This window comes from Anomalospiza imberbis, chromosome 6 (genome assembly GCF_031753505.1).
Source record: "Anomalospiza imberbis isolate Cuckoo-Finch-1a 21T00152 chromosome 6, ASM3175350v1, whole genome shotgun sequence".
NCBI classification, from domain to species: domain Eukaryota; kingdom Metazoa; phylum Chordata; class Aves; order Passeriformes; family Viduidae; genus Anomalospiza; species Anomalospiza imberbis.
In genome coordinates, this window is record NC_089686.1 from 7,893,543 (window position 1) to 7,954,490 (window position 60,948).

Sequence of the window (60,948 nt, forward strand, 5' to 3'; positions counted from 1 at the left end):
TTGTAATTTTGAAATGAAATGAATACCAAAATGTTGACCCCTTTAATGAAGTTTTCTCCTTGTTGTCATCCAAAAACATTTGCACTAGATAACATGTAGGTTAGCAAACTGGGGGGGGGAAATGCCATTAGCACATGACAGAGCCTGTTTTATTTGTTTATTAGTGGATGTCTCATGTATGTGATAAGACAGGAGCAACATTTCAGGTCTCTGGCCTTTGTCCAGCAAACCCTTGAAGGACATGCTTCACTTAGAGCATCTTAATCCTTCTTCACTTTAAATGAATGAATCCAGTCATGTGCTTGACACAGACAGAGAAAAGGGAGAGCATGGAAGCTGGTGTCACAGGCTTAGGGAAATGTGATAGCAACCTGTAGCTGGAAAAGAGTGCTCAGTATGCATATATATGCATAAGTTTTATCTATATCAACCATATGCATAAGTAATATTTTGTTTAAACTGACTGGACCATTTTCTCTTTACAACATCCTCCATTTCTGGGATTAAACAATTCTGTGCATCACAAGTGGACACTTCATTGGTTTATTTCTCCCCATTTACTTAAACGAACGATAAGCACAGAACATTTCTGCTTAAAGATTTTGGAAACTCCATTTATTCATTCTGTCATTTGAAGTCATCAGGTAGGAGATATGACTAGGCACAAATGTTGTTTATGGTTTGCATGATATGCACGTCTCTTAACTGGCTAATTCCTCACCTCTCTGCACTGCAGTAATCGAGGTGAACAAAGTTTTAACAGGTTGGAACCAGCTCCACCTGGTTTGAGAACCACCACAGTTATTTCTCGGTCCAGTTATTGTGACTGATATGTTTAGGGGCAGATATTTGGATTTGGAGATAACTGGCATGTTTTCCAGCTCCACAGTCATCCTCTCAATCTGTTTGCATTGTTGTTACCTGCTAAGCTTCCTCCCCAGCTTTGCTGGACCTGATCCACAGCACAGTGAGGAACAAGCAGGTGATGCTGAGCCATGCCAACCCCCGCCTCCAGAGGTGTCACAAAATACAGGGGAAATGTTACCAGAACTGGCTTATCTAAGATCATATGCTGGAGCTTGGATAGCTGGTCTAGTTTCCACCCATTTGTGCTGCTAATGAGGCACAGAGAACAAACAAAGCTGCCCAAATGAAGCTGTCAAAATCTCTCCACAACAACAGGAGCTTTCTTAGGTGACAACAAGCTGGCACAGGCACCTTTCTGCCAGCCTATAAAATTCAGTACAATAAACGAGCCAGGGAGAGAATGAGGCTGGCTGTGTGGCACGCTGGCACATCCTTGGCAGCAGCAGCAGTTGGAGGCAGGAAAATGAATACATTGTCCCACTAGAGGCACTTGACTTGCTGGCTCGTGTCCCTGTGGAGCCCTTTGTGGACACGGCAGAGTGCAGACATCCAGGGCAGCATCCAGCCCTGCTCTAAATCACTTTCTGACAGGACACTGCCATTCCCCAGACTAACAGGTGATGAAAGCAGGATGGTGTGAATCCCCCTGTTTACACCCCCCTTAATCCATTCGAGGTTTTGCAGATTTCTGTTGTGCCTTTTCGCCCTGCACTCTGCTAAGAAGGACCTCAAAACAAACCAAACCCAAACCCTTTTATTTAGATGACCCTGCCCCCATAAAAACAAGCATCTCCCCAGCTCAGGTGCAGCAAAGCCTTCTTTTCTTCCTCATTTCCAGGATCTGTTTAACCAAGTACTGCTGCCTCCTCTCCTCCCCTCCCTCCCTTGAGCAGCTGCCAAGGGCATTTGCAATGCAGCTTGGCCCTTAACGCTTTGCCCTAAGCAAGCAGCCAGGACTCCAGCTGCCTAACTCCACTGCAGCTGGATGCTCACAGAGAGCTTCAGATTCCCAACTCGAGATAAGCCAAGATAGCAAGGCTGAAAATACATTCAAACTGAGGCTTGTATCTGGGTCACAGAGCTGCCAAAACCACCCCCGTTCTGTTGAAACAGCTATTGAATTTGCTTCTAGAAGGAAAAAGACAGTAACATGCCAAGTGACACTAATTGTTAGGCAGCACTGAGCAAGCATAATGCACTCCTACAAATTATCTGGGAACATTTTTTTCCCCTTTTTTTGTAATGCATTTTGAGGGAGGAACAGGGAAGTTGATCAAGGTGAATGCGTAATCCATGAAAACCTGTGGAAAGGCATAGTTCTTCCAGGGGTACACTTTTAGTAGAAAAATGTTACCTGTGGGTTAGGTAATTGTTGGGGAAATGCTAAAAATTTCTTTCAGATTTGAGGACAGAAAAATCTATGTAAACCACCAAAAGCATCATCAGATTCCATACAATGCTACAGGGAGAAGCCTGGCTTTCCTTTGCACCATTTTCAGCACTGATTAGGAAGGTGGAGATGGCACTGGGAGAAAGCCAGCCCCTGCTTTGGAAATGGTGATAAACTGCAGAGAATTCAACAGTTCCAGTCCTTTCCTTTCCTTCAGCTATACACACAAACTTATTTTCATCATCGTCAGTTTAGAAAAGAGATACCAGCCTGTTAAAAAACCCAACCAAAAGGCCAGATTTGCTCTGCATTGGGTTGGCATGGTGTATTTGTGAAAGATAATTTAAAACACATCTTACTACAGACAATGCCCAGCAGAAAAATCCTGTTGGATGAATTATGTACTCTTAACAATTTCAGACTAGCAAATTGAGGACAAGTAGGTTTTGTTTCTGTTTCCTTTATCAAGTCTTGATACAAAGTATTTCACACCTGCATCTGTTCCTCTTTCCAAATTAAGCAGTATATTCAGCCAGGAGGAATCCAGATGACTATTCAGGGACAAAAGAGCTGTTCAGCTTAAATAAAGGTGGCAGAACTTGGTGATTAATTTGTCTCCTTTGTTTCTCTAGTTGGAGAAGAAAGAGAAAAAGACAGTAAAGAAGTAATTATACTTAACTACAGCAAGAGAGTTTTGGAGTCCTGAATTCACGAGTGTTTTCAAGCTGATGGAAGATAACCACTTATGAGACACTTCCTAAATACAGGGCAGAACTATGTGAAGGCAGGAACATGTGACAACAGCAGCCAAAGAGTGTGTGTTCAGCTTGTTTGTGTTCAGCTCATGTGTGCTTTTTGTTCTTTTTTTAGAGAGCTGTATATGAAAGTTGCAGTGGTTTTGGAACGTGGCATATGGAGAGAGGCTGTCATTCACCTGCCCTGGCTGCTGGGTAATACAGACGTGCTGCAGATGTGTGTGGTTGCACTGATGTTTGGGTTTTACTTCTACCATTAAGTCTTTTACAGGCAAAAGGTCTTTGGAGAAAGCATATACCTGATTTTGAAACCTGTGGCTGGACACTCCCAGCTGCTGTTCTAAGTCCACCAGAGTCAGTGGGAGACTGACTGTGAAAAGGCTGTAATTTCATCTTGGGAAGGAACGTGGACATTTCACTTTATTCATTTTGCCTTTTCATTGGATGAGCCTTGTTTAAAGATAAGAATGTGCACAAGTCTCTGAAGCTTCCCCTTAACCCCTTAATGGGAAGGAGGCTTCCAGATAAAATATTAGAACAGCATCTGATGTGAAATTATTTGGGATCTCCTTGATCAGGATTCCCTGATCATTGCTGGAGCTCGTATGAGCAGCTGGAGGCTGCTTCTGGAGGAGCAGTGGCAGCAGAGCAGCTTCATTGCTCAACAAGCACTGACACCATTTAGAGCAATGGTTCTCTACCTCAAATCCAACTGCTCTCATGCCTAAAGCTCACGCTGATTTTCAGTGCTTTACCTAGGGAAGAAATGTGCTCTGGCATGTAGGTTGTTTTCCCATTTATTTACACTCTTTCCAAGTGGGAAAGAGGAGGAGGTAAAGAAAAAAAGAAATAGCAGCAGCACAGCTTCAAATCTTTTACAGTAAAATGCAGATGTAAATAGGAAAAGGTAAAGTCCAACTTCTGCAGTTGAGCCCTGTTCAAAATACATGAAATATTCTTGATCTGGACATCTGGATCCAGAGCACACTGAAACGAAACACTAAACTGAGCCAATGAGCCGTGTGAATTTTAGCCCTTGTAAAATTCACTACAGTAATTTCCCATCTTTAAAGGTGATGGTTGCTTTGTTTTCCAATTTGGGTTTGGAGAAAAACAGAACACTGAATGTCATTATCAGAGCTGGGTGACACTTGACAAGAGCATAAAAGGATTTTATTCACGGGTAACTCTGACAAATGATTTGGCCTGGGCAATTTAGCAAGGCCAGGAGAGATTGGAATCACTACAGAATGATTTCATGGCCAGTGGGCTGGAGGCAGCTCTGTTTATTTCTGTCTAAGCTGTGGGTCATTAAGGATGTATGACAAAATACATTCCAGGACTGAGGATTTGAGAAGCCTTAAGATGAACTGGTAGCAGCTGCTCATATCACAGACAAGGCAGAAGATCCTTTTTCCAGCAAACTAGAGAAGAATGTTACCAAAAGATGTATTTTCCCTGCATTTTAAATGTGTTGTGTACATTTCTGCATTGTTGCCAGCCTTGGCTGAGATTTAAAGTTGCACTGCATGCTTTTACACAGATATTCTTTGGTTTGCAAAAATGCCTTCTGAAAGCTTTTCCGAAGCATGCTTTCAGTACGACTAACAGAAGCACCTTTAACAAGCAGTAGCCACTTGGAAGTGCCATTTCTAAGGAATGTTTTCCCTTTCTTTGCCTTGTGCTGTTCAACCAGCAATAGCTGCAACTGCGAGGAGCAATAGAGCCTCAGGGGACCATATGCTGCTACTAACAGGCATTTTCTGTATGTAAATTTAGGAGGTCGTCACATAAGAGGTCTCAGATCTGTTACTTATTGCTTCTCATCACTTGGATCTTCTGGAGCAGGTGCCCAATCCAGTACCTGTACATCATCCACAGAAGCCTGCTGCCATTCAAACAAGGCAATGTTTATTTTTCCTTGATTTTGCTTTGTCTTTTCACACATCTTGTCCTCCTTTATCCTGATTTTGCTAACATTTTCTTCAATTATCAAATATTTTTCTGTTGCTACAGCAAATACTTCTTCAAGCATGTGTGAAGTTGAGCATGTAGGAATATTTTGCTGAATCAGGAATTCTTTGCACAGTAATATCCCACAGTCTGTATACAGACAGAAGGCATGGGTGGGGAACACTCCTGGATGCTGCTATGAGAAAACTATGAAAAGTTGACCTTTTATTTTGGGGCAAAAAGCTCATTCTTTAATGTAGTTACTACATTTTTCACAACTAAAAGTTGCCATGAAAAAAGTCAGTATGGAAGCTGAATTGTAATGGTAGTTTACCAGTCCTTCCTAGTTCCTTCCTAGAATGGCTGGAAACAAAGCTTGTAGTGCTTTGTTTCACTTTGTTTAGTCAGTATTGCCCAGACTAAGAGTGCAGAGCAACCAAAAAAATCCTTATGAGGGTCTAGATCAAAGCAAACATGGAGTGAATGGTGATTCTCAGAAAGATTCAGTTCAACGGAGAAGAACCTTTCCCTTGACAAGGGTTGAAAAGGATTGTGCCATTTGTTTGTCCAATAAAATAAAATAATATTTTTAAAAACAACAACAACGACAACAACAAACCACCTACAAGCCAACAACTACCTGGTAATAATAGGAAAATAGGAACTACTACCATCAAGCTGGTACAATGCCTCTGCCTGTCTTCCAACTCACTCTGCTGGCCGCAGGTCATATGTAGATTGCCTTACACCAATTTAGGAGCAGTGGCAAACACTTAAGGGGCTCCAAGTGCAATGCTGTAGCCATTTAAGTAGATATATGGTAGGGATATGCAATAGCATATGCTACAAGAGTAAGGAGACAACTTCAGTTTTGCAAATGGGTCTCACAAGACCCTTTTTGGAACAGTTAGGTCCAGCCTGTTTTCCACATTTCACAAAGTAAGTTGAAAAATTTAAATGGGGCAGAAAAGATCTCCAGGATTACTTAAAACTTAGAACTATCTCTCAGTATAATACATCTCACTCACCCAAGAGCCTCAAGATATATTTAATTAACCTCTATCTGAAGTTAAAAATTTTCTAGATCATCCTTTGCAAAGGTCTGCCTGGGGAACTGTCAGACAGCCTTTGGGAGCTCAGGTTGGGAGCCAGTTCTTAGAAAATGAAGCTGGACCAGGTCACCCTCCTAATGAGACACAAGACCTGCCAGGCTAATTAATTGTTTAAATAACATATCTAGGGATATCATAGATACTCATGTACTTGATATATTGAAGGCTAAAGTGCATGTCTTTCAAACACGTAACACAAATAACAGTGATGAACTTCCAAGAGAGGGATTATATTGATTGGTTCTTTCACCTCTCTTAGGAAGGTGGTCAATTTAGATCATCAAAATGGTTTCTATGGCTACAAAAAATGTAGCTCTCATGTTTTCTCCATCAGGAATGTGGGCAAGTGGAAGATCTAGGGTGGATTTTGTGCAAAGCTCAGTGACCTTACCACATCCCCACGAAATGGGTGTATCTTAGCTGCACTGCTGTGTCAGGCACATCTTTATTAAAAAGATACCTTCTTATGATCAGCTCTGCTCCCTCTCCCTGTGTGACATAAAATAATGCCTCCTCTCCATTACCTGCTCTCCTTGGGAAGATACTGCAAGATCCCACATGAGAATTGAAAGCATCTCCATTACACTGTGATTTTCTGCACAGGAGTCTCAGATGTTTGCTGCTGGCATTTCAAATGCTGTGTAAAACCATGGCAATTGAGTGTGGTCTTTTCATTCAGCCTTTAGCTTGAGAGGGGTCACTTTGTTATGGGTATGGAGCCCATGTGTTGTTCTGTACAACTGGATCTTTGGCAGAAATAGAAGCTCCACTTTGACAGAAAGTTACTTACCATGTGCTCAACACCCTAAGTATCAAATACAATTTCTCATCAGAAGCCTTGGCACTTACCTCAGGATTTGAATTATCACTTGGAAAACAAATGGCCTCATACTGCTCTCTGTTTTGTAAGTTAGGAATCTTCAGGAAGTATGGAATCCATTCTTCCTTTTCTTTTTTCCCCTGGACAGTGGGGACTCTTTTACATACTTTGCTCTTGCAAAAACTCTTCTTCTTTTTCCTTATTTATCTCAATGAGCTCTTCTGTATCTTCTCGAACTACTCTAATTTCCCATTTCTCCCATGTTAAGCAATTTTTTTGCTTAAACATTTTCCAACATAAAGCACCTTTTTTTGCCTTAAGTCATCTCTGAGTGTTTTAATTTCTTTACCTATTCTCACAGCAAGTACAAAATTCACCCCTTTTGAAGAACAGAAACGGAGGCCACGGAGATTAAATTATTAGCCCCAGTACATCTGTCACACAGCAGAAAAATGAGATCAAGGCTTCTAAATCCAAGATTAGGCTCCACCAGTTGAACAAACCACACCAGACAATTAAGGTCCCACATAAATCCTGGTATGGCACGTGGCCTTGCCAGATGTTCAACAATAATCTTGCAGCTGGAGACATATAGATGCATTTATAGATGCATTTTCTGAGCTGGAATTCCCCAAGTGTGCAGGCATTTCAGGGCTTCCTGGTTTTATTTTTGCCTTTCTTCATGTATTGCAGTCCAGGTTGCTTTACACCGTGAGTTCACAGGGCTTTCAAAGCTGGCAAAAAAGGCTTGCATCTGGCCCAAAAAGACTGTGAAAAAAACAAAAATAATAAAATGAAGCCATTTTATACCAGGGGGAAAAAAAAGAAATTAAAAAAATTAGGCCACTTTATTTTTCTATGCAAAAATAGGCAACAGAAAAGCAAAGTGCACGTTCAAGCTCTCCAAGTGAGAAGACAATGACTAGAATTATAGAAGGAATTATCAGCAACAGCACACACCGAGAAGCTCCCAAACCATCAGCTACGCGGTCTGACTCACGATCAAACGCATTGATATTCAAACACAGGAGAGACTTCCATTTAGATTCAACAGGGATGACACTTAGCAGTCCTTCTGCTGATGCTCTCAAAGGAGTGTTAGTTGAGATAAAAGAGTTATACTGTGGGACTTAAACAGCAGCTATTACTGTAAGTAGAGAGCAGCCCGGGGCAGATAAAGGGCTGAAGAAAAAATGGACTGGCTGAGGCTGAGAGAAAGAAATACCTGCAACATGAAAAGAGACTTAAGTTTTCCTTTTGATCTTCTTTAGTACCCTTCAGTATAGGTTTGTCTGTTTATGTACTCCAGCGACTTCCACTGCTGTAATGTCTACAAGGCTGGCTGGTTTTCAGAGGTCCACTCTCAAAGTGCTGTTTTGAAGGAGGGGAGGAGGGGCCCCACAGTTAAAAAGCAGCACTGGAAATGAACAGGAAAGGTGATGTCATTTCCCTTAGAAGACATGGAGATGCTCAAGTCACACAGGTTCGTGTGACAGAGCCTGGCAATAAAAGGAAGAGTGGTTTGTAGGGGATACTCAAGAGGTAGGATTTACCAAGAAAGTCTGATCACCACAGTGAGACCGTGATGAATGAAGAGAGAGCACAGATACACAATATGCGAGCTTGAGAAATACATGCATGCTACACATGGTTGTGTTAAGATCTTGTTTCACATCCTCTTGGTTCATACAGATTCTTAATACTGTAAAGCTCCTTTCAGACCCTAAAATCGTTAGACATAAAGCTGCTTCTTAGCGTTTGAAGATATAAACTTAAAGGTGACCTGAAGAAAGTAGAAAACCTCATGGGTTCACATATTCTGGCACAGAGACCCATGTGCTGGCCCTTCAGTCAGTAGCTTCTCCTCAAGCAAATCCACTGTGCGGAGCAAGGAGGATTAAACACAGTTCTGCATCTTTTAAAACCCTTTTAAGACAGGTTTTTGGGAGAAATTATCTGTCACTCTAATCCCTGCAGTTCTGTTTATCTCTGGTCAGAAAGGGGAGTGCCAAATTGGCATAATGATTCATGTACCAAAAAAAAGAGCGTGCCTATAAGCACAAATCTTGATTTGCATACTTATTAGCCTTGACTGCCAGGGAACATTCTGGTCCCTTTGTAAGCACAGAAACAGTAAAAATATGCTAATAGCAGCATATCAAATTTGGGCTTTAGCCAATCTGTCAATATTGAAATTACTTGCCTGCAGTAGAGTGGGTAAACAACTCGTTGTATAGGATGATCCGAGACATGATTTGAACTTGTTGAAATTTAGTCATTTTGTGCCTGAAAAACTCACAGATCAGCAAGTGAAACATAAGCATACATGCAAGACAGATGTCACACTGACTTTCTATTCTCTTATCTCTTTGCCGCCTTCTTTTCTGCTTTGGGAAGTGGCTCATTCAAGAGTCTGGGGGTGATTTCCAGAGAGAATCACTTAAATAACTGTCAGTGTATGTCCTCCGTATAGACTCCATTTCTTCTCCTCCATGTGCAATAAAGATAAAATGTCTCCTGACATAAACTTGATATAAACCCAAGTCATTCTTTTCTTACTACAGACAAATAAAGCTTTTCCCACGGCAATGATCATCAAAACTCATCAAAAGTTAATGATCTTTCCTTAACTCTCCAGAGCTCTCCCATCTCTGAAATCAGGAGAAAAAAAGGAACTACAAGGTTACCAGCTGAAGCCACAGCAGGTCTGTGCTATCTTAGCCTTATCCTCTGGTTTTTCTCTGTGTCTTTATGGAGCAAGAAGTTCCTTTTCTTAATCTCTGCTATTTATTCTTTCACTACATTTTTTTTTTTCCAATTATCTGGCATAGTCTGTGCTAATTGTCCACAGTTGGTTTCCCTTTCTTTGAGGGCCATTCCAGATAGAAGGAAGAAAGATGATGGTGTAGTTAATGAAATATTTTTGGCCCGATTCTCTTTATTCTCAAAGAATGGGACTGGAAGTTCTGTTTCTCTAAGCAGAGCTAAAAATAAAACCAGAAAAATAATAACAATAATGAAGACTTAGAAAAACTTCGTGGTGTTCCAAGACTTCATGAAGGTCTTTAGCATATCTTTTATGCTAAAAGATATACTAAAGACCTTCATTTCTCCTCTAACCCTTATGAGACAGACAAAAATCTCCCAGTCCCAGCTCTGCAGACCAGGAAAGCCCTGAGTTAGAGGCACGTCTCCAGAGCTGGCCATGGAGCCAAGCCACTTGGGCAGCACCTTGCACTCATTCCAGCTCCATTCACTCAAACGAACAACATCATTGATCGTTCAGTGACCCAGAGATGAGGGTGCCACTGACCTGAAAATAAACTTTTCCGAGCTCTTGGTCTGCTCAATAGCCACATCTGTGTCCTACCTGCAAAACCAAGGAGGGGAACCACAGGAAGAGATAAGCAGGATGCATTAAGTGGAGAAGCTGGTTGGCAGGTGGAAAGCATTTCCCTTCACAGTGTAACTGTGAAAAGTCAGGAACACAAAGAAGCATCTGGAAGGGGAAAGGAAGGTCAGTGTTGACAGAACAACATCTCAGCAATCCTATCCATGATCTAAGGAGCTGCACACATCCACATCCAGACACAGCAACATATGTCACCTTCTTTTCAAAGAGAAATGTGTGTTTGCCAGAGACAGGAATCATCCAGGTGACGACGAGAAGCACATCCTGCAAGGAATCCCTCTTTTAATTATGAGATCCACAGTATTTAATGCCAACACCTCAACAGCTGGGATCCCAGTCACTGACTGAAAAATCTCACAGCTAAAGACAGTGTTTCCAGCCTTAGTAGCTGAAAAGCATGGAAATGTGTCCTCTCAAAACCTGAAAATAAATAATCCAGCTTCAAACCTCATGTAAAACCTGTTGTATGGGGACCCCCATATGTTGTGTTCTGGATGAGCTCAGTTTTAAAGACCATCAACAAGTTTTGCAATTTGTATTTGTGCATAATCTCGATTTATTTATATGCCAGAGGGAAAGAGCCTTGTTCTCTCTGCTTCTTCCCAGGGGATGATTCTAAGTTTCACAGCCAAGGATGAAAAGTAAATTAACAGGATATTCTATGATTTGCCACAAAAAAGGCAGTGTGCTGATATCTGAAGCACAGCAGGACCTCCTTGTTCTTCACAGAGATAACTAGGTGGGGTATCTCACATAGCACAGGGTGGTAATTGTAGAGAAAAGTTAACTTGCTAATAGCAATCACTTTATCTTGTTTGTCAGTGATTAGTTATGTAAATTTGTTCTCCCCTTCAATTCCACACCAGTGCATCAAGGTGACATGCCACATGTGCATAATTACTGCCAGTGTTATTTCCAGACCTTGATCTACAAAATGCAAAGTGCCACTTATTAGGAAGTCCACACAATCAAAGAGGCTTCTTTCATTTCTCTACACATGTTTGCTGTTCTCTTTTGATAGGCACAGCATGGAAGAAGCCAGTGGGAAGCAAACGCAGCATTCACAACGTGGCTTCTCCTTTGTTAATTAACTAAGTCAGGTGCATAATATTGCCTGTGTAACTCCTTGAGAGCCCAGGACATTGCTGCTCTTACAACACAGGGAAATGCTGCTTTGTCCAAGTCTGTAAGACAATAAACATTAAAAGGGATGATACAAAAAATTTTATTTATTTATTTATTGCTTACACAGCTCCATGGCACTTCACAGGAAAATGGTATGAGAATCTCAACACCCAAGGAATTCATAATCTCCACAGGCCATATTCAAGCTGTGTCACTGTTTCCTCCCTGTGTCACCCCTCTGAGTTTGGGTTGATTCAACAGAAGTTCAGGATCTGGCTTTAATTAAAGAAAACTTTAGAGACTAATAATCAGAACTAAATAAAAATGCTGTTGCCTCAGCCCTAACTCATTTAAACAGGAATGGAAAAAAAAATAAAAAGAAGAAAAGCAAAACCACCAAAGAGCTTTCAGCTGCAGCTATGTTTTAGTGCTTGATATACAGAGCCTTCATGGCTGGGACCAACTTGCAGAGTCAGACAGTCAGTCCAGTGCCCACCATGTCTAGCTGTAATAAAACTGAGCTGCTAATGATTTAAAAGCTCCAATTAGCATATATTGCTGAAGAAATGAATGCCATTTGCTGATACTCTGTAACAGGAGTGAGAATCCCGTCCAGTTCACAGAAAGAGATGGATTTCATCCCAAGCCATTATTGTGGTCGCTCTCCAGACTTTTATCTCATCCTGTACCAGCAGCTCCCACTTCCAGAGCCCAGAGACAAAGCAATAACAATTCCTGCTCTTCCCTGTTCCAACAACCCAGCAGAGAGACCATGCTTGACCTTGTGCAGCAAGGTTTGCCAGTGGGAACACAGCCTCCATGGCAAGCAGTGGGATGAGGTGCTGGAGACCAGCAGCAGCTGCTGCTTTGTTATGCAAGGACCCAAATTCCAGCTGGGATCTGCTTGTACAAGTCAAGCAGGAGAAGGCAGCTGAACCCATAGGGTTGTGACTGCCTTGATTGGACCAAGTTGAAATGCACATCTGTTTCAAGCCAGAAAGAACTTGTCTGGAAAAGTTGCCCAGCACCAGGACTGTTTGTTGAAGCAGTTCACCTCAGTGGTACATGTGGCTGCTGGGGAAGTCCATTCTAATTTGATTTTTAAAATGGTGTGTGCAGAGATGATCAGAGATCAGCATCACACCACGCTGCACTGTTAGAATGGAAGAAAAATTAGTGTGATAACAATAATATTGCATTAGTCTAAGCACAAATGCAGCGTCACAGACAAAGTGACCTTACTTGAAAAAGGTCAAAGTGCAAAGACAGGGCAGAGCCAGGGGAAGTGGTGATAAGCTTCTTTAAGGAAGCACAGGGTGTGCTGTTTCCTAGACCAGGCAGTCCAGGGCATGTTTGAGTCTCCTTGTGCTTTTATTTAAAAAATAAAATAAAATTAAAAAAAACCCAAAAACACAAAACAAAACAAAAAATACACTGAAGAGGAAGGAAAGTGCTATTTATTGAAGGAGGCAAATGAGGCATGGTGCAGCTGACTGACCCCCCCCATCAGTGATATCACCTGTCTAGGAAGGATCCAGAGGTAAGATATGAAAGTGTTTTGCTAAAAAACCCATACAGGGCCATGTGGCTTCCAGCTGCTCAGTAAAGTACCCAGTTTGGTGCTGGGAGGGATGACAGGCTGGTACCTAGTGAAATGAATGCTTCATTATAACAATGAAAACAATAAAGCTTCCTTTCCAATAGGGACCCTGTTGTGTTCAGTTTCACAACGTTTGGCTGGTTAATCTCTGTTGGACTCTGAGATTTGTGATCCTTTTTGTAAATACACAGCTGTACCCACAGAGTGCCCCTTTCCCTGGTAAGGGCAGGAAGAAAAGCATTTCTCCTTCCCAAGCAGCCCCAGAGCATTTGCTCTATTCTGGGCCAAAGCAAGAGGCTGCTGCCCTCCCAGCCCAGCCCAGGCAGTGCTCAGCGGTGCCTGGCCACACGTCCTCCTCTCAGATGCTATTTTGGGGCCTGCCATAATAGCAAGCTTTACCCACTTCTCATTCTCTGTGGTCAGCCTTGTGCTGAGGGGGTTTGTCAGCCCTGAAGGATCAAGCTGTTCCCTATTTCCTCTGGAGCTGGAAGGAAAGGACAGATAATCTGGCCCAGCCTGTGTGATGCAACTTTTAAATGTGCAGGAACCTCACACATCCCAAATTTTTCATGGTCTGTGGTGAGGCCTGGCTCTGCTATCAGGCAAACCTGTTGTTCCTTTGAAGCCAGTGAACTGGCTCCAGATTCACACTGGCATGAGATGCTTCTGGGTAAAAACCAAGGGAAAGTGCTGCAAGGTGCTCCACAAGACAATTTAATCTGAGCATCTCTATGAAAAGAAATCCCATGCCCAGGCAAGGTCCAGTAATGCTGGGGCAAAGCACTTGGCTCTCCAGAGATCTGCCCAGCTGGGCAGATGCAGCATCTTGAGCAGAGTGTGAACATCAGTGGAGAAAACACCCCCCTCTCTTGTCCTCTTTAGCTGCTCTGCCAGCATGCCCCCTCTCTGGAGCTGTGAGCTGGAGCAGAAGGAGGCTGTACGTGTCAGGAGCTGCAGGGATGGGGGAGTGCAGGGCAGCAGGGCAGGGACTGTGTGGGCAGCTCTTGACCCCGTGCTCTGCCCCTCTTTTCCTGGTCAGGGAACTGGGGAATGGAGGGCAAGGAGCAAATGGGACTGAGGCCAAAGGCTTCAGCGGAGGAGTTGCCTTCCTCTTACAGACCAATTCAATTAGAAACACTTAATGGAGACTCCTTTCATAGCTCCCACTCAGCCAGGCAGGACTAAAGGAAATACAGGTCTTGCTGCCACATTACAAGTCTGGGGTTTTCACCCTGGTCCCATGCAGTCATCTAGGCAAAAGCAAGAAATAAATACAAAAAAAAGGTCAGGTTTAATAACTCATCTGGAGAGGTGGCAAACCTTTGCTCTGACCTGGCACCCCTTCTAACCCCAATTCTACTCTGTCCTTAATAACAGAAGTAATTGAAATATCAGGAGCTGATCAGAGTCCTGACGGATAAAGCAGCAAAAACACCCCTGCTCTTAGATGCTAACTTCTCCTGCCCCTGTGTGCATCAGCAGAGAAATACATACATGATTGCAAGCTTTGGGGAGTGTATGCTTTTCCCTGTTAAAAGCCCTATAGAAATACTCCAGTCAAGATGAGGATGCCTTGGAGAAATGGGTTATTTTTGCCTTTTGAATGTATTATTGTTGTGTTTCCCAAAAGATATTATTAGGCCTTAATATTAAACAAAAACAAACACAACAAAAACAAAACCAAAAGAATGAAACAAACACTAAACAGCTTAAGGTGGTTTGATAGCAAGCAAAGGCAAGCAAGAGCTGAGGAAACTGTCTTGTCCAAACTTTTTTTCACCCTTTTCCAGACAAATGGCCTCCTTGTACTCTGCACAGTGCTTGCAGACAAAGTTGCAGTATTATTATTAGTAAGGTTTATTATAGCATCTTGCCTTGAATGGCAGCAGCAGAGGATTCCCCGCTGGGTGACCTGGGGTGCAGATGAGTGTAGGAGCTGTGTGATTCATTGTATGTGGCTCAGTGTGAAATAATCACAGCAAACTGTGTGGCTGGGGAAGAACTGGGCCTCTTTCTGTCTCAGGGCAGCTAAGACAGAAAGCCTCTGATCTAGATGGCATTTCCCAGGGTTGAATTATGCTTCATGACCCTGTTTCCCAAACACATTTTTACCTTTTGGAAGCGTGTGTTCAGTGAGACTGCCTAACACCCCAACCTTTAAACTGAAGTGCTTAAAAGGGAAGATGGGTCAGGTAGAGCTATTTCTGTTCCTCAGCTATGCAATCAAATACTTCTAGGACATGGAGTACATGGAATAATGGAACCATAGAATGGTTTGAGTTGGAAGGGGCCTTTAAGGTCATCTCATTGCACCCCCTGCCATGGGCAGGGACACCTCCCACCAGACCACTTTGCTCAAAGCCCTATCCAACCTGGCTTTGAACACTCCTAGAGATGGAGCAGCCACAGCTTCTCTGGGCACCATCTAGAGCATTCATTCATGTGAATGAATTTTCAAATAATTTTCTGAGAATATTAAAATGTTTCCCTTTATTGTGCCTTCAGAAGTTAATTCAAACTGGGTTGACTGTACTTCTTCTCTGACAGACAGAGCTTGCACCAAATCTGCTGCATTCACTCAGAGCTATTCTCAGTCATTTCACTGTTTAAAAAATCAGTGATTATTTGATCACTAAGGCAATGTATCAGTGAACTCTAATTGTTATCACTTCAGGTTAAAAACAGAAGGCCCAGGTTAGGGGTAGACAGAAATCTGACCAGTCTTGTTAAGGTGCCTCTTGTTAAGGCTGAGGTGCCTCTGAGTGTGCCATAAGAATAAGCTTTAAGTACCTCTGAAATCTTAGTGTCAAACCCAACATTGCTTGGTTTTAATACAACAGGTACTTCCAGAGAACAGCAGCAAGAAGGAAGGATTTTCAAGATACAATTTTGATCTTACTGCCACTAGTTCCAGACTTAGCTTCTCACTCCTGAACATGACAACGAGACTCTTTCCAAGGGAACCGTGTGCACTTTAGAGCTGATTCTAAAACATGTCTGAAGAACAGGGCTGGTAGGAATTACCAGTGAGAGAGAGAAAAGGAAAATAGAAAGGAGCAAATTTGAAGGAAAATAGAACAAGGCAAAAAAAATATCACAGAAAGGAAAGTATTTCCAAGGTCCTGCCTTTCACAAAGCTGATCTGGGAAAGGTTATCTGAGGTTGGAGAAAAACAGGTTATTACAGCCAGCCATGGAGGGCACTGCCTGTGAGTGATGCATACATCAGTTTGAGGGGATCTGTGCCCACCTTGTGTGTTGTCCATAAGGAGTTAACAGAGGTCTAGGAGTCACTGGTACTTTACTCCTTTGATTGAGGCTATGGAGTTTGCCCAGGAGCTCACAGGCTGGCTGGAAGGAGGAGGGAACAAACCATACCTGTAGCAGAGTAGTTAAGGGAAGGACTTCAGCCAGTTGTGAGAACCAGAACACAGTGATTATGTGGATGATTATAATTAGATTTATTGCAAATACAGTCTCTAAATAACAACTCTATCATCTATTACAATGGATCATCATATAACCAGGTCATGGTGCTTCCTGTTGAATCATGATCTTCAGAGAGACCTCCTTGCTCTCTGAACTTTCCAGAGGAGTCTCAGTGCAGCTTGGTGCCCTTTGTCTCACGTTTGGCCAACAGTCCATGTCTAAAGGGTTATATTATAAGAAGATTTGGTTAGAAAAACACATTTGCAGTCTTTGGCCTTGCAGAATTCATAATTACAAAGCACCTATGGAGCTACTTTTGGATTTCATCTCTGTGTTTGACCAGATCTTCATGCTTTTAATCAGCTGTATATGGGGTGGGGGAAGAGGGAGAAGGAGGGAATCCAAGCCAAATCTGCCTGCAAACTTGCAAGACCAGTTTGCGCAGTTGACCCAGTCTCCAGCACATTTTAGCAGTCAATCACAAACAGCTCAGCTTCCCCTCCTCTGGGATTCATTAATTATATGAACATCCAAACACCTCCTACTGCAATACCCACCTGGAACTCTTACTTTAGGACAAACCACATGGCCCATGATAGATTTTAGAAAAGAAGAAGAGTGTGTGTATGTGTCTGTGTGTCTGTGTGTGGAGGGCGTGTGTGGAAACATGCATGAGAAGAAAGATGTGATTATGTTTCACCACCATCATAATATCTCAGAAGACAAGATAAGGAAAGTAGGCTGGATGTCAGTGGGACAAGGTGTTGGTGATGTGTGGTGGTACCTGTCCACTGAAGGCTTTTTGTGGCACTGATCATTTCAGGTTTTGATGTGAAAAAAATAAAGGAAAGGTTTCCTTAATATGTGACTGTCCTCTTTGTAATGGCTTCTGCTTAAGTGACACACCTCTGCTTCCTGCCACCTGTAATAGGAAAGGACACACCAAGGATTGTGAACTAACAATCCCATCCTCAAAAACACTAGGGGCAAGCCCAGGGGCACTAATGACTGAGAAACATACCCCTAAACCCACATACAACCACCTGTCTGTACCACTGCAATGTCCTGAAAACACAGCACAGCACCCTGGAGACGTTCAGTCTCTGGAGGGACCCTTCTCCTAAAGTGGCCTTACCTGTATCAGCCCAAGGGGCAACATTTTGGGGTCCCAGAGATGCTCCTGAGCAGGTTCTGCACTTCCCCCTGATCACACTGTATTCAAGATTCATGAACCAGACTCTTTCAGTCTCTGTGAGAGACACCAGCAGGAACAATGCCACACTCACTACATTCCTTTCCTTTATGGAGAAATGGATGCCCAGGTTGCCCGCAATTTCCATGTAGGCAATTCAGTCATTGCAGCAGTTGTTTTCCTCTTCTATCAGGTAAGAACACATAAAATTAGTTATATTTTCCCATACTGAAAATCATTCCAGAATGAGACCAAAGCAAGAATGACATCCTGATAGCAGAGAACACCCAGACAGTCCTTTCCTTCTCTCTGTGATCTCCCTGTCTGCTGTACTGCAAATACTTGTCTCAGGTTGAAGTGCTCCATTTCCTTCCAAAAATCTCTTTCTTGTGCTAGTAATCAGGGCAATATAAAATGTTCCTTTTAGACCATCTGGAAGCCACAGGAAACATCAATTAACTGCATATATTTGAATCATAAGTACATTAGGCTAGAAATTTGTACATATTCTAAAAATGAAATCATATAAAGATTTTAAGCTGTGCAATATTTAATTAAGTGCTGGCCCCAGAGTGTGGAGAGCAGAATCATGTCCCTGGGCCATGGAGCAGGGTTTGCCACAAACCCATAAGCCAGTCCCCATCAGCAGTGCAGCTATAAAGTTTCTTTCACATAGCGAGCTCCCTGTCTAGCTGGTGCAGCCACATCACAAGCATTTCATTTATAGCCTCTTTTGAAATGCAGAGGATTTTTTTGGGTGGCTCCAGCTGAGCTGCTGAAAAATAAAGGAAGTGTGCTCCCTACTGTCTGGAAAAGCTCTCAGTGGAGCCTGCCAGTTTGATTCAAGCACGTTGGTCTGAAATAGCAGCAACAGATTAAAATGTAAGCCAAGCCTTTTCTGTGTGTGCCTGCAACACATGAGGATGTCTGTGTGCATCAGGGCCCTGCTCTCAGCCATCCCAGCCACCAGCCAGCAGCAGGTGGCCTCACGTTGCAGTGAGAAGGTGAAGAAGAAGGAGGTGTGCTGTTGCCACCCTTCCTGTGGGGAGCATTGGCTTCAGCTTTGCTTAGTGACCTCGAGCAAGTCACCCCTGGCCAAAGCAGGATTTGAACACTGTTAGTTGAGCACAGTTCCATGGTCACTTCTGGAGCTCTGACTGTGAGCTGGATGCTCTAAGAGCAAAGAGGTTTCTCTGCCAGCAAGGGCAGCACAGGAGCCAGCTCACGAGTTACTGGTTGCAGCATTCCCTGGCTCTCTGGAGAGCAGGAGGGAGCTGCAAGGGAAGGGTTGACCACTCCACCACCACTTCCCTGGCAAAGCCTTCCGAGTTCTGCTCTGTGCAACAAAATGGATAATGAACAGACACTAAAGCGGAGGCTGAATTTGTTGTGTTGTGCCCAATTCACCTGACACTGCCCTGTTCAAAAGCAGGGTGAAAAGTCACCTCTGTTTGGGTTTGATTTCACTTGGGAGCAAGCCACGAGAAACTCTGACTACTGTTATGGAAAGGGTATGCTGGAGAAGGAGTTGGCTAAGGGGATGTGGCAGTGGCTGATGTTAAGGTGAGAAACAGGTCAGAGATCAGCTGTTAGTGGAGATCATCAGAGGTGATAATGAGTAATGTTTGCATTAGTGAGCTGAAATAAATATTAGGGGCATTATTAATGGCATATTTTGATGACAGAAAGGTAAGAGGTGTCATCCATAGAGAAAAGAATTAGGGATGCAGTATGAGAAAAACTGAGCGAGTTTAAGGAGCTGAAGTATTTATAAAAATACTATGAAATTCACAGTACATAATTCACAGTACAGTGTTCAGGGTCTTGCTATGAGCAACTGATTACAAAACCTTTTCTATAAGCTGTGAACTCATCTGCTAGAATTGAGTGAAGCAGATAAAGACCTGTGCACATGAGGTTATTATGGGATGATTACATGCTGCCAATGTGATGTAGCTGTGTAAAAAGAAAATGTGGTCTTAAGCGGTGTCAGGAGAGGCACTGACTGTTGTACAAACTGACAGTAAAACGTCACCCCCGTGGTATGCAACAGACCCTGATGAAGACAGATGCACCGCGCTGGAAAGACGCAGCGATCGCGGGGGAGGAAAGTGCGCTCCAAAGGGAGGCTCCAGCATTTTCCCTCGCACAGCCAGCTGTAGTGACGGGAGCGCGGCTCTCTCGGAACATAACCCGTGCCAGCGACGGACGGGACCTATTTATGTCCACTGCCAATGCTGTTCCAAGAGAGAAGGGGTGCAAAACCCGTAGTAAAGTCAAGCTGGAAGTCAGGGAGCTCTGGGGAGGAGCGGTGCCCGCAGATGCAGCAGGAGAGGACAGGCGATGCTGGAGTGCCATCGTCTGTCCCTTTAGAGCATCGCAGGGATCTCGGGAGCAGGAGCGGCGCTGCGAGGCTCCGACAGGACACGATGGGGCGGGTAGGAGCGAATCCGTGCCTGCTGGGTTTCGGACAGAAGCAGGGCAGCAGGTCCTGACTCTCACCTGGGAGCGCAGCTGGATGTGCAGCTGTCCCAGGAGGACACGCAGAGGGGACAAAGGGACAACACAGGAGGGACAACACAAGAGGGACTCTTCCAGCTGGCCTCTGCTAACTGCTGGGAGAATCTTATATCATTTTCTGAATGAAATCAGCCGAGAGAAATAATAGCAAACTACCCACAACCTCTGCAAGGGAAAAAAAAAGGAGAGGGGAGAGGGGAGAGGGGAGAGGGGAGAGGGGAGAGGAGGGAAGGGAAGGGAAGGGAAGGGAAGGGAAGGGAAGGGAAGGGAAGGGAAGGGAAGGGAAGGGAAGGGAAGGGAAGGGAAGGGAAGGGAAGGGAAGGGAAGGGAAGGGAAGGGAAGGGAAGGGAAGGGAAGGGAAGGGAAGGGAAGGGAAGGGAAGGGAAGGGAAGGGAAGGGAAGGGAAGGGAAGGGAAGGGAAGGGAAGGGGAAAGGAAAAAGGCAGAGTGAATAAGCCCAACTCAGTTCCTATCTCTAACATCAACCTCACCATGCAGTGTCTGAGCTGACTGGTTTACAGCAGACCCTCACACACCAGACTGTGTCACCTTTTGCTCTGATGGTGGGGATAGCACAGAACAAGTGCCTTTCTGCCACTCATCCCTTTGGTCGTTATCTTACACGAGGCTTTGTGTTAAAGAAAAACTGCAAACGTTTTCACTTCCAGTACATGCTTTGGCTCATTAATCCTCAACAGTATTGATTTTATGTCATGTTTTTTTCCATGTTAATTGTTCCAAATGGAGAGGAGCTGCCAACGCTGCAGTGCTGATACATCTCCTCCTAACCACACACCTCAGGAGAGGATGGAAGGTCCATTTTTTAGCTGCTAAGTGTAGCTGTAACACAACTTGAAACCAGCTGTTTCTGTTTTGCATTTGCAAATGTTTTTCAATGTAAGTTGATGTTAGGGCCTGCCAGCATCTGCAGCAATGCTGCCAGCAGCTTATTAACAGGCCAATTGCCAATTGCTCAACATTGTTATATTACACCAGAGCCTAAAAGTCTCTGCAATCAGAGCATCCATTTTCAACATCCTTTGCGTATATTTATGATATTTTCTTATTTTAAAGTGCCCTGCTATTCCTCTGTTAAATATCCACCAACCATTTGGCAAAGAAAAGCATTAAGAATAAAGAGAACTGTCACTCAGAACCACATTTCTGAAAGCAAGCCTGCATGTGATAGGTCTTAGCGCTGTGTCCGAGTTGGTGTGACAGGAGTGCCCATCCCAGGAAGAGCTTCCCGGGGTTTGCCAGGCAAGGAGATCAAACCCCTAAGACCCCAGGTCCTGTCAGCTGCATGCAGAACTGACAGCCCTGGGAAGGATGAGGTGGAGAAGTGGGGGAATACGTCCCTCCTCACAAAATTCATTGGAAGCCCGGAAAGCAAAAAAGCTCACAACAGCATTCAGGACCAGGCCAAAAAATGCTGGTGTGTGAGGCTGTCCTGCAGTGAGCAGTCAGCTGGCAGGAGCAATAGGAGTGCTGGGATACATCAGGATGCTTTTGGGACCTTGAGTGCCCAGCCCTCACTGCAGCTGGTGAGTGAGTGCAGTTTCTCAGAGCAAAAGTGCTGTCCAGCAAGTCTGCAGGAGAGAAGGGACAGCAGCTCTCAGCTTTTGCAACTCTGCAGGAGAGAAGAGACAGCATTTCTCAGCTTTTGCTCTGCACTCATGGCCAGGACTGGTGTTGGAAGCTTCTGTCTCCCTCTGAGCACAGCCAGTGCCTCTAGTCCTGTCTGTTCACCATCCCTGATGCTGTTTCTCCTGACCTCTGCAGCCCCTCCTGCCCTGCCCTCTGGGACAAACACTGCACAAGCTCTTGGGCAGAGTGTTGGTCCTCATGTCAAAAGTGCCATTTGGAAAAAAAACAAACCATAAAACCAAAGACCCCATGAAGTGGCCACCTCCTGCTGACAACATTAAACTCCCTGAGTGTGAGAGGACACCCAGGTCTTTCAGTGTGCCATGTTAGCTTGGCATCTTTGATACCAAACCCCCATCTCTGCAGGATCATCCCATGGCACCATGCCCATCTCTGCACTGGGAGGTGAGGGAGAGCAGCCCTGGTGACCTGAGGGGAGGAAGGCCTGGATGTCTCCAGGAGAAGAGCCCTGAGGACCTGACAGGAGGGAGGGCTGCTTGTCTCCAGAGGCAGCACGTGCCCCCCTTAGACATTAATTAAACATTGCCTCCCGTGCCACGTGCCACAGATAATTGCCCTTAATTTCCCATGCTGGTGCAAAGGAGAGGGAATAACTCCAGTGCCTTTGTTAGCTGCCAAGGGCCTCATTACTGTCAGGGGATGCAGCCCTGGACGGGTGGCTGAGGTGCACCATGGCAGTACACCTGGCAGGCCCCACGCTGCGCACCCTCCCCTTTCCACAGGGCTGCTGGGGCATGTGGGGACTGGTGGTGTCAAATCATCTCTCAGGGGGCCCTGAGCTCCTGCTGGGACATCAGCCCTGGAAAGAAGGCAAGGATTTGCCAGCAGGCCTCTGGCTGGAGCCACCAGTGTCGGAGTGGGATGTTTTCAGCCAGCGAGCAGAGAGCTTTCTCCAAAGCATTCAAACAGAATGACCTTTGGTGGGGGGAAGAGGGCTGAAGGACACCCCTTCCAAGGATGTGTGCCAGGTCCATGAGGAAAGTGCTCCACACATTTGTTTATAGTGTTGAAGGTGTAAGAGACCACACACCAACCCACAAGGGTCCCATGTAAGAGGGTTTATACAGCCCAACAAAACCAGAAATGAGACAAATTCAGATTATTCACACCCCTTAAATGCTTTTCTCCATCTGTTACTCACCTTTTGAGTTGCGTTTGAGTTTTACATCTAACCATCCCCTCCACCCTACCAGGCATTCCTTCACAGCAGCCCCATTCTGTCTTCCAGCTTTTACTTCTTTGCCTGTAAATCTGCTTTCTGTTCCCTCCCCTCTTCATTCATGACAGTTCAGGTCATGACAGCAATGAACACAATGTGTGAACCTTGAATTATGCTCTAGCTAGAGATGATCCACAGGTAATTTCCTCATCTTAGCTTCTCTGCCTAAGCTAGAACAAGCATTCATTACTACACTCCTGGCTGATCTGAATGATATCTCAAGCATACAGAGATCCTTCCCTGGAGGCTTTCCTACCCCCCTCTTGCTTGTGATGGCTCAGGAAGTTCCTGAGCCAGATGTGGCTTCCTTGTGATAGGACTCAGCTGCCAGGGACAGTCACTTATTTGCTAAGGCTGTGAGAGAGCAGGCAAAGAGGTTAAAAATACAGAGAAATACTGTTTAAAATTATTCTTATTATATTTTTTTCTGAGGGCATATCATGATATGCATGTTAGGAGATAATTGTGTCTTACCTGACACAGATAACAGAGCAAAAATCTCAATTGCAAGGTGAAATAAGACACAGAAATTGGCAGCCAGATATGTTTACTACAGAATGAATCCAGTAGTGCAATATCTGGCCAAAGAATTGGGATCTTTCTGCAGCCCATGTTTACAGCTCAGCCCAAGTTGCTGAGATCTGTGGCTCTGATCCAGCAGAGCACATATTTATCTCTCAGCATGTGAGTAATCCCATTCACTTCATTTGTACCGCTTACGCACTTCAAGAGAAACAAATATTTGTGTGACTTGTCAGATGTGGCTCTCACTGAGCCAGAAGCAAAGAAAGAGAGGTGATTATGCAGTTCCATGGGGAAGAGTGTTTGGAGATGTTTTTCTCTTCTTCATCCTTGCAAAGGATGCTGTATGAATTAGAGCCCTAGCTAATGCTCAGTTAGTGCTCGTAGTGACTGCCACTGAATCTGCTTTGGCTGATAGTGACAGGAGTCTTTAGGGATTACCTTTTTTTTTTTTTTAAATGTTTGCAGTACTATGTTTCTTTTAGTTAAACAGATCTCAAGCCTGGGAGAAGTCTTCGTGGGTGCTTTTCATAGTGTTCTGTCACTCCTATAATTAAATAAGCCCTCTTCTTGAGCTCTGTAAGAATATGCTGAACTGGTCCTTGTAAAATGAGGATTTTTTATGCATTAATATAGGTGCCAGTGTTCACACAGCTGTAGCTGGTGTGTGTGTGTTTATGCAGATAAGTATTTTGAGCAGGGAGGAGCCTCTGTTGGCTGCACACTTGATCTCCCTGCTGAAATGAGTGACGTGAAGTGCTGTAAGACACATTATTCCCATTCTTGCCCCAGGCTGAGATTGCCAGTGCTCACATTACAGGGAGACCACTTGACCCATCTCCACTTATGCACACAAAGTACACTTCATGATTTTACTACAGAGTGTATGATTTGCCTCCATGGGTCAGCCTATCATCTTTCATAAATCCCAAAAAGAGCAACACCTTCTGGGTAGCAGCCAAAATAAGGACTGCTGGGGAATCTGATATTTGTTTCATGTTTATATCAGGAGGAGTCAAGCAGTGATAGATCTCCTATCACTTCATTCAAGTTTCTTGCAATGGGTTATGGGATAAGAAGCCAGTTGCTCCAAACAAAGTTGTGTAAACTTGTAGAAGCTGGTAAACCCACAACACATGAGAATAAAGAGTTGTTAAAAATCTCCTTTTTCAGTTGGTCTTTGTGCTTAAAACTGAATATTATCCCTTTACTTTCCCTTTTTCTCATTTCAGGGAAAACAAAAAAAATACATAAACCCAGATTTTGATATGTTTTGTATTCACTTTGTGTGACAGGGTTCATTGCAGAAGCTTGTTGGGATCTCCTGACTTCTGTTTCTGCTGGAGAGGCTCTTTACCCTCTTTTCAGTTTGCATTTACATCATTTCTTTGTGTTTGCCCTAAAGATTAAGGAAGAATGCAAGACAGCTATATCCTTTGCTATCTACTGTAGCTGCAGCTGGCACAGTAAAGTGATTTCTTCTGGGGTACATAATTTAATTTTTCTCCAAGAGCTCAACGATGTACAATTAAATTTGTGGTTTAATGAGACAGAGAAATGTCCCATCATTCCCATGAATTAGAAAGGTATAAAGCACTTCCCAATGGGCCAAGTCAGACTTATCAAATTTTAAATTAACCATCATTATAGTTCATAAACTATCACAGATTATTCTTCCAAGACCTGTTAAAGTGAAAATTTAAAAGATCACATAAATAATGCCATGTGCACAGTTTTAACTCTCAAATTTTAGGCCAATAGAAGGCCTTGGATGGAGTCTAATTAGGCACAGGGGCCATAAGGGCAATGCAAAACCCCAATCATTGTCAGTGGAGCCAAAATTCCAGCTAAAACCTCTGACATTTTGATCATTATAACAAAATTCTCATTTTAACCACAATTTTTTCATTTATTTATGGTCCGGTCTAAGTGTCTTATATGACCTGGGCTGCTCTCTTACTCAGACGTGACTAATTGCCCCAGTCATGCCAAGTTCCTGATTCAAGGACGTCTGGTACAGTAAGGACCACAGTCCAAACCTACCGTACATGAAAGCTATTTTTACCAACCTGAAACTTCTGATCAAATGAAATTTTGCTTATAAAATACCTTCTGTGCTAATTTCAAATAATTTTGAATGTCTACATAGAAAGCATAATTGCCATGTTAACTGCCAAAGTAGGCAAGAAGAATGGTCATTTCATAGAAATTTGTTTGCATTACTCATACTTTAATTTCTTTTCCATTTCTTCTAACTACTCTATTAATCTATTGTTAGTCTTCAGATCTCTTAAACAGTCTTTGCAATGCTTTTGTTCAAAGGCAGCCCTACAACAGTATAATTCAGTTTACCCTATTACCAAAAAGTCTGTGGACAAAATTAATTTTTAGCTTCATAGCTGGATAGACATTATCTTCATCTTACACATTGAAAATCTAAGTCTCTGGTAAATCTTTTTGTCTGCTTTTCTTTGCTTTCATCTACAATGTTTTCACACGTACCATCTGGGGTTTAGCTTCCAAAATCATAATTATTTCAGGAACAGTGAGGGTTAAGTAGTGAGTACTACAAGAGGAAATTTAATGTAGAGATTTCTTCCTTGACATCCCACCAGCCTCCGCCTTTCACATGGACCTCTCTCCTGTTAACCCAACGTTACCCATGCCTGACCTGTTCCCCACCCCAGACTCCCTCAGCAGGTAGTTTCCAGCATGGCCTGAGCAATTTGTGGGCTATGCAACCAGCCCATGAAGGAGAGAGTGAGTCAGCCTAGAAGTATCTGAGTGAAAATGCATCTTTAAGATATAGCACTTTGAAAAGGATAGATATGGGTTATCTGAATCATAGGTTCTACACATAAAAATATGGCATCAAAGAAGTTCCATTAACAAACATTCTCTCCACCTCTGCTTGCACCCTTTATCTGACTGAGGAGCAAATTAAGCTGCAGCAGCAGGAACAAGCAGGAGAGCTGATAGTACAACACCTCTGAAGCACCACAACCCCCGGGGACCACCGCAGTGTGAATGCTCAGCAGCAAAAAATCCAGATCAGATGTGCTCTGTTGCCCTTTTCAGAGTCTGCAGAGATCTCCAATACTCTCTTCAGATCTCTCAGATAGCAAATTCCCCAGACCAGATCTGTAGTGGTGTTGTGTGGATCAGCTTTCTTCACATTAATGGAGATTAGGCACGTAGGAATAATCAAACCTCCTAGGTTACTTATTGCACTCCTTTGCCATTGCTGCTAACCTTGCCATCCAATCACCAACTCAATCTGTTTTAAGAGCACTTGTCTCATTTGTGAGAATATTCCAATACTTTAAAGAAACTAGGTTTTTAAAAATTTTATTTTATAATTTTCCGCTATCTCAATTTTTCCCTTCTGAGATATCCTGTACATGGAGATTATGGTTTCTTAAAATGCTTTCCAACTACTTACATTTTTTTTTTAATTTAGGAAACATTATCCCTAGCCCTTTAATTAACCACACTGCCCATCTGCTCCAAGCTCTCATCAAATAACACCATTCTCGTGGCTGTGCTCTTCATCTAGAGTTCAGAGCTATCACACTATCTGGCCTCCACGATAGCCAGCCTGCTGTTCCAGGCCAAGGAATCATCTCTGCTTCCATTCCCATGACTGTGTTACTCTCAGGCACTTTGCTATTAAAAGCCTGCTTTCTCCAGTGAATCATTATCCCCATCGTGAGCACAGGCAGGACGCAGCCTGGTCCTGAGGACCCTTCCCAGGACCAGAGACAGGCAGTATCAGTGGGAGTCAGTAGATGGCTCTGTTTCAAGTCATTGCAGCGGTTTTTGAGTCAGTGTGTGTCTGTGTGGGATGATCTTTTAGTCCTGCTTCTTTCTTTTTGCAAAGTGGGCTCATACCAAATCTGTCTCTCCTCTGTGCATGTCCACTGTAGGTAAACTGTCCAAAGAACAGAGCTCAAAACCCAAAGCACACCAAATATGTCAAAACATGACAATCCCCATATATCCCAGGTACTTTTCAGTCAAATGCTAAGAGAAAGTGCTGTGACACCCCTGAGTATTAAGGCTTCAGAATGACAAAATTAATTACCTCCATCTTCCCGCAGTTTGTCCTTGCTGATGCTGCCTAGAATTTGAAGGTGCTCAGAGAGGTCACAGCTCTTTAGTATCACACTAGAGACACTGATCTTTGTTGCACAATATCATTTTTAATTGCACTTAACTATAAGAATGGCCATACTGGCTTAGATTGATTACCCATATAGTCCAACATACTGTTTCCAACAGCAACCAACAGTGAATGCCTAAGGAGGTCTATAGGAACATGTCAAGGAACTATGAGATACCCTGAGTAATTGCAGCCCTCAGCCGTTCCTGCTCCAGGGATATTCTAAATTGGAGTAGTCTCTATCTATTCAGTAACCTTCAACAGATTTTTCTTGCATGACCTTGTGCAGCTTCCTCTTGTCCCCATTTAAGGCTTTTTCATCAACAACATCCCACACCAAGCAGTTCTACAGCTCATCTACACCATCTGTAGTGTGCCTCTTTTCATTTGTTCAGAGTCTTTCCCTGCCATTTTCATTAGCCATGCCTAGCTCCTGGATTAGAAGACTGAGTGAACAGGCAGGCTCTGCTCCCCTTCTTTGTGTACTTCCCCATCTAAGAGATTTGTGTTGCATTTTGTTCAGCCTCTTGGACTTTCTGCCCATGTCCACATCACAGGTCCAGTATTAGGGCTGGAGATACACCCTGGCCAGGTATTTCACATCTCTGTGTGCCTTGCTCAATTCCCACAGCTCAAAAATCAGGATATTCTACAGCTGTGCCAAGAGACTGAGGGGAACTGTGGTACATGGCTGATAACCCCTTGCTGCCAGCACCACTGCACTGTCTAGCCCTAATAATGTTTTTTTCCCCTCTATTTTCTGCCTTGAGCACCAGTTCAACTTGATTTCGGCCCATGAGCAAGAGCAATTCTCACCACAAACTGGAACCAGGCCTTAGACTGTGTTTCTTGTCAGGCCAAAATGAGATTCAGTGCCATTAAAAGGCAGTTTTAATGGTAGTTCCTGCTGAGTAATCATGGACACCAGGCACTTTGTACCTTTGGAAATGTCTCACTAATAGCAGCATGGGGGAGGAAGGAAGTGCTCCCTGTGGAGCCTGACGCATCACTAAATCGAGTATGATTAAGTCTCCCTGTCCATCAGAGCCCTGCTCCCTGCACTCTGCCCTTCTCGCTCCTCTGGCTTTACCTGTTCCTTCTCTTCTCCAGGTTTGTGCCTGACTCTGCTCCTGGCTGTGGTTCTGTCCTTTGGGAAACATGCATCTTTCCTACCTCAGGCCCTCTGGGGATTGGATCCTAGACGATTCAATCCTCTAGGATTGAAAATAACTCACTGTCCTAGATCTGCTTTTAGCAAGTGAAAGTTTAGAGTCCCCACATCTAATCTTCTGCATGGTAAAAAAGAGATATCTCCAGAGAGATATGGTTACTCCAAAATCCCTCTGTGAAGTGCTCAAACTAATACTTAAATACCTAGAAGGAGAGGACATTGGCATTGGGCACATTGCAGAGGTTTCAGTTTTTGTCTTTGATATGAGAAACATGCAAAAGCTGGAAGGAGACCTTTACTAAAGAGTGTTTCAGCTCCTCTGGCTGTTTTGCTCTGTGGACAGGCTGCAAGGCTTTGTGCTGAACTGCAATAAACAGGAAGCATTAACAATAGCTCTGAGACAAGAAGGCTCCCCTGAAAGTCTGTGGCCCAGATATTTGGCTGGTGCTAATCAGAGCCATTCAACTGGGCTTTGGGGAACTGCATTGAGTACATCAGAACTAGTCCCAGCTCACATGTCTCTCGTGGAAAGAACGGGTGACAGCAACAGAAGGTGGTGGGGAAACATTTTATTGTGCAGCTGGATGTTTCTCATAGGTCAGAAATGAGCTTGCTTTCCAACCTCATTGCAATCCATGCAGTAAATATCTGCTGTTTTGTTGGCATTTTTGAATCACCCAGAGGAGATGTTGGCCTGCTGCATCCTCTGGAAGGTTGGATCACCCAATTAATCGTTTTACCAGAGGAAAATTATTCTTTTCTGTGTCAGTTCCCAAGTAGCATCTGATTCATGGTGTGCAAAGCAAACCAAAGGAGCCTGGTACCCATGGCCAGCTTTGGAAAGCGTACGAGTGCAAAAGGTGCAACAGAGAAAAATCCCTAATTACTAAAGTAAGTAAATAAACATACATTTCCACTTCCCAGGGGTCAGTTTGCTCAGCTCAGCCACCACTTGTCCCCACGCAGCATTTTATCCTCCACCTACTTCATCTAGAGGCAAGGGGTTTATCTTCAGGTCGCTGCTGGTGCCTTGTCACAGGCTGGCTCCGGCTCTCGGCTGCCTTTAGGTGCCGCTGCAGCCCAAAAAAACACAGCAGGGCTCAGCCTGGCCGTTCTCCCGTGTGGAACCCGGCCCTTGTGTCAGAATCACCAGCAAAATGCACCCAGTCCATCACAATTACACCGAGCAAGAGTCACAAAACTCTCGTGGCTCCCCGTGAAAGAGGCTACTGGTTTTTTTTTTTTTTTTTTAATTATTATTTATTTATTTAAATTTTTATTTATTCCACAAACTGTTCAATTCAAGTGACCCAAGTGATTCCTTCACCACGTATGTTTTTGGTAATTAACTCCCTCCTAGAAATGGGGCATTGCAGTTCAGCTGTCCTGTCCCTAGTGTGGGCAGCCCCACAGATGTCCAGCTGCTTGATCAAACACTTCCCTACCTCCAGCCTTGCAGGTGCTCTGGGATTCAACTTATTCCTTCAGGGAAGTGACAAAGTTACTCCAGACTTTACAAAGTGTGCTAAAAGCAGTGATCCTTCATCCTCACCAGTGCAAGAACTACGAAGATTGAGGTGAAGTGGTAGAAGAGCAGGATGGAGCTCCAAGCTGAAGTTCACCACTCTTGAGACTTCTGTAGGTTTTGGTCAGTGTCCCAAGATGGCCCTCACTGCAGCTGCTGGCTTTTCCCATGGACCATGGATCAGTTTCTCCATCCTATGCAGCCAGTTTCTCTGATCCGCTGCTGTGAGAACAGCTCCTTTGCTATAAAAGCTTACTCTCCTGTTTCTCTCTCCTGTCCCAGTTTCTTCTCCCCCTTTACATTTTCTTAAAGTGAGAACATTGGTTTCTTTTTTTTCCCATCTGAGTATTCTTCCTTTCTCTTCAGACTGCAGAGCTTCAGATCCCAGGCCAGATTCATCCTCTGAATTTCTGGCATTCAAGCAGAGCCTGGAATGAGACCCTCTTTTCCTGGCTGCATAGCATTTTGCCATGATATGGACGGGAAGAGTGGAAATATCTCAAGGATACTTCCAGGCTGCAACAAGCTCAAACATAACATTCAGTAATGCAGCAATTTCATTAAAATAACCCAAATTCATCAGTTATGCAAAGCCTCTCCATGGCACACCAGTGAGTCAATTAGTGAGGTTAAACCAGAACAAAACCCTGTCCCTGGGATAGGCAGTGACTTGCCCACAGCCCCGGAAAGAACAAGAGCAAGATTTGTTTTGTGCCCACGGATATACAATTTCTGCCCTTGAAATCATTTCCTCGAAGGAAAGGGATAAATTAGAGGCCCTGTTTCCCTCTCACAGATGTTGTTTTGCCCGAGGCATGTCATGAGCTAGGTTGGAATTGTTTATGTGGGCATCTCCTGCTCACCTGTAGGACCAGTCCAAATTGTAGGTGCTGCCAGGGGACATCTGGGCAGCAGCAGTGGCCAGACCCAGACATGTCAGTCCATGAGCACGTGCCAGACAGGTGTGGCAGAAACCAACCCTGTGGAACACTTCTTTCTGTGAGTTCAGTGCACAGGGGGCATCCCCAAGAATCCGATGGCAGAACCAAGGCAGTGGGGCCTGTGGGTGTGGAGGGAGCATCTCTTGGGAACCAAGTGCAAGGATTGGTGCTTAATGTTGTACACCCAACTCTGTAAACTGTGGCCAGAGTGTTTTAACTAGGCTGGCTAAGGGCTTGCTTCTCATATTGCTTCCTGTGCTTTTGTGCATTGTTACTTCTCAAGTTATTCAAAACATCTAAAGGAGGCTGAAGCAATTACACTGCAACTAAAATAAAGTCCTAATTTTGTAACCCACTTCCCCCCTCACCCACACAGAAAAAATCCACAATGAAATATAGTGCATGAGAAAATACAGAATATTCCACCTACCCTTCAACAGAGCATGTATGAGCACAGCCCTATCACAGCCAGCACCAGGCTAGAGAGCTTTTCATTAATTTGGAATATATATGGGCAGAAGCTTGATAAGCAAATAGCAGCGTTCCCAGCACACCAGCCAAGCCCTCTGAAAACTAAAAACAATAAATTTATTGAAAGCTTTTTTAAAATTGGAGGAAATTATTACTCATTTGAATTCTGTTCATGTTAAGGTCAATGGTCTTTTTTTCAGATTCTGATTGTTAATATTAGATGAAAGGACATTTCCTTTACATTGTATTTATGAACTCTAGTGGCACAAGGAGGATAACAGCCACATACATTGCACACCAGAAACATTTCTCAATTTTTCATTGTTTAAGAATTAGTTCATTACTCATTTTTCCTTTGACCTTTAAGTTAAAGCCAGGGTTATTTAAATACATTGGGCCTGATTATGGTTCTAGAATTTGTGTGTGGATACATAACTTGCATTCATTCAATGCAGTTTAGACTGTGCACATGGATAAGACTGTGGTTTGAAAAACACTGGTCTGAGGGGATTCAGTTCTGTCATGTTCCGTGTGATGGAGGCAAAAATCCCAAGAGGTTGTAGGATGGGATGAGTATGTTCAGTATCTTCTGCTGGGTTTGACAGAACAAGCCCTGTTTATGCCCCTAAGGTCGAACACCACAGCATTCAGCTGAATACGCCTGGCTTTGCATGCTAAAAGTTGCCTGCATTGCATAATACTGTGGGTATTCAGGAGGAAATTTTTGATTGCTCAGGTGAGAGCTTTCACAACGCCACACGAGCACAAAATTTGTCTTAGATTTGCTGCGGCTTTCTGCTAACAGCAAACATAATTTGACAACTGAAGGTACCCCAGAGCCTTTTGTGTGGTCTGTACCATGGAATCCACAAAACAATATACTCCTGGTGACACTTCCATTGCCCCTGGAATTGCCTCCTTTCACTTTGCTGGTGTTACTGCCATTTCATGCTCGTCAGAAGTTTTCTGTTCGTGTGGCAGAAGAAAGAAGCAAAATTCTCTCAGATTTGCCTGTGTTTAGGTGCTGGATATTGCTCAAGGTACATTCTTGCACTGTGTGTTTGCTAACAGGGACCAAAGAGTTATCAACACTGTCAAACTTTCACTCAACAGTGGAACCATGTCAGATCTGCCCTGATGTCTGTGAGAACCAGGTTTGGCTGTGGGTTTTCCAAGTGCTCCCTCCCTTTACATCAGCTGCCAACTGTGTGTCTTTGTCAGCCAGACAACAGAACTGTGTGCTGAGCTCCAGCAGTGCTGGCAGCTCTGAGACTGCCACCAAACACCTGTGAGCAGTGGCTTCCTCCTCACGTGGCTGCTGAGACACTGCTCTCATTTTTCTGGTGACAGTGAGTGTGTCCTTTTCCTCCTGAAGGTATGATAGCCTATGAGCAGCATGGCTGAAACACCATAAAACTTTAACCCAAATCCTTTCCCCCCATCGTCTCCTTTTCCTTTAATGATAGGATGAATGTGGCCTTCTCTTGCCATGTCCTCATGCACACACTTCTATCCCAGCTTTGGCAATTCTGAAGTAAATGGAGAGTATGTTGACACTTGTGAGTGGTTTGGAAAGATTTAGAAGTCCCAGAACCATTCTCCATCACAACTGATATCAACACAGCAGCAGCTCAGCCTGTCCTCTGCAGTAATTGTTAAAGGCTTCTAGAAAATGCATGAAATTAGCAAAAGGCATTTTCTGGTTTGATTCAAAAAAATATTGTGTTCTCAGAGTCAGAATTCAGAAACAAACTCTATGTTTGGCTTTCACTGGGAAATGTTAAAATACAGAAAAAAAATATCAGCATTCTAGCACAACAAGGCAGGCAGCCTTCTCCTTCCACTTTCTAATCTCCTGTGCTCACACTTGATACACAACAGCAAAGCTGCACAGAATATTTTGAACAATTCTAGTTTGTGAAGAACTCCACTAAAATTTTAGTCTCGAGTAAAGTTTTAGGGCCTCATTCAGATTTCAGAGTTTTGGCCTAAAGAAAACACGGGTTGCTAAATTATTAGTAATGATCTGGACAGCCACAGCTCATTTCAAATTAGCAGTAATGTTGCCCTTGTGATGAACAGTCATAGATTTTATGTGAAAATTTGCAGAAAAGGCACTTGGGAGGTGCTTTGCAGTCTTTTGAAACAGTGCAAAGAACACAATTTTTTCCATTAGCCTTCCAAACTCACATGTCTAAGGGCTGGTTAAAGTGAAAGACACAGTGAGGGTGTCCCGAGGCTGCCCCCGCTCCAAAATAACAATAATACACAAATAGTTCAGCTATTGAATAGGTTTGGGTAATCCTTTGTACTTTTAGTATTTCACCATCTGCCATGTCTAAAAAGAAGTACATGTAGCCAGGAGCAGTGTGAAAGACAGGCAGGCGAGGGATCATGACCCCTGCTTTTGACCTTGATGCTGAGAACTCCCATCTCAAAAGAAATCTAGGGCTGCAAACCTGTCACTAGCCCTGCCCTTCAAAGCCAGACAATTGGCAGGGCAGATTCGTCTCTGTAAAAATGAGAAACTGTTGTGGGGGGCTTAAGGGGAGGAGGGAATGAACACCAGAGAACAACAACTGCATTTCAAATAACCTCACTTATTCCTCTCAGCCCTCCTATCAGCATTTCCCTTCTCTGATTTCCATACCGAAAGCAGATATAAAGCTGTGAAAGATGTTGAAGATGTGGCACCCATTTGGAAACCTCCCAGGCAGTTGTACTGACATGTTTTTAAAGACTGCCTGTAGGTCTTTCGTCTGGATTAGCTGCACATTCTTCCCTTGGCTCCTTTTCTGTACTGAAGAGCTCCCTCACTTTTATCCATTGCAGGACAAAGTTCCCCTTAAATCCCCACCTTAGAACTCACTAATTTACACAATAGAAGAGACTTGCTTACCACCACTTTGCATCTGTATTTACACACGAGGGGCACCTGCATCCAAGTGAAGTTCCTTTTGGGGATTGACTTCCCTTTGCAAAGCAGGAGTACATTCCAGAGCTTCACTCACTTTAAGTTCACACCAAATATGCAAGTTCAGCTGACTTGTTCATGAGAGTAAAGCAAGCAAGAGCTGGCCTCCTACTCAACCTCACATATGAGCAAGGCTTTTCTTTTTTATAGGCTTTTCTTGAAGCCTTTACTTGTCAGAAGTAAGCAGAATTTTCTACTTTCAAAGGAAGGACTGGTGGACAGAACACACTGACATTGCTGTCCTGGTCTACTTCTCTTTCATTAGGTTTTTTTTATTATTATTGTAGAGGAAAATAACATAGATGGGGAAAAAAATCAGGAAGGTCTATGCCAGACACATAAAGCTGAGGTGTTCATGTTTTGCAAATTGTTTCTTCTCCTGTCTACTCACAGATAATGGAGTTTTTGACATCGAGCCACAGAAAAACAGAAAAAAAAAATGTTGCCTGCCTTGGCCAACCTATTGAAAGAAATAATCTCTTTCCAGTTTGTTTCCATTCCCCTCATTAATCCTTCTTTCCTGCCCAGCTTAACTCTCCCATCCTGTTATCTTCGCTTCGTGATGTTTCACCCAAGACAAGGCTGATGCCTACCATAACAAATTCCCCTGGCAAAAAGAGAACATGACAAGAATCTGCAGGCAGATAGAAACCTGAATGGCTGGCCTTAAGCTATATTGATATTTCTGTAGTGATATATACAGAGACTGCAGTAAAAACCTAGACCTTTGGCCCACTAGGGCCAGTTACTTGTTTTTAGATGTGGCTGCTAATCAGTCTTTCAAAGGAAAATGAAAAGTCCCTGTATTACACTGAGCTCTGGTGTATTGCTATAGAGAAGAATTTTTCCTTGACCTTACAAATCAGCAAGATATGTCATGCTTACTCTGGTATCCAAATACCTACAAATATTATCAATCAACATCAAATAACGGAGTCCTACTCAAAATCCAGGATAACAAATACATGAATGAGACTATGTAATTGGGTCATTGGTCATCATATGTTGTCCTTTTAAAATGTTGTTTCCCTTCGCCTTGGAAAGGTTGGAATAAATGATCTGATTGTCTCTGACCTAGCGAAGGGAAATGAAATAACAGCTGGGTAGGTCAAGAAGGAGATGAGTCATGTTACATTCAACTCATCAGGAAGGGCCAGAAATCTGGACTACAGGAATTAGGACAGCTGAGAGGGACTAAAGCAATTGCAAGTGTATTGGACTTTTATCCAAGTCCCTTAAAATGGCCTTTGGTTCTCGCAAAGTCAGCAGAAAACTGGCAATATATTGCTGGAAATGCTTGACAAAAGTGGAAAAGAAATTGCTTTTAACACAAGGTTCAGTGGAAAATGTCAGCGCTTCATTTGAAAATATGGGCTGCTGTCTTAAAATCTGGAAGGTTTTAGCGGAGAAATTGTTGCAGCAAAATACAAATTAATTTAGGAGAAATCAACAATCTTTCCAAAATGTCACAAGATTTCTTTACCTGACTCAATGTAGACTTTTTGGATTTCTTATCACTGAAATATATTGTATAGTCCTAAATCAATACACTGCAATACTGGCAAGCATCACCAACAACACATATGCTTTCATTTTATTATTAGTGGCATTACTGTAAGAAAGAGCAAACTGTGCTCTTTTATATGTATCTGATTACTTCCATTTACAAATATGGATTTGCTTTAATAGTCTTCTAGAACAGGACACACCCTGCACACTTTCCCCCCTATAAATCATGCCTAAACTCCTTCTCCTGGTCCAAACAGACTGCAGAACATCTCCTGATCACTTCCGCTATTTCTGCTTCTTATCCACTCAGTTGATTCCACAGTGTCCAGAGGTTACGAATGTCCAAGTGATGTCTCAAACCTGTGAATGAGTCAAAAAAGCTAAGTCCACAAGACCACAGATAATGCTCTAAATTCAACTATGCAGCAAGACAGCAAAATAACAGAAAACTTTTTTTATGTCAATGAACATCAGGTAAAATTGGAGGCAAGCAAAGGCAGGCAAACAGTTTTTGGATTAAGCACACGGGTTTTTTGCTCTATGATTTTGCCTCAGGTTCATTTTGAAGTGTATAAGTTTTTATTTTTTTAATTATAGCTCCAGTGTTTGAGGTTTTATTGGAATTTGGGGGGTTCTTTTTTCTTTTTCCTGGGTAAAAAGAATATCAAAATAGGATAAATGCTCAGACAACTGGCAGGAAATATTTTCTGAAACCAAAAGGAACAAAGATGAAGATGAAAGTAGCAGCAATTCACATTGTCCTAACTAGTCACTCCAGCACTGGGGGTAACTGTATTTTCATGAGGAGCAAGAAGGAATGCAAATCCTCTGAAGGACCAAGGACTAGCACTGTGTTGGGGAGCACACAAACTCCTACTAGCTCAGGGCTGAATAGCTGCATGGTGGGATGCACTCAGGTACCCCACAGCATCAAGGGAGCAATGACTGCTTCAGAGAGCGACTGTTGTGGAGTCTCCATCCTTGGAGGCACTCCAGTCTCAGCCAGGCATGACCCTGAGCAACCTGATCTGACTTTGAAGCTGTATTTGGCTTTGAAGTTGGCTGAGCTGTGAGTGGGCGTGTGACCAGGTGACGCTGAGAGGTCCCTGCTGCTCTAAGATGTTCTGTGATTCTCTCTAAAGCTGCTCAAATGAGTTCCCTGTGCAGCCAGAGTGACACAAAGCTAGGCAGTGATAATGCTTTAGCACAGAACCTGTAGCCAGCAACACGAGTAATGTCTCTCTTTCCGAGGGTAAAGGCAAGATGTGAGAGTTGCTAAAGTAATGAAGATCTAACGACATAAACAAGGCAGTTGTTTGGAAGGTGAGATAGTATCTCTTTATTAATCCAGTTGATAATGGTGAGAAAACAAAGATAAGGTTGGGGGAATGTAAGACTTTTTCAGGTCTGCTTTTTTTCATGACAGGTCATCTTCAGTTGATTTTGTGAATAATCATTATTATTGCAGTGCAAAACTATGGAGAGATGGTGACTCCATCCATATAATTACTTGAGAAAATGAAGAATGTGAGATTAGGCTTTAAAATGTGCATTAATGAGATGTACAGACCGACAAAAAGGAAAATTGAGTTTGTTTTGAAATAAAATGCAATGTAAAGGGAAATTCTGCAAGTTGGATTTTTAATTTGCTTTCAAAAGTAATTTTAATTTTCATTTCTCCGGTAGACTCCAGTTTGCACAGACTGCAAAACTACAATTCAGTTCACTGGAAATGGTGATGTCTAGGGAAGAGAATCTCTTGTCTGGGACAGCAGAGGACATTTCAGGTCAGAACTAAGAACTTCTTTGCTGTCAGTGATGACCTTCAAAGAGCTCCGAGAGATGCATTTGCTTCATGTCAGCCCTGTGAGTCACTCTTTTACACAAGTATTAAATGCATCCAGATTATATATACTTAATGAAAGAAGCCAGGCTTTATATCTTGTTTTGTTAAAGATGTCTTATTTCCTCAACTGTTCAACCTGAAGACATCTCCCCAGTGCTGTGAATTCAGGGGGCTGTCTGACCCAGTCAGGGCAGGTTTGTAGTTCAGACAGATCCAAACCTCCCATAGTTTCGCCCTTAGATTACCCTCTAGATTATTTGTGAAAATGTCCCTGCCATTCAGCAGCAGAATAAATTATTTGTTTAGAGTTTGAGGAGAACCCCAAAGCTTTCTTTCCCCTTGTTCCATGCAGCTCAGCACCTCTCTTTTGCTGCTCTCATTCTGCGTGGATCAGCTGAGGGTGAAGTTATCTCAACAGGTGCCTGGGGGGCCTCTTGGGCCCTGTCTCTAAGTGTTGGTATTTTTAAAAAAGCCAAGGTTATATGAGGGGTGGGCTACATATGTCCAAAATAAGGCAGGCATTCTGAGAAAAGTCGAGATGTGCTGGTTGGAAAAGGCACAAAGGACCCACATCCAAAGCCCAGCGGATCAATGGAAGGATGTGCAACGCCCTAATCTGATGAAGCGCGGCGCAATGAAACGCTCAGAAACTGAAGACTTTGATACCTGAGCCCTGTAGCAAAGATTCCCTGGATGCCATGAAGGTGAATTGAGGTTAGCAGGGAGCAGATAAATACAGGAGGGTGCAGACTTCCATACACCTGATGAGGGAGCACAGTTTGCTTTCATCTAAGCGGGGCCCTGTGTTTTCTAAACACTTCAGATGCTGTGTTCTTGTTTTGGTTTGGTTTTCATTATTAAAAACGCAGCAAATGAAGCCCCCAGAGAAGAAGCTGGAGGGAGGGCTGCTCCCACATTTTCACCTCTAGGTGGATTGCTTGACCCTGCCCACAGTCCCACCTCGAGTGAGCAACAAAAACATAAATCCCTGTGGGACATGGGAAGATACAGGTTTTACGTACCAGCAGAGTGTGCCTCAGGAAAGGGTATGAAATCATTGCCAAGGAATTTCAGCGTTTATGTGCAGCTCCAAAGTAATCATCTTCTGTTTATTGCCTGGGTAAAACCTTTTATTTCTTGGGTGCTGCATATTTGGGTTCCTACCTATCACAGACAAAAAAGGCGTTTTGTTCTTGCAGCTGCACTCTGTATACTCAGAAGTGCCCTGTGCTCTCAGATTTTCCCTTATATTCTCTTTATTGGCATTATTTCCTTCACTGAAGAACTATAGCAACATACTTTTTGCACAGGAAACAATGACATATACCAGGGCTACCATGAACATCCTGTTATATGTAAGCAATGCTCCCTAAACTTATTTTTTCACTAAGAATACTTTCACTAAGAATTTTCAGACCAAAATGGCTTGAAAACTCATTAGTTTACACAAAGCTGTCCCATCTTATCAGGCCTGATATTTCTCTGAGTATAAAGCTATGAAATCCATTCTCAGTGAATTATGTCTGCAGGGTATCAAAAGCCCTGTAGGGAGGATGAAAGTTTCCTATAACTCTCAGCTCATGATTTAGGCAGTGACACCAGTGTCAGGTGTCCTGCCTGAGGAGAGCAGAGTCAGCAGCACAAACCACCCTGTTCCCTGTGTACATCTACTACTTCCAGTGATGCACCAGCTTCAGCACATTTTCTGCAAAGAAGCAGCTGATGGAGAACACTTTTTTGACCCTTCCACAAACTCCAAATCTTTAAGAACATGGTCTCTTCAGTATGGGATGAGAAGCAGCATCTCAACTGACACGTGATTTGTGCCTAGCTTGTGACTATCGGTCCTTGGGTGCCAAGGCAAGGAACACCCAGGCTAGGAAGATTGTTCATGTCCTAGACACAGACCCTCTCAGTCCTGGCAATGGCAAATTAAATGAGTTGAGGGCGTTACAGACAGAGAATCTGTTCCTGAGTGGTGCCAAAGCTGACTTGAATAAGGCTCAACATGAAACACCATTGGCTGGAGACATTTACTTGAGCAACAAACCCTGGTATTTCTTATCACAAGCAAGTTGTGTCCCAACAGTGCTTTGAAAAGTTCAGACCCATCTGTGTGGCCAGTGCCTCCTGCACAGCCACGGTATAGCCCATCCCCACACAGGCTTGTGCCCACCATTGGCATGACTCAAGCTGTCCAAGAAATTTGCTGATTAATCTCTGCATGCCAGCTAATGAGAAGCCACTGGTTGGGTGCAGGTGGTGGGTGCATTTGCTCAGGCCATGGCACTCAGGATGACTTAGATCACCCTTTCAGCAGTGTGCTATGCTGGAAACCCCATAAAACACTTTGGCAAATATGAGTGTGCACTGTGTGAATGTTACAGCCACCAAATTTGTTGTGGGTCCCTGTGACTAACCAGAGCTCTAAAATTTTAGTAGGGATTTAATTTTGTAGTATCTCCTAAGGGCATGTGGGAAAGACATCCTTCCTATAATTCCTTAGACCTTGGGGGAACTGAGACCCGTGTAAGTATTAATCCCAAGTAGTTATTCTACAGGATTTTGCTACAGAGATTTCATACGTTAGCACTCTAGGGCTAAGGAAAGCTGACCTAAATGTCCAACCTTCCATGGACCCTGACTCACTGGTGCTAAAGATGTGCTGGGGTCTGCTGAAAGACACCATCTCTTCTCTGGTTATACCCCAGGAGTCTGGCAGGGATGACATGGCATCTCCTGTCTGCCCTTCCCCCATCCTTCTCCTTCATCCTCTACCTTCCCAGCCCCGTGCTTGCTGCCTGCAGCTGGCAGTCCCAGGAGCTGGGGCACAGCCTCCATGCTTCGTGCCTGCACTTCTGGACATGCTCCTGCTTTCAGGGGGCTTCAAAACGCTGCTGTACCGAATTAGTGTCTCTTGCAGTCTCACTTTCCAGCCGTGCTGCTTCCAAAGCACAAACAAAGCTTTGTTAACACAGCAGCAGCTACTATGATTTTAAAAAATCTTACCTTTTGCCTTGTGCTGGGAAATCTGTGGGCGTTGGGGTGAGGTATATATACTCATACACTCACAGTGTGTGCATGCCTGTTATAGAGGTTCTGCATATCTACATATATATGGATCTGTATCAACTTACACATATGTGTACATGCACAGGTTAAGCCTTATCTGTACAACAGGCTAATATGCCCCCCTTTTTTTTTCTGAAAAACAAACATTTATTGCTGACTTGTCAGGCATATTCCTTTGTGTTGTTTTTTTAACTTGGCCAGTTCTTAGAGTACAATAGTACATTGGCCATCTGTGCAGAGGAGAAGAGGGCTTTAATGAATAGACAAAGCAGGGAATGATTGACTGATTGGGACTCTTTCCCAGTCTCATTCATACCAGCCATACAATGGAATCACTCCCCATTTACACCGCCAGAAGTGAAAGGAGAATCACGTCTGTTTTGAGTTCATTCCTCAGAAGCTCAGCTCATCCTCCTGGGCAAAAGACTTGAAAGCACGTGCTGCTGAAGCCAGGCTATCTGATTTATTCAGAACATGCCCCAGCCTTTTATATGTGCTAGTAAAATTAGCTTTTCCTCGGCCCCTCTGATGGTGTCATGCAGCAGACGTGGCCTTTGTATAGGGCTAGGACAGTTTGTGTCCGGACAAACTTGTTTATGCAACCCAGTATGCCCCTTCCTTTTTTTGTCCCCATGTATAATGACAAAGTTCTAAGCATGTGGGCAGATCACTTACTTTCCCCTTTTGTCAGAGTACAAATTTACAACAGCCTGTTTGCATACCGTGCGCTGGATTTTAATCAAGTTCACTGTAAGGAGAGATAATAAAAATGAGAACCATTATTACTTCACAGTTGATTTCATTTGAATAAAGAACTGCTCAATGACAGATGGTTTCTAGAGCTGCTCTATATGTGAGCTGCCATGATGTTGAATAGTAAGGAGAACAAGAAAGTATGCTGCTGTGGTCTCTGGGTCCTTACTTTGTCTTATCTATATTCATGTTTTATTCAGAGAGGAAATTAGACTCCACACCATTTTTTATTCAGAAGACAAGGTTGGAAAGGAATAATACACAGTATGCAAACCTGCCAGCTTCTCTCGGATCAGGTCCACATCCCTCTACTCTGCCAATACAGCTTTAACAGTATTCTCCAGCAGCAAAATGCATTATTGTGAATGTAGCTCATATCAGGGGAACTGCGCTTTTGGCAGTGTGGCAGTGTGACTTGTTTCACCTCCACCCGCAGCCCAGGGGCAAATGTGTTATCCCAGAACAGTAAAGCAATAGGGCTTGTTTGTAAAAACCTGTCTGAGGAAGGGGTGTCTCTATGCACTGCCTGGTGTGGCTACACCAGTGACACTGCAGCACAGACGAGCTGAGAGTCTATTTCCACTGGGTTTGAATTTGGCTACTTCCGTGGGTTACTTTTGCCATATCTAGTAAAGTATTACACAAAACTGCTGAGGACTTTGTTCTCAGAGTTTTACTCGGTGGCAGAAATGCTTCTCTGGCATATACTGAGGGAGTATATATAACCTGTACAAACCAAAGATGCTTGGTGACATATCCTTGTATGAATGAGTGGTCTTTCATCACTACACCTTACAGCAATTTTAATCTCTCCCTCATTGCATGCTTACCTGATCTCACCTGCATTATTCTGAGCTGCAATGGAAAATCATTGACTTGATGAATTAAAATGCTAGGCTTGCTTTGCATTTGGAACAAGTTTTCCAGAAAAGGCAAAAATCTACACTTTTCCAGTGAATTGCTAGGAATGTCAAAATGTGTCAGGAGTAGGAATAGCTTTTCTTAGACCACCTACTGTGCTTGGAAGGGTTAGACAAGTTTTTAAGGACACCACTGAATGTCAGAAAGTTCCAATCTTCAAAAACAGGTAGAGGTTGAAAAGTGTTGCTTTGAAATCTGTTAATACAGCAGGAAGAGATATCACTTGAGATGAAAGGTAGCTGGGGCCTGTGGCTTGCTGGTGTCAGGAGGGACTGCTACTAAAAGTGGAGTCCCGAAGGGCATTAGCCTGTGTGGTTCAGAGGGAAAGAGACAGGTAATTTATCACCTCAGGAACACAGAGGTATTTGCTGAGAACAGTTACTGAGGGATTAGAACATGCCATAAAACCACTGTCTTTATTGCACCCACAAATTTTGCATCCAATAATAATTAAAGCCAAGAGGTAAATATTTCAGCTCCTCTGGCCTCATTAATGGGAGTCTTTCCAGTGGCTTTTAAATGCTTTGAATTGTGCTCACATAGAGCACATTCATCTTGTGAGCTTTTGGATTAGACTTTTTTGGCTGTTGAGTCATGGGTTCAGCTAGTGACCACCTGTGACTCTTGAGATCACTGTGATTATTAGCTTAGGCAAATGCACTTCCATTCCTCCTTCCTGTCTCCATTTATCCAACCGAGGTATTCACCTGTTGTGTACTGTCTAAATCCTTGATTAGGAGGTCTCTGGGTCAGGGCTTGTCTTTGTTTCCTTTGTTAGATCTCTTCTATATTAATCCCTTTCACATTGGCAGTATATAAAAGGTGGATTCCTCACAAATTCTTATTAAGTACCCAATTAATAAGAGCAAGAGCATGTTAAGAGCACAGCACAGAGACAATGCTCCATTCAGATGCTGCATGAAATCTTGATGCTGATACTGTCACTTGAGTGAAATCTGTCGAGGGCTGGGAAGAATTCCATGATAAGCACTAGGAAAATATTATTAACAGAGATGGATGTATTTAATTTATTTATTTGGAATTTGATGGGTGTGTGTGTATAATAAATTAAAAGTAACAACTGCTTTCTTTGTATTATGCACCATTTATATCAATTTTAGAAATTCAGGCACAAAAAAAAATTGGCCTAAACATTAACCCCTGAGCCCCTGAATCTGGGGCTTCATTCTGCTTTACAACTTCTCTAGAAACACAGGACACACAACACAGAATTTTATGGTCATTAGCAGAAAGAAGCATCCTCTCCTGGGATAGCTCTGTGTTTCTAAGGGACTCATCAGTTCCCATGTGCCAAAGGATTAGTGAAATTCAGACATCAGACCCAAAACCTGAGTAGAACAGAATATCTAAGAGCATCAGTGATCTAGTGAATAGCAACCTAGTAAACAACATCCCTGCCCATGGCAGTGGGGTTGGGACTAGATGATCTTCCAACTGAAAGCATTCCATGAATCTGTGACCAGGAGGAACATTGTGGCAGATAAACACTAAATAAGAGAGGGTTGTATTTGTATAAGAGATGAGCTGGGGGCATGATGACACTTTGGGGCCAGTGACAACAGAAATTAGCAAGGGTGAGCTGTCTGTGAGATCAAGCAGGATGGAGAAGATTCTGGTATTCTTGGTTGAGAGAAAACTCTGGGTTTGACCTGAAATGACAAATTAAATAAGGTGCTGAGCTACAATATTTGCTTTTGTAATAGATGGCTACAAATTTCCAGAAGGAGACTCGCATCTGAGGTGGGTCCAGTGGGCCCACACTGAGAGGGCTGAGAAACCTGGCTCTGCTTCCAGGATCCTTCCCCCTGCAGGCCTTCAGGCTTCCTTCCTCCCTCTCTCCACATCTCCACGCACACAAAGGTCAGAAAGCACAGCCACACATGGAGTGCCTTGAGTCCCTGTCTCTGCCGTGGCAGTGCCTCCAACAAACATTCCCACGGTGCACCTCCGGCTGTGGAAGCGAGGTGATGAAGGCATGTCTCTGTGCACTCCCAAAAGGGCTCCCAAAGATACTGGGTGCTCCTTTTGCCATTCATTGCCCTATAGAGCAGCCTTTAGGCCACTCTGAATGGTAACAGGTGCTTCTGGCCCCATTGTGCCGTCCCAGCTGTCAGGGATTTCTGGGGACCAGTGAGTGAGATTGTGTAGGAGTTGCTTTAGTGGCTCTTTGCCATTCAGGAATTCTTTTGCGCCAAGGGAATCCTCCAACAGCTGTTTGGGCTGGCTTGGTGACAGCTTTGTGCTGCCGGTGCTGGGCAAAGCGGCCCCAGCTGGGCCAAGGATCTGGCTCCTAGCGTGTAACTTGCTTATTTAGGCCTGTGGCCCTGCTTTGTAGGTAATCACTGCTACTGGTGGTGAATGCAGCAAGCTGCTGAAGCCGGTGGCCTTTGCCAAGGAGCAAAATACCGACTGATGTAATTGGAATGTGAGATCTGCAACGCTTGAAAATTCTGCCAGAAAGTAGTTAAATGGAGATGGCATCTCATTAAAGGGAAGAATGGGGTCTCTGTGCATGTGCTCTGTCCTTAGACTGGGCAATGGATCCCCAGCGAGTCTCCTCTGCTAAAGATGAGCATTTGAAAGAGAGGATGGGGAAGAGCTGGATCTGTGGGTGCAATGGGTAGGTGCAGAGCTGCGGTATTCAAGGATGTGACATCCAGGTGCAGCAAATGAAGGCTTGGCTGAAGGCTTACAGACAAAGATTAGCTTTGCCATGCCACGGTTTTGGTTGTGCATGTGACCTGAATGTCTGTCCTCATCCCTTTGTGCTATTGCCTATTCAGGAGCCACGAGGAGCAAATCATAAGGCCAGCTAGCGACTGTCTCCATATCTACTGAGTCACGATTGGCAACGCACGCCCCGAGGATCAGCTGTTTGATTATCCAGAGAGCATGTGGCTTTACTCAGCTGCTCCAGGCAAAAAAAGCCAAGAAGGACAACTGACTGATTGTCGGGAAGTGTGGACAATGAGGCAGGAGCGGGAATCCATGTGACTGGTTTCTGAGTACAGTCCTTCAGCACCCAGTCAAAACAGAATGGGCCTGAGCTGGCTGATGACCTGCATATGTAAAAATATTTGTCCTTATTCAGAAGGGAGTGGGACAACATATACTGTGAATGGAACAATGCATGCAAGCATTTGGAAATCCAAGATGTGCCTTGCAGCTAAATCATATGAAATGCCATTAGCTCCCCCAGTGTATTGTTGGTTGGGTGATCAGGTTCCAACAAAGCTGAAAAGAAAATAAAAGTGGCACAAAACAAACTCTTGCTAATGAGCAAGCCCATTATTTTTCTGCTGCTAAAGATATAAATACTGAAGCGGATTAAGCAACAGTAGCTTAAAGATAGGTATTTTTCTGTTCATTTATCTGTATTTTGTAGCCTAATGGATTAAAGTGTAAAGCTGACAGGCTGCTTTAAAGAGATGTTCCTTGGGGGACATTAGAAAGTCTTTATGCATGACTATAGAAGTATAGACGAAACACCCACAGCACTGTCTTTGCTCTGAGTGAAAAATCAGCTTTTTTTTTATTTTTTTTTTTTTTGGTCTGCTTTCTATAACCAGCTACTAAAGAATACTCTTTATTTTGGTAACTAGACAAAGGAAGGATTTGCAACAGGGTTAGACATCACCTAGAAATTACAGTATTTGCCAGTATTTGAAATACATTTCCCTCAGGACTGTTCACTTCCCTCACCTCTGCTGCAAACACAGTTACAGAACTATTTGGCCTGGGTTCATCCAAAATAATGCCTTGAAGGGACCTTCCTAAGGGAGGAGAAGTAAATGTGATCCCACACTGCTCAGCTACTTCCTTCTGGACCTTAGTGAAGACACTGCCTGCAGTTGGTGCTCCTGAGGGATGTCAGGCTGGATGGGCCAAGCAGATCTGTCCCAGACAGCCTCCCAAAGCTTATCTAGAAAAGACTGGAGCCCCAGCACACCTCCATGTCTGGTAGGGAGCAGAAGGAGGCATGTGGGGTCCAGCTTGTGTGCACTGCGCTGTCCAGCTTCCCATGGGAGGAGAGAGAGGCTGGCTGGGTTTGGAGCCAGAGCTTGCAGCTATTCCAACAAAAGGGTAAACTTCATTTGCACCCAGAGCAGCACGTGGCTGGGTTGGAAGGAGAGAGGATGGACTCTCCCTGAGGTGATATCCCCCCTGCAAGGGACTCTCCAGGGTTTTTAAGCGTAGGCTGCAGAAATCTTTTTGATTCGTAGATACATGTTGCTTTTCCTTTAAAGAAAATAATTGCCTTTTTTTCCCTCCCTCCTTGAGCTACTTTAAAACCTTCTTCTCCCATGAAGACTTTATCCAAAAAGAAAAGATTCCTCATTTTATTAAAAAGAACCCTTCTGGGTATAAGCCATTGCACCAAATTAAAAATAAACTTGGAAAATATTGGCAATAATAATAATAATAATAAAGAGCCTGTATGATGTGAGAAAACACTCTGTGAGCATATTAAAATTGGAAAGCAAGGGAAAGTTTTCCTGAAGTGGATCCACAAGAATCTCTTAGGGCAAAGCCTGAGCATTGCTGGCCCAGCTCCTGCCCCTCCACTCCTACTCCTATGCTGTAGAGTCTTCCCACATCTCCTCGCTCTTCTCCATCACACAGGGACACCTTTGCCACATGAACTGGTATGCCAGATCCATCCCATTGCTCCCACACCAGGAAATGTAGTGGTTCTGTGCATAAATCTTGGTGTGGATTTACCCTGCTCCAAAGTTAGAGCATAGCACAGATTAGGAAGAACAGCTCCAGACTCCTCGCAAAGTCTGTGTCATCACAAGCTGCTACTGAAGCGGGAGGGCCAGCTATTTATTAACTTTTTTGCAGTGCTTTTTGTCAGCTTGAGCATGAGCATGAGTAATGTCAGCTCACTGATATGTTCATGCTTTAATAAAATGCATCCAACACTTTGGGAACAGCATGCATCTGCATTTTTTTCCTTCAGTCTCAACCACCCTAAAAAGCAGCAGTACCAAACGCTAGGCAGTTACCATGACCAACCTACAGTCACTGGTGGTGATGGACCCGATAGCAGAAAGAGAATACTGTTTTCTCAACACCACTTTTATCTCACACTTTAAACCCCCATCAAAGAACTTCATACATATTTCTCTACATATTGCAACTTGTTGTAGGGGCTGGACTTGGATTGCCTTTTTAGTTAATTGCTACTTCACTTTACATTTCATTTAAAATACACCAGTTCTAAGAAGTTCTACTAGGAGGTCATTGTTTCAGGTAGTGCATAAATGTCAGCTATGTTTTAATTTGTTCCTTTATTTCCTTTTTCTTTTTTTCCTCTTGGTTATTATTTTCCTCCAGGCCATTCCTTCTTGAGGTTCAGAGTCCTCGAACCTCTGTTCCAGCTTCTTTACTTTCCAGCTCAGCATCCTACTATCATTCATGGTGTAATTCCAAAATGCACACATTCCTTACAGCTGAGATAAGAATCAGTGGGGTTTTCTTTGAGGAGCTGGTCTACCTTTGGCCTCACATGAAAATATTGCCCTTCATAGGAAATAAATTTGCACTGCTTTGATTCACAAATTCATCTCTCCTGTCCTCGTGGGCCTAATCCTGTAGTTGGATCCAGGCACAGAAGCTACATGTACACTGGTAAATTAAACATGGGCAGCAGCACTCCTGGGCACTGCAGCCAGCTGGAAAAGGCAGTGCCTGTGCATGGACTGCCTGGTTAAAGCTGTTCACATGGCAACCACTTGCTGGAAATGGTCCCTGGACTACTCTAAGTGCTGTGCCTGAGAACAGAGTTAGAATGGGCAAATGCCCTGAGAAGTCATGGATGTCCCATCCCTGGGAGTGTTCAAGGCCAGGCTGGATGGGGTTTTGAGCAACCTGGTCTGGTGGAAGGTGTTCCTGCTCATGGCAAGGGAGTTGGAACGGGATGATCTTTAAGGTCCCTCCTAGCCCAAACCACTCTAGGATTCTCTGAAATTCATGTTGGGATGCTCTAAAAGTCTGTTAGTACAGGCACAGCCCAGCACCTGGGAATGCTACTGCCACACCTGAATTTACAAGTGCTGCTGCCTGAGTCTCTTGCTACAAAGCCCATGTTGTGGGAGCAGCCCACAAGGACCAGCTCACCACTTTATCTGAGTGAGTGGTAGTATTGTGGTGCAATCCATGTCTGCTGGGTATTACAGCACACCACTGGTGTCTCAGCTGCTTGTGAAGGTGTATTTGTCTTAGGTACTGTAAGATACACCATGAAACTTTGCCATTGCTAAGTGACATATATTATCTGGGTGCATAGGTAGGTAGGAATGCAGATAGCTAGACTGATAGACCCAGATTCTTCATCCTCTGTTTCTTCTCCAAAGTCCAGTTAGAAAAGATGATGTGGAAGGGACCTCAAAGGGATCTCAGTCTTCACTGCAGAGCATTGACATAAAAACCCTTACACAAGGGCACCCATGAGTTCAAGTACCCCAGGACCTTCTCTCTGACAGTGACCTGCAGCAGGTTTGTAGAGTCCAAAGCAGAGCACGATGCAGTAATCCTCCTGTGGGCATGGCCTCACAGCTTGTGGCAATCAACAATTCCCTCAACTTCTGCTTTAGTAGACTCTAAAGGAATTTTTCATCATGAATGTTTCTGTTCCTTTTCTGGAACCAGTTATATTCCTGGCCCCCATAACACCCTGGGCAAGGAGTTCCACCAACACATTAGATGTGGTATGAAGCAGTATTTCTTCTTATTTGAGTTTGCTGCTTGATCATTTCTTTGCATGTGTCTCAGTTCTTCTATTGTAAGAACAGCTGTCTTTATTTACATTTTCTGTGCCATTTGGTATGGAAAACATTTTTTTCACAGATGTTGCCTTTCATCATCACTTTTTTCCCCATAAGGTAGATTCCTTTCTACTTGTTCAGTCTTTGCATAGAAGTTATTTCTCCATAAATATCACACCATACTCTGTCACAGTTACAGATGTAATATAGTTCTGCTCTGAGCTTTTGCGATGGGGGACCAATCTATTTGAATGTACTTGGATTGGAGTAATGGCTTAATAATTTTTTTTCCTGTATTCTCTTTCCTGTAATTACCAACATCCCATTTGCTTTTCTGATCACTACTGAGCACTCACTGGCGGTGTGATAATCTCATAGTAGTGTCCCCAGTGACCCCATTTTCCCTTTCCTCATTGGTAATTGCTATATTAGAAGCCCTCATTACCTATGTAATATTCAGATTGTTTTTCTCTGCAGTGCATTACTTTGCACTTTCCAACACTAAATTCCATTTCTGTTTTATCATCCAGCCACTCAGTAGCACCAAACTCTTCTGCAACTCTTTGCTGCCAGCAGTACTTTTGACAGGCAGGACTTACCATATTTGGTGGAAAAAACCAAAGCTGACTCTTTATGACACCTTTAATTCCTCTCTTTTAAAAAATAACCACTTCACAGAGAAGCCCATCCATTTCTTTGCAAACTCTCTCCCACCTATACAATATTGCTGTTGTCCAAACAGAAGTCTTGTTGTGGACTTGCCATTCTTCTTCAGTTGAGGTTGAATTAAAGAATTAAATCTCTTAGCAGGTTGCTGGGAATGGGACTGGACTTTTCCTACTCCATAAGTGACACACTGTACTCCAGTGGCCCCCTGCAGCAGTTTTCATCTCCACACATCAAAGTACTTACAAAGATGGGAGAGTATCAATGTCTCCAGGTGACAGCCAGGGAAACTGATACCCCTTTTAGCAGTAACACTATGCAGTGTTCTAGAGTGACCTGAATGCTATTTGTTGCATAAATTAGTTAATGAGTAACAGCAATAGTTGCTAATTAACATACTCAATGAATATTTATGCTGGCACCTTGCCAGTTGCACATCTTATACAATGTGTCTTTCACTCTCACTTTCCCCTTATTTATTTCATACCGTGAGCTCCCATCGGAAACGACCTATCCTGGCTCTGCCTCCCCAGCATCTGTCACAAGGAAAGCCAACTTCTTCCCACCCTGCAACAGCCCATTATGATCAAATGTAAGCCTCAAAAATCTTTCCCTGCTTCGCTCTTTCCCCCTAAGCCAGCAGTAGATCAATGGCTCCTTCACAGCAGGATTTAGAGAGTCAAATTGTATAGAGAAAAGTAGATCCCAGATCATGGAATGAGACAACCAACAAATGACCTGAGAAATTCAAGGTCACCAATATACTTTTTTTGCCATTGTCAAAGACCAGATTCAGAAGAGTTGTGCCTTCAAAACATAAGCATCCTGGGATATTTAAAGCTTCATAAAGAAAATCAAAAACTTAATCTCAAAGTGGAATCCCATCTGCAACCTGCACAGCTCAGGGCCCATTGCTGTACCCCACAGCCTGGATTCATTCCAGTGCCTGGAATAGCCCCAAAGCATCTGCATTACAGCCAGCTCACTAATCAGGCATTTCAACTCTGTACTCCCTGGAGCAGGATGAGGCAAGGATTGGTGTTTGCAATTCAATAAATGAGGTGTTGGTGTCATCTCTACTTCTGAGATGTCCAACACACCTTTGTTCCTGTGAAGAGCATCCTATAGGCACAAACCCCAAAGTTTGGTGGGTTTTATCCAGTACTTCCCTTAAGGATGAGACCCTAAGTATTATCCCTTTATTAATCCTGCCCAATTGCTAAAAAGTGAAGGCTGACTTTGAAAAGTCAAACAGCTAATGCTGGTCGTGAAGAGTCACAGAAAATCCTGCTCTACCAGTGACTGCGATCTAACATTAGCAAAAGATGAAACAGCAAATAAAAGTTTCTTGATAACAAATGCAAACTGACTCTTACAGGGTAAAAACCACAGCCTAATAATGTCTACACAGTAATGGACATTACATTAGTTACTTCCTCTCAGGAAAGACACTGCAATCAGTGTGGCTAGTGCTTGTAAGTACATAATTCAGGGTCTAGCAGCACTCAAAGATCAAACCTGAGCATCAGGAACTATTAGGAAAGAAACAGAGAGAGAAAAAAAAAAAGACAGCTGTTCTCATCCTTGTGCTGCTGTGTACATTGATGGTGTGTACCCCTGCAGGCAGGGCTGCTCACTGTGCCCAGGAAAAACAGAGCAGGGCCAGATATGCTCACAGGAGATCAACAGGGATGATCAAAGCTATGGAAAGTCTTCAAAATAAAGCAGCATCACATGGGCTGGGACTGCTCAGCTAGTGAAGAGACCACTGGGACAGCAGATGAGAGAGGTGTGTGAAATCAGGAATGGCCTGGAGAATGGGATAAAAATGTGTCTCCCATCATGTGAGGACTGGGGAGACTTTACATGATTAAGTGTCAGGTTTAAAGCAAACACACCCAATGCATAAGCCCTTTGTGACATTGCCACAGGATGTCATGGAGGCCAAAGGTATAAACAGGTTCCAAATACAATTAGAAAATTCTTGAAAGAAAAGTCTATCAAAGGCCCCTAGACTGCAGAGATGAAGATACAGCTCTGGACCAGGAAGTCACTAAAGTCCAGACTGGCAGAAGCTGGAAGGATGAAGTGGAGGAAATATCTCTGTACTTGTCCTGCTCCTGTGCTCTTTTGCTGAGCATTGGCTCCAGGCTGGTCAGAGACAGGATGCAGTCTAGGTGACCCCTCAGCCTGACTCAGCACTGCCCTTCCTGCAGCCTGGCTCCTTTCCAGCTGGGCTAATTCACATGATGGCTGCTCAGAGGCTGTATTTCTTCATGTCCTGCTGTCTCGTGTAATTTGGGTTATCCAGAACACAGGATTTTCTCTGCCAGCTGGGACAGACCCTCACTGGGATCAAGGCAAAGGGACACAAGTTTTCAGATACAACAATCAGAGCTGAGAAACTTGGTACTATGAGGTCAAGGGTCCTGATGGAGCTGCAAAAAAAAAGCCATGACAAAGAGCTAAAACAGACCTGCCATGCCCTGCCCAGCACTCTGGCAGGACTCCTCGGGTGTAGGAAACCGCACTCAGACTCACTTCTTCTGAGACAGTCCCCATCTCAAACCAGTGCCATATGGAGTGGGAATATGGACGTGTAAGGAATTTTGGATCCATGCCATGCCCAGCACTTAAACAGTTTCTGCCGACTTCATGTTCTACCAGGGCATAACAGCTCTGGGTTTTGCTCTGGAGTTCCTCACTAAATAAAAGAGGGGGCGAGCCTTGCTCCAGGCTCACACCAGGCTCTCCGAGACTTCCCAGCCTTCCCATGGCAGATGCACAGAGCTGTAGGAGGTTCAGATAAGGCCTGGCTCCAAAATTACAAAAAAACCTAAAAAGCCAAAACACAAAAACCCACCAAAAAACCAAAGTGCTTGAGCACCCAGGTAATGAGCAGCACCTGTGCACCTCAAGGCACATGGCATTTTCCAGCTGAGCCCACAGAGCTGCTCCATGTGCTGGAGATGGAGGTGATGCTTGCACTATTGCAGTTTTGGGGTGAAAAATACTGCAGAAAATCCCTCCTTTGCCTCACTTTGCAAAGCTACAGCGTTTGTGAACACCATGCAGCAGATAAGTAGTGTAAGTGCATTGTAGCAGGGCGGCTGTTTTTGAATTACTAAAAATCTCAGCACACAAGCTTTGTCTGTGATAAGCCTAATCTTCTCTTCTCATCATTATCATGCTAGAAATCATGCTGGAGGCCTCTATAATCTGACTTCATTTTGCATTAACCATAATTGTGAGAACTCACTTTCTGCATGCATGTTTGGGCAAAGATTGTTTGCCAGTGACTTTATACAATTATTTTACTCCCAGAAGTATGCCAGAATTATTTATTTTTCCTTGATTTAAAAAGTAAAAGAAAAAAAAAAGGAATGATCCCAGAGGAAAAAAGAAAGTGAGAAGAGAAGAAAGTTCTTGTTGTACAGCACGTCTCTGAAGTGTACCGCAGCGGCACAAATTTCAAAGTTAGAGATACTGAATAACCAGGCTTCACCAGTCAAGTCGGTGTGCACAGCTTCAGTGCACATTGCTGTGACAGGCGAGGTCCCCACACACCAGCTCTCAGTGGGGGACATATGCAATGACTTCACCTTTGTTGCTCTCTTATCAATACAGATACAGTGTTGGGTTTGGACATCCTTTTCATTTTCTTCCACTTCTACCAAAATCTACAGTCCATTCACCCATAACCTTTTCCTCTACAGACTGTCAGGAGTTTACCTTACCTCTAGGGACTGATCCTATTCTTTTCAGACCAACACGAGACCTTGCAAGAGGGGTGGGCCAGGGCCAGGGGCTGGGCTGGGAGCTGCAGGGGAAGCTCTCCAGAGTCAGTCAGGAGCTACAGGGATCAAAGGGCAGAGCCAGTATTTGCAGCTGCAAAGCAGACCTGATGCTGATCCCAACCCTTTTAGATCCCAGCCTGATACGAGAAAAGAAATTTTCATAGTCTTCCCATTAAACACCTTATCAGCAATGTTAAAGCATCTGGTGTGACGGGGTGCTAAGGAGGAGAGACTCATCAGGAGGGGTTTATAAAGAGGAACACCTAAGAACATGAAACCATTGGTATTATTCTGGCTAATGAAACAAAGGCATTTGATTAATTACTGACATCGCAGGAGTACATTTTTTAAAGTGATTACTATAACTAGAGATGTCGAACGTGATAAGATGCACTAAACAACATACAATAGGGCAGGAGAAGATTTATGAGATTCCCCTGCACCTTGGCTGCAACAAAGTTCATCAAATCCCAGGAGTTCACAGGAAGAGACCTGAAGAGCTGTGAGTCTTCTGCAAGGCCCTGGAGAGCCACATTACCTAACCAGGACTGTCAGTGATCCAGACAAAATACTGGGAGTCAGCTAGGAGGGGTAGAAGGCAGCAAGGCTGCTTGGGCTGGTGGTCTGTTCCCAGTACAGGGGGTGTGGTGGTTTGGCCCTGACCAGAATGTCCAAGGAATTGTCTAACAGGAGGCATATGAAGAAATTGTGGTGCTCGGGATTTGATGTGCCACTTCTTCCTGGCAACCCTCATGGAGCAGTTTGGAGGTGGCAGGGTGTTCTGCCATGGAGGGGTAAAACTGAGTTTTCCTGAAGGGTTTCAACATGAGAAGAATTTCAGCAGACATTAACTTAGTTGTCTGCTGGTACTTAGAACCATTCTGGCCATGCTGGAGTCATAAAGCTTCCCTCTCCTTTTACTTTGCCTTCCAGCACTTGGCCCTGGGCAGTTTCCTCAGGGATCGCAATTATTCATGAGCCTCTTCCTCTGCAGGGGCAAGATACATCCCATCTCCATTTGCCACTGCAACCCCAGGGAGATGGGAACAAACTGGCCTAGGGAGGGGAAGCCCTCTGAAGACAAACTCTTGTAGCCTCCTGCTTCTAGACCAGGATGTCTCCAAGAGCTGGAGCCACTTGCATCATAGAGGCAGGTGATGGGCAATGGGTAAGTTTTCATCAACACCTTATACATCACCAGTTGCAGCACCTGGGTCAGATTAGTCACTGGAGGCTGGCAGAGCAGGCTGGGGGCTGTCTGCTCTGTGCTGCCCTGCTGTTATCCTCTTCCTCAGACACCAGCCCCTGGCTGCTCTCTGAGAGCACCAGCACACAGCCAAAACTCAGGTTACACATTGCATGTTAATTTGTAAGCTAATTTTGCCCTCTTGGCTCTGTTCGTGCTCTGGCTCTGAGTTGCTGCTCACAGTCAGAACTAGCCGTGCATATTTAGACAGTGACGGTAAGGAGGGCAGAGCTCAGGACAGGCAGGCAGCCGGGACTTTAACGTTTCCACCTGCACTGAGTTGAGAATACTGCCTAGAAACACTGCTCCTCTCTGCATTCCACATGGAACTATGACTTTATTGATCACAGGGGTGCAAACACAATGTGCCTGAAGTGGCAAACAAATGGTGATCACAGAAAGAAAAACAAGTTACATAGAAAAAATCTCCAAACGTCAGCTATAAGAAGGCAAGTTGCAACAGTGAACACTGGGGACTTGTCCAAGGGCCAAGAACTAACCCAGTGTTTGTAGGTGCTCTTGGACAACTGTAATGTAAAGATTTGGAGCCAGATTCTCTGTCAGGGTAAGGAAGCAATGAAGTAAATTGCACTAATGTGATTTACTGCAACAGAGACTTTGCCACTAAAAGCACAGATCCCTCCAGAAGAGCAAGGAGCATCTCTGATGAGTCGCTGCATGACAGCAACTCCTTATGCACTGGAAAAACATCTCAGTGATTTCACTGGCAGACACATGCCCGAAGGGAAGTTTCAAAAGGTGAAAAAAATAACAATATCCTTAAGCTACCTATAACAATTGCTAATTTCCAGCTACTTTCTCTTTTAATCATCGAGACTGGCATATGTTGACACTCCTCTATCATTGCTGTTAATCAGATTTTACTATCTCTGTTTAACTACCACCTTCATAGGCCCCATGGCATTTTTTTTTTTTTTGCTTTTGTATGACAGCTCCATTACCTTACCCGTGTTGCCCCGCACTGACACGGAGGGTAATTGAACACCTCCAGATAAAGGTGCTAATAAAAAGCCTGTTTGCAGATGCCCCGGACGCGGCAGAGCGGGAGGCAGGGAGGGAGATCCCGGGTCCTGCCCTTGCCAGCAGAGGTCACTGCAGAATGGGAGTGGGAACGCTCACCCGGGACCCATTCCGAGCCGAATACCTAAAAACGAGTTTCTCTATTCCCAGGCATGCACATGAAAATCCCCACGCATCAGGTATTTTTTTTTTTTTTTAATAAAATTTAGCCTTGTGGAAATCTGAATCCAAACAGTGCCAAAGCCTCCAGGTAGTCCAGTGGATCTTCCCGAGCTCAAGTGTCCAGACACAAGGTTTTTCCAACACTCACTTCCCCCAGCTGGCCAGATCACACTGGTTTTAGGTGAGGCACCCACTATACCCAAAAATGGTACGTTTTCTGAACATAGCGATACATTTTAATATCATTGCTAGCAGACTGACTACTGTTGAAAGCAGATTGGCTACTGTTGATACCAGATCTATTGTGTGAAAATGAAAGGGGGCTATATTTTTACTTATTCTTGTTCTTTATCTCAGTTTCAGAGGTGCTGACATTGAATGCTGTAATCTCAGTGAGATTTAATCCTGATTACCCAATATGGAAATATTTCTCCCATCCATCTCTCTGGGGTATATAAACACACTGTGACTATGGACCATGTGGATTTCCCATGGCTCCCAGGGTCACACCGGGGTTGTCAGAGTAAGGACTAAAGGCACTTGGCATGGAAGGCTAACTCTGCTGTACATTCAGTTTTGCCATGGGAGCTTTCATGATGCTCATCTGAACTGCTGTATAACCCTGATACAAAATCATCTCCCGTGAGCTCTTCTCCACCTTCAGATGTTGCAGAAGAGATTCCAGGAAGTCATCCACTCTAGATTTAAAAGAGAATCTGAGAATCTGAGAATCCAACTTTACTCTAGTAAGTAGTGGCTAATTACCATCAATTTTTTACTTGCCTTCTGTTCTGGATGTATCTAGCATCAACAACCAACCACTAGATGTTATTATGGGTTTATTTTCTGCTTGGAACATCTGTTGTATTTTCCCCATGCTCATACTTGTAGACCACAAGCAAGTCACCCCTCAGCCTTCCTTCAAACAGAAGAATTCCACTGAGTTCTCAGTCTCCTACCATAAAGTTTTCCAGATCTCAGGCTGCTCATGTACCTTTCCCTGATGCCTTTCCAACCTGTCAACATCTCTTTTGAAGTGTGGACTTGAAAATGGGACAGAGCGTTCCCTTGACTGCCCCGTGCTGTTGTGCACAGAAATAAATCCAGGTCGTGGCTCCTCCTGTGCATGTTCAGGACATCCTGCACAGCAGCATCACACAAGGAGATGACATCCCCCTGGTTGCTCACTGTCACCTCTACATCTTTCCAGCTCTCCTGTGGTGCAAGGGATGGAGTCCTTTCCCAAGGGATCTTTGACCTCCCAGCACTGTAATGAAAGGCCAGCCCTGAGCTTAGGGAAGAAAATGGCTCCCCTGATCCTTGGACCATTTGGCTTAGGACCAAGCCCAGGTTTATGTTAGAGCCTCAAGGGAGACTCCCCAGCTGCAACAGCACAAAAAGGATGGAGCTGGGAGCATGGGTGGAGCCTGCATTCCTCAATCTAAAAGGAGACTTTTAGTCTATTCCTCACCTCCCTTTCTTTGAAATGTCTCTCAAGAGATGGTTAGAGAACAAAGGCAAGGAATGAATAAAACACACATTATCAGTGCTTTGCATGAGTCCTGCAGGGAAAGGTGGCAAGCTCCCTCCTCCTCCCTTTCTTGTTCTTCCCTTGCCACAGTGACTCTCCCAGCTCTGGCTTGGAGTGACTCTCTGGCTTGGCATCCTCCTTGCCATTCTTTGCAGTTCTCTCCTTGGAGACACGGGAGATGCTGGCTCCCTCCTCAGAGGGCCTCACTGCTTTGCTGCTGCTTGTTGACATCCCAGTTAAAACTGCCCCATTGGAATGACACAAATGGCAGAAGCAGAGGAAAACACAGAAGAATGGGGACAAAGTGCTGCACAATGATAAATGAAAGGCCATAAATGTTGTGGGGTGGTGCACACCACTGACTCACTGGGGAGCAAAGCAGAGCCCTATCACTCACTGCCATCAGGAAAACCTGGAAGGACTAACGTTATACCTTTGAACAATGACATTTTAAAAATTAATATATTCTTTTTTTTTTCTGTCTCTTGCAGCATATTTTTGAGCACTACATTGTCCAGTGCTGCACCTTTTTTTCTTCATAGGATTTTAATGGAAATTACTTCCTTTCCAACCCATAGAGCTTTATACACAGTTTCTCCAAGTATTACACCATTACTGACACGCAATGGAAAACGAAGCCCTACGGATTGTTCAAATTGTTCAGTTATTTGTATAGGCCAGAAAATCTTATGAATGCATTCTTTTATTAGCTCTTAGGGGATCTGTGCCTTTTCCAAGCAAGTTCTGCAGAAGATGAGCATTTGCTAGTCTGCAATATGTCAGCATAGCTTCATGGATGATGTAAAGCCAAATCTGAATAATGCCATTGTTGTTAATTTGCATAGCTGCTTAACATTATCACAGAAAAGCTGGATAGGGATGGACTGTCAGTTGTCTTTTGCTGTGCATGAACTGGATTCCAAACAAGAAGAGGTAGTTTTGCATGCAATAGATAGTAGATCTATGGAATTGCTTGCTTGCCAAAGGATGTTGTGGATGATAAAAGTTTATAAGGGTTCAACCAGTGACTGGACAAGTTCACAGTAGAGAAATGCACTGAGGTTACTAAACAGACAAACCACACCTTGCTCAGGGAGTCCCTGACCTGAGAACAGCTGATGCTGGAAGGGGAATGTATCTTACAGGTTTTCTGCTTCCTTCCTCTTCCCAAGGCATCTGCTTATGATTTCAGTCCAAAGCTGGATGCCAGTCAAGATGGACCTTGACGTGACATGGTACAGCTGTTCTCCTGGTTTTATGCTTGTGGTACAGACACTGGTGATAAGGAAGCTGTAGCTCATGGAATCAGAGAATGGTCTTGGGTTGGAAAGGACCTTAAGGATCATCTTGTTCCAACCACCCTGCCATGGGCAGGGACACCTCCCACTAGACCAGCTTCTCAAACCCATTTACTGAAGTGTTTAGGTTTTAAGAGAAAAATTACTTGGATATTTGTATTTCCTTCTACCATTACAGTATGCTTTGGGTTATGCATGGCTTTCAAGAAGTAATGTTGGTTAATGGCACTATTATTTATATTTTCTGTGGATAAGTTTTGTCTTCTTTATTCACATTCTTACAAGAAAATTAGGACAGTAAAAAAAGAAAGAAAAGAAAAATTAAAAACAAAGAAATCAAGTACACGTGTTATTTTGACCCAAAACAAGTCCATGACAGCTAGTACACACAGACATTTCAACAGGCATGTTGGCTTTATAATCCCTTTTTTTTGGCGTCAGTGTAAGTGATGAAAGGTAGCCATGTGTCCAGATAACTCCGTATGAGTGATTAGAAAACCTGGTCATTTTTCCCATGGCACAGGCCCCTACCTGCCTTTTTAAAGACAGCTTTCATCCCAGATGCTTGATGAATGCCAGCTTGTTGCAGTATTAGCAGTAATGTCATATACCTGTGAATGTGCAGCCCAGCCCTGCAAGAAGCATGTGCCAGGGAACAAGATGAAAAGCAGACCCTAAAAGCCTGAATACTCCAGATGGGCAGGCTGTCCCCAGGGATTAGCTCTCCCCTTGTTTCTATCAGCAAGCAGAGGGAAACAGTTAAAAGAAACAGGCCTTGTTTGCATTAATATTTAGAGTGTTTTGCCCAAAATGTAGCCAAATAATGAATTTGAAGGTACTAAACACTGTTGTGTGAAGCTGTAGCTCAGACGAAACAGATGAAGGGAGGTGGCAGGAAGGCAACTTGGGGAAGCGGAGACTCTGCTTGGCCGTGTATGCCATCAAGATCTTTCTGGAGGATTCCATAGAGATCAGACTGTGAGACCATGACAAAAACCTGACAGCAACCTCAGGTGGAAACACTGATGCCAAATTAATGGCCACTGGAGAGCTTCCAGTGAAGCAGGTAAGTGCTGCCCCTCAGCTGACAAAATCCAGCAAGGGCTTGTCTATCCAGCAAGCCAGAATCATGTGCTGAACTAACCACTGAAAGCAGGAAAGGCATCATTTTCCTGAAGGGATGGACATCACCTGCACTTCCCTAACACTGGTCAACAGAACCGTGGAGGAATGGGCTCCAAATTAACACCACTGCATGGAATGTTCAAACTGCAGGTGGAGAACTGAGCTCCAGAACTACTGACAAGATGCTTCTGGGGGTGGGAAGCAGCAAATCTCACTTAGCAGCTCAGATTAGATCTTGATGCAGATGCAGATATTGTTGGTTTATTAATGCGCCTGCTCTCGAGCTGGGTGGCAAGTCCCCGGAGGGGCTGGAGTGCAGAGGGTTGAATAGTTTACCTCTGCGAGGGAGAAAGCAAGTGTGATG

The 60,948-nt window shown here is 43.9% G+C and overlaps 1 long non-coding RNA gene across 1 annotated transcript; it reads left to right on the top strand.

The window, feature by feature from the left end:
- Positions 1-21,803: 21,803 nt before the first annotated feature.
- Positions 21,804-38,336, top strand: LOC137475186 (uncharacterized). The gene is made up of 3 exons (XR_010999732.1): positions 21,804-22,225; positions 30,471-37,658; positions 38,029-38,336. It is a non-coding gene; the product is annotated as an uncharacterized lncRNA (long non-coding RNA).
- Positions 38,337-60,948: the final 22,612 nt, after the last annotated feature.